Source organism: Rhododendron vialii, chromosome 2a, assembly GCF_030253575.1.
Source record: "Rhododendron vialii isolate Sample 1 chromosome 2a, ASM3025357v1".
Taxonomy (NCBI): Eukaryota; Viridiplantae; Streptophyta; class Magnoliopsida; order Ericales; family Ericaceae; genus Rhododendron; species Rhododendron vialii.
The window spans coordinates 20,330,693-20,399,610 of NC_080558.1; the positions used below are offsets into that span (position 1 = coordinate 20,330,693).

A 68,918-nucleotide genomic window follows, 5' to 3' on the forward strand; every position below is an offset into this window, starting at 1 on the left:
TGAATTTTTAGGCCATCACTGTAAGTCCCAACTGCCAAGCTTATGCAAAATACTTGAAAAAGTCTGCACCTCTTTGGATTGCACTTGGCTATGTGAACTCAAGCGATCAAAAACCGTTATGAGTAGTTATTGGGTCAAGACAGGTACTACAATTGCTTCCACCAACATCTTATGAATCTCAGAAACATGTACCATAATTTTATGTTTTGAACAAGGAATTTTCTAATGGAGAGAAAAACCATAAGACACGGACAGAAAACCCCACAAAACCCCAAAAGTAGCAAAATAGATAACATAGGCTCAGAGAAGAAGCAAAACCCTCAAAACCCCAAAAACAGTTTTCCTTAGCAGAAATGAAACCCTGACAACCCGTTACTACAGGCAAAATACAGAAGCAAGCGCGACTTTCGAACTAACCAGCCCTAATTCAAGCACAATTCGAGAGAACTAAAACATACAAATACAAAGACATACACAGGGTAACAGTGTGCCTAGAGAGAGTATTTTAAACCTCCGAATACTTCAAAATGAAAACATCCAAAGCACCAAAAGTGCAAATTCTCAAAGTTGCAGTCTTTATCCAATCACAATTGAAAAGTGCAACACCCACAAACCAGAATCTACAATCACACACACAAACACGCACACAAGTACACATCCACACAGTTATACCAATATATCTAGAGAGAGAGAGAGAGAGAGAGAGAGAGAGAGGATTTTACGAACAGGGTATTGGCGTGCTGAATATCAGCTTCCAGAACTTTGAGAGAATCCTTGAAGGATTTCCCCATGGACCTTATGTACATATCCCCCACCCACCAAAGAAAACCCACAAAAATTGTCCTCAAAAGAAACAAACCCAGCACAGCATCGATCAACCCTCAATCCTCTCTCGCTCTCTCTATCACTCAATCCGAAAGACCCAAAAAATGTTCATGGAAACTGCGCCTAAACCCTCTCTCTCTCTCTCTCTCTCTCTCTCTCAGTGTAGACTTTACCTTCTCTCTCTAGAATTTCTCCTGGATTCTGTACTCTTCTGATTTCTTGGCTTCTTCCAAATGAGTAAAGTTTTCGAGAAGCCACGTGTACTGGAGGTGGTTGCACGCAGTTTTTAAAATGCTGAAAATACTGCAAATTGGGCGTGGAATGCTCAATGTTATCAAATTGGGCGTAAAAACATTTTTTTCGAATATCTAATTGAGTTAATGTTTTACCGTAATTTTTTTTAAAATATTTTAAATAAATAAAACGACTCTGATTATTTTTGTGTAATTTCAAAGTAGGTTCTACTAGGCTTTTTTGGCTCACATCAAAACGGTTTATTTTACTATGAATTTGGTCCTGAACTTTAAGCACGTAGAAAATTTTTGTATTGAACAAATACCATTTGAGATAGTTTTGAAATACACCTATGTTAAGATAATTAGGTATTGATTCAGTGATTTTCTCGTGATAAATATATCTTAGATTGTATCAATCAATATTTCAAAAACATTACTTTTACAAAGTTAATGTTCTCGATATATTCTAAGAAAATTGATTAATGGTTTTTTAGTACTTATTGAGCCCAAAGAAGACAAAAATTTGACTGTTGAGTACTTTATTTACTCAGAAAAAAAGAGAGCAAAAATGCTAGAAACACATCAAAATGCACATTCATTTGTATATATTCTTTTTTTTTTTTGGGTCAAACGGAAATTCCATTTGTATATATTCTCTCATAAGTGATTATGAGACCCTTTAACTAATTTTATGGGTCCTATCATCTCTTGTGAGAGAGATGTAAAAATGGGACAAGAGGATTCTGTAGGATAACTTATTTAGCTGTCCATTTCAGCAATTGACGGCTCAGATCAATAGGACATCGATTTAATCCGAGTGTCGACGTCAAAATAAAAGATCGGATTAGTCGTCCTATAGCCTTTGTAGTGCGGGTTGAGCTACAGATTTCCAAATTCGTAAAAATGGATGTAAATTTTTTCCAAATTCGTAAAAAGTGGATGTAAATTTTGACATCTCCCTAGCATTGCTAAGAGAGAGTGTAAAAACGGAAATTTCGGAATACGTCTATAGTGAGCGCACACACGTTCACAACTCCCTCTCTCTCTCTCTCTCTCTCCTCTTATCCACTAGTACTACTTTCTATCTTTGTTCTTTTCTCTTATGATCGTCCAATACCTTTCTTTTTGTCTGCCACTTTTCCCTCCTCTTTCCCTCTACGCAATATGGGCTCGGATCCGGTCCATTTCTTCTGGATCAATTTGGTCTATTTGGGTGCATCCGACGGCTCAAATTTAAAGAAAATATTTTTTTTAGAAAAACACCCCTTTTAATCTGAGACGTCTCAGATGCACACAGATGGACCGAACTGATCGGGAGCAAAATGGACTGGATCTGCTCCCACGCACTACACACCGTTGATCGCTTCGCGGCATATCCCTCCACTCTTGCCCTTCTTGTTCTTGTGTATTTACCAACTACCCTTTTTCTCTCTCCCCATTCCTCCTTTATTTATTTTTAAATGATAAGTCCATTCCTCCCTTAATGGTGGCTGTTTCGGTATCGACTTTTCAACAAAATTTTGTTCATGATAAAAAAAAAACAAAACAAAAAAAAAACAAAATTTTGTTCATTTCGTTTAAAGATTTTGGGAATTTATTTTTTGATAGAGAATTGATATTCACATTCCCCTTTTTATATCCACACTCACTTTTTTGACTGTTTACATACACTTTCAACACTAAAAAATAAAAAAGAGAGTGAATAATAAAAAAAGAGTGTGTAAATATCAATTTCCTTTATGATATTTTGAAGCTGTTAATCTTTTCCCCAGATAAATATTTTAAATGAATGGGATGAGTGATCATATCTATCAACCATAAGTTGCTTTTTGGAATGCAGAGTGTCCTGCATCAGCTTGCGTGCATCTTAAACTAAATAATTTCTACATGCAGCTCCTCTCGCAAACACGCTTACGCGTGAGGATGAGATGACCTCAAGAATTGTCCGTGAGATGAACCGAACATAAAACCTTATGATAGAGCAAACCCCTAAATTCTAAATCAAGACTAAACCCCTCGTGTTGTCAACTTGCGAACACTTATTGAAAAATCATTCAGTGCTCAAGAGTAAAATTCCTCCCCCTGGCAAAAGAGTGCAAGTTCCAATGAATTTGAAAGTTGAGCCCACAGAATAATTTTCCCTTATGTTGGAAGACAACAACTATGGTAGATTATCACGTTATCTTCCCATGATTCTATTTGTCCAATTTTGTTTTTAACTTTTTACTCTTAATTACTACTACTTGTTTGTGTGGTGGGGCAGTCGAAATCTTTTCTTTAAAAATAAGCAACCATATGATACACTTTGCCACCAAATCATTATTTGTTTTACTCTCGTAGTACTAAATATCGAGCCCGGCTCTTTTCTAATACTTTTTAAATTGGAGGATCTTCCAATCTTATTTCTAACTTGACACGTGACCGCTATTGAATCTTACGGCTCAAATCACTCTTGCGCATGATCACCTCCTTTTTTGGTTGAAACACGCGATAGCCTCTATCCCTTTATTTCCTTACCGACGACCGGCCATTCCCTTCCCTTTTGTGTCTCCGCCGACAAGCCGCTACCATCATCATCAAACCCACGTACTAAATTGACATTGAAATGGAATTTTTGGTTTCAAATTTCCAATTACCACACAGTCTTGTTAATTTAGTTACTCCAATAACTGGGTTTATCTTATTCTAAAAAAAAAAAAAAAAATTCCAATTACCGGATGGATGTCGAATAATCCTCTTTTTCTTAACGGATCCAATAACCAATCAACTTTTTCGATATAAAAAAACTGTCAAGTTGTCCTATGATAGTAAACAATCCCGATTTATACTTGTTTGAGGTGCCGGTGATTGGAAAATATTGCTATAATGGTTGGGAGTGAGAAGATGAGAGGGGGGCAAAGAGAGAGTTTTTTGTTTGCTCAATCACTTGGGCTTTTAATGTGATATTGACCGTTGAATTTGAATTAGAGAATCCAATTATTAAAGAATTGGAGAGGAGCCCAACTCCTAAATATCATATTCATCAACAGCTACCATATTTTGGTTACCAAAAAAAAATAACTACCGTATTTTTCGTGCTACGATTGTACTTCTAGTGTTATTTATGTTTAATGGATAAAAACTTTGATATATTGTTCTACCAGTTCGGATCAGGTCAGGGCGACCTGACCAGAGCTTAGGTCCGGACTTCTTCCACAGTCGTCGGATTGTGTTTTTGATGGTCCTGATGCACGGACGGTTTGTTCGCGTGAACAAATTTTCTGCTGATTTGGACCATTAAAAACACAATTCGACGGCTGTAGAAAAAGTCCGAACCTAACATTAAATCAGGGCGTCCTGACTTGATTCTCAGTGATTGTTCTACCGAATCCATCTACTATCTTCACATTCACTTGCATGAATATTCTGAACTCTTTCGTGACTGGGGCACAAGAAGTCCTACTGTACCCTAATGTGAGCCCAACCCTAATATGAGCCCATCCCGGGAGTCTGTTTTGTTCAAGTTGTCGAATTTTTCAAATAAGCAAAAAAAAAGGGAGATATATCACGTTCATCCAGTGTTACTGATGTAATCGATACTCATTAGCCTACGAGTTTATATCGAAAATATACTGGCCCTTAAATTTTTTTAGATAAACAGTTTTCGCTCATATCCTGACAGATATCTGATCAACGTCATTTTTTCGTGCATACGACAAACTTGATGAGTCAAGCAAAGTAAATGGTTGAGATCATTTTTGGACCGGAAATAGAACCCATATGTGGGACATACTAGTAAGGTCTGATGTGCCTCAATGGAACTGAATGGTGGAGAAAGGAACTATAGTCATTTTTTACAATTAATTACTGTAATCAATTAGAGTTCGATCGTGACCAATTCACATGGACAATAGGGCAAACTGGGAAAATAATTAAATTGTTGTTTACCAATCGAGATTAGTTGTAGGATTATTGAAAACTAATTAATTACGGCACCAAATACTTTCTTTTTTTGATTGGTGTGTGTGCTTAATTAAAAGTATTAGGGGCAGCAGCTTTAATTTTGTATTTTAAATTATTTTACGCCAATCAATAGGAGAGTGTATGGAATATTAGGGGCACCTCAACCAGCAATTCAACCCCTTAAAGTAAACTGTAACTATTCCTTTTGGTTTTGATCTAGAGCAGAATATATTGTAATTAACGAGGACAAGCAATCCCACTGAAGAAAGCAGTACTCATTCTCCTTCCGACTCATTTGTAACTGTGAGTTGAATGAATAAAGAGAGTCATAGTCTTCCAACTGGCAGGAGGTTTCTTCGCAGTCGCACGTACACCCTAGGTACATCTTCCTCGACACGCTGTTGGCACCCCCCTCCTATTTTTAATAAGATTTCAGTCAGAAGCGCCCCCCCCCCCCCCCCCCCCCCCCCCCAAAAAAAAAGATGGATTATTTTATGAAAGAATTTTTGGGCCTATAAAAAGTGGAATTTGTGCTTGTGGACACTATTAGATTGTTAATTACCAACTCATCTAAAAGTTTAAGCTATTCGAGAGAAGGACAACTTAATTATTTATATTTTCAACAGACACTTAGTTATAAAAAAAATAGACATGCAAAATTGTTTTCTTGTTTAGTATGCCAAAACCAGCATTGAGGGAAAAGTAAATCATTCATTCTGATGCACATTAATGGCTTGTTAATTAGAGTGCTAAAGTTGACTTTGACATGAAATTAAGGGCTTGTTCGGTCGTTTGGTTCCATTCCATTGCTTATAGTATTTCGAAACTAATAAAAGAGCAAAACATTGAATTGGTAAAATTAATGTTTGCTTATTGCTATGCTATTCTGTTTAGTGATTATTATTGCTTCATTATTTGCTAAGTTAAATTACTAAACAAAGTTACAAGGTTATGATTGGCAAATAAGTAAATAGGACCACCAAACGGGCTGCCCTTAGCTCAATTTTTTATTGCTACAACTAAGAGGATGACAAGGCCTCTGATTTACCATGTTCGATTCCGTCTAAAATATCAGGTTTGTAATGACCTCGAAGGCGTTATTAATTCTTATGAGACAAGCTTATAAGGAGCTTTACTCCTGCTTTAATTGTGCCTTTGCTGGTGAACGGTGCGATTGGTCTCACAGAATTACTGAGGTGCGTGTAAATTTGCTCGGACACCTGAGTGTGAAAAAAAAAAAAAACTACTAAGAGGATGACAACCACAATTGACTAATGATATTAAAAGTTTAAATAATTGAATCAAACCAACTAAAGAACAGAGCGTGTAAAAGGCACAGGTGTGTCAGTTTGGTAGGTGACATAAACTTAATTGGTTACTGGATAACCTAATAAATAGTATGATAAAAGGATAACACAATTTTACATTAATAAAACAGCTTAATTTTTAAGGGTAGCTTAATTAGAATATTATTAAATGGAGATGCTTTAACAACTAACAGTAGCCCAATTGTAATACTTGAAATATAGTTTGATCCTTCGTACTTTTTTTATAACTCAAAAATACCTTTACTTATAACTTAATTTGAACAAGCCAAATATTTTGTACAATCTCTTATTTTTTTCTCTTTCTGGACAATTGTAACCACAGCCCTTATGGCGATGGGTAATGCGTATCTGAGAAACGTGTTTAAATATCCTTGAGAATGTATTAATATCCGTGACGTGTATTTAAATTCCAACTTATTTGGCATTATATTCACATTGTATTGTTATCCAGCACTCAACACCTAGTTTTTTTTTTATCGGCAAAATAAATTTTATTAAAACTCAACAAAGAGTATATCGAGTGTCCAATAAAAGATTAGACGGAACAACAAAAGGACAAAACCCATACACCCAATGAACAAAGCCCGTTAAACCCCTAATGGGCCAAGCCCAGTCACTTAATGGGTCAAAGCCCAAACCCAAAAACCTAACCCTAAACACAACAACCCAAGATGCTGCACCGTCGCCGCCGTCCACCGGAGTCACCATCGCCCACAAAGCCAGCCGATGCATCTCCATAGACACCATCAACAAGCAAGCCACCCCTAGAACCCAGAAGATGAAAATCTCCCAAAAGCCACCTCCGATAAAATTGGAACGATACAGAGAACACCTAGTTGTAAGAGTGCAAGGCTGAAACAAAAAATTTAGTGGATACCTAGTTGTAAGAGTGCAAGGCTGAAACAAAAATTTTAGTGGATGATGGATTGCCTTTTAGTGGCTGAATAACCATATATGTTGCAATTTAGAAACTTTTTAGCATGAAGTAATGGGGTGGGTTATGTCGATATAGTTAGTAGTTCTGCCAATTTTAGAGAGAGCAGTTGTCATCAAAGCTATTGCCCAATATCTTTTGTCCATTAAACGATAGTAATAGAACTGCCAATTTTCTGCGCTTTATCACCACAACACCAATCACATCCGCTTACGTGTCATTGCATGATTCGAAGCCCATCTTCTTAACGAACTTCATCTCAAATGGGTGGTTTTCCAACTTTTCTTCTATGTTCTTCGGCCTTTGTTTGTTAAACCAAAACCAGAGTACGAGTCGGAGATGGAAGAGAGACTTATACAACTTGGAGTAGGACACGTTTGAAAATTGGGACCGGGTCCGGGATCCAAATTGGGTCGTTCATGTAGGCATGACCCAGACCCATTTAGATAAGTTGGAAGTCTATCGGATTAAGTTTTCTTAGGAGATTGGGATTTCTATTAATGCATCTAGGATACATATCCCTTTATATATGGTCAATCTCCTGCAGAAAAGACACATCTTGAAGACCTAAATACAGATGGTTCTCTCTCTCTCTCTCTCTCTCTCTCTCTCTCTCTCTCTCTCTCTCTCTCTCTCTCCAAGTAGTTCTCTCTCTCTACCATTAAAGAGTAATCTAAGCTTTTGCATCGGGGGGGTGAAACTCAATCCTCATAGTATATGACCCGGAGTACGTAATTCATCCACAAAAACCTGGTTCGGTTAAAGTCCGCAAGAGGTATTTCGAACCACTCGCTTCCGCATTTGTTATCTACCCAATTTAAACTCCCTATTCCACATGCGGCAATTTGATATATAACGAGGGCGCAATGTAAACAATATATAACGAGTGCGGAAATAAGTGATTCGGGTTACTTTTTGTGAACTTTAATCCAACCGAATTTTGGTGGATGGATTACGTCCTTCGGATCACATACTAGAACATCAACAATCTCCTACGATGGAGTGATACTATGAGTTTCAAGTATCACACTCAATTCCACATCGCAAAAGCTTGGATTGCACTTTAATAGTAGAGAGAGAACTAAAGAGAGAGTTCCCTTGAACTCTTTGATTGATATTCTCGTATATTTTTTGTTGTATCTTCTTGTGAATATCCTGCTGGAATTATATAGAAAGATAAACATCCTGGATGTTTTGGAAGCAGTCCTATAATGCTAAGAGATTAGGATTTCTTCAACCTTTTATATATCATCTCCCATATTAGACAGGACTCTCTAATAAATATGTCATCGGGTCATGCACACATGGGCGACACAATTTGGTCATGGACCCAGCCCCAGATTCAAACATCATGGGCATAACAAGTTGTATCAGAGATTCAGAATAGATGGCATTGACATGGACATTCTTACACTTAGTGGTAGACTCCACAAGAATGTGTGGTTGTAAAGTCATCCGGAGGAGTTTCGACTTGGTTGATTATTTTGTGGTGATGGCTAGTGGTGCCTAGGTGGACGTCGAAGGAGTTTCGACTGGTGCTGGTAGTGGATCTATCTATAATGGTGGGCAATGGCGGTTCTTGTTAGGGTTAGGTTTTAATTGGGTTTTCTTTGGGCCAGGCTTTATTGTTGTATCTAGGCTTTTAGGTCTTTCGAGTTGTTTATGATTTTCATTGTTTTTATCTGGACACTTTAGGCCCTCAGGTATTGTATTGGGCTTTGCCCTCAAGCTGTTCGGTTTAGGTTGGTCTCCATTTCCCTTCCCCTAATAAAATGTTATTTTTGCCGATTAAAAAAAAAAAAGTGGTCTGGAGCACCACGTGGCTGTACTCCCAAACTATTGTATAATTTTACTTCCCGATAAATGAATGGAGACTTCTTTGGGGGTGGAATGCACCCTATGTGGCTGGCCATTTCATTTCAGAACATTATTCAACCAGGAGCAAGATGGCCCGTTGAATCTAATGACAAGGAGCATAGGTTACCACAATGAGCACCATGCATGATTCTCCCAGGATTGCAGGGAGCAAGCGTCACAAGGTGAAGGAGATCGATTGTACCAGAGTATCAACAAAGACCACTAAGAATTCCTTCTCTTTCATGTGTTACTGTATTTTTTTGGGTTTCTTTTTCGTATAGTTGTCATGTTTTTGAGGGAACGGTATTTAAGGCTTTAGACGACATATGAGGCGTTAGTTCATTGGTTTACCATACACACAGAAGTTTCTATCATGGTGGTCTATGTTGGTGATACAATTGGGACACTATATCCATAACTTAGTCTCCATTTCCTGATTCTTAGATGTTTCCTACATCTTACACGTGCGTGGATCTGGTTTTCTATGCATATCCTCTTGAATTTGGTTTTCTTTACACACTCTTGCACATCATGCTCTCGGATGACCCATAGAATTTGTTCTATGGGTTGATTACCGGCCGTTGTTAGATGGAAGTGTACAAGAAATGATTTGTGTTCTTGCGTATGTTCTATAGACATGGCTTAATACATTTTGCAAGATTGTTATTATTTTCCCCCACATGAAACCTAACAGGAAATGATACAAGTACTCACACAAGTATATAAACTTTTACATTTCTATTGCCAAGATAACCATGACAACTTGACAAGCAATCTCTCCATTACTTGGTTAAAGGAAAGAAAAAGTAGTAAATCATTTAACTAGATATATGGCATTGCTACCTCGACTACCATCAATGGCACCAGCACCAGTACTGCAGCACCACCATACACATCTTGACCTACCGTTGTGAATATTCACATGAAAGATTCCACCTGCTTATGTCCTTCCCTCAGCTTTGAATCATCTGAAAAGGAAAAAAGATGTGTGGGTTGGTATGCTCAGGCCATGACTTACTTTAACGGAAGTTGGATCTCCGACAAATAGACTCTTATGTTGGCGTTTTCCTTTGCCATTTTTTCATTCAAGAAATGTGCTATGCAAACTACATTTAGTATTTTGTCTTTCTGAAAACAACCCATTGGTTTGTACACGCGAAAGATGTTTTTGTTTTCAAAACAGTGAGTGTTTTGGACTTTCCAATGCTTTTATTCCAAAAACCCGGAAACCAAAATGAAAGCAGTATCAGCCTGACAAGATGTCTACCTTCATTGTGAATCCTTCCTTAACATCCAGGTTTCGCTCTTGGAGGGAAGTGGGAAGTCGGCAACTGCGTAAGGAAGTGGATGCACAGAATTGTTCACAAATGGAAGCCTATGCACAGCGTAATCATCATCACAGTCATAGTGTTTTCCCGTATCTTTCTCAAGAGTTTTTAGGACTGTGGCCAATAGGATCAAACATCCCTGCGTATAAGAAAACAGTAGAAATTTGTGATCTGGTTCATCTCTTGGGCACACATTGTTTGAATTTGAATTCAAACCTTTGAGTGCAGTTGCTTTTCCAATACGTAATATGTCCAAGTCTGAACTCAATTTAGACTAGGCCACCTAATCTTAGGTATACGATTTGAGTTGAGCTTGGTGATGAATTGTTCAAGTTTGGCTTAGAAACTTAACGAGCTTAAGTGTATGTTCCATAAGCGTATCTATAAAGTCAATTTCAAACAATATTTTGCCCAGCTGAGAATCAATAACGAGACAAATGAACAGGGGAAAAGAGTTCTAAAGTGTGTTCAAATTTGATTTGATTGCATAACGAGTTCATCTCTGTTGGGCATTTAGTGTTCTGTTGTGTATTTAGTGATCCTATATGACTCTAATAGTGACTTGGTTCGTTTTACAGCTTAAATTTTTTTGAAGAGCGAATTCAAATGTCCTTTCCTTTCTAAAACCTGTCATATTCGACACTTTCAAATTAGTTTAAGATACCTGTGCTAAGACAATCAACAAGCCAATCCATCTGCAGGTGTCGAAATTCGACTCAACGAAATCCTCAAAATCATCGAACCTTCCTGTTGGATCTTCAGGCAAGTCCTGGTGCACGTAGCATTTATACAAGTACAAAATGGCAGAAATGAAGATGCAAAAAGGTCAAGTACTGGACAGAGAATTCTTTGGAATACATAGTAGGGAAATTATTTACCTTCTCCCAGTCAGAATTTAGGATTATGTCTGATATCAATGCAGTCTCCACTAGAAGAAGCAAAAAGATTGTGACCATATACTTTGCCCTAATCAAGGTTAACATTCTTATGGCATGAGAGATGAAACCAAAGGAGATATAACCAGAATATCTTGATTCAAATCCCAAGGGGTAGCATAAGTGGCAACAGAGATGAGCTGTAAACCCAAACATCCTGAGTTTGCCAAAGTTGAACTTTTACCTTATCATGAGAAGTTTTCAACAAATTTTACTCTTTTTACCTACCTTTATATATAGAGCTATCATTCGTTTTTGTTCTCTCCTTGATTAGCAAAGCAAGAATGGAGAATACCACTGTAGTTTAATTTTTGTTCTTTCTTTTCTCTTCAAAAGTTACAAAATCACATTGATAGCTTCGACTCATGTCCTAGCTCGTCTGAGAGCTATACTGCTTCAATATTTGTCATTTTTTGTTAAATAAAGGGACCATCGAATTGTGCCTTCTCTCCTAATTTGCCTACCAGGCTATTAGTGAAAGTTAAAAAAGCAAGAATATTTGAATTCTGAAAGAAGGGAAAGTGATTAATGCTACTCAAGGTAAGGAGAACAAGTTGCATAGACATAGAAACCAAAACCAAAAAGAAGAAGAAAAAAGGATACAGCAGAAAGGCAATGGGGATTTGCAGTTTTTGCTGCAACATGGCCAAGGAATGTAATAGCACATAAGGTGATTCCAATGCCAAGAAAAGCATGAATAAACCTGCAATATTAACCGAGTGGATATCGCCCGCTTTTTAGACTTAGCAAATGATTAAAAACGGCTTATTTACTTTTTTGGTCCCCAAAGTATTTCCGTCGTGCCACTTTGGTCCCCAATATTCCAATTGTAAACATTGCATCCCTAACGTATCAATTTTGTGTTTAAATAGTCCCTGGAGGTCACGCCGTTCATTCCCTCCGTCAAAATGAAGGGCAAATTTGGTATTTCACCACCCCCATAGCTTTATTTTCTTTTTTTGGTCCCCAAAGTATTTCCGCCGTGCCACTTTGGTCCCCAAAGTATTTCCTCCGTGCCATTTTGGTCCCCAATATTATACCAATTGCCAGTCAAGAGTGGTGAAAGGACTGATGTGGAGGTAAGGGGTGGTGGAGACTAGGATACACAGATCTGCGAGTTTTGACAAAGTACTCCTGTCGGCACGACACAACACAAGTGCGGGATACATACGGGACCCGGCAAAAAAAAAATCGTCGCCGCAGTCGTTGTAGAACGACGTTCTTCTACTGCGCTGTTTTTTTTTCCTCCTTTTCAATTAGGGTTTATTTTATTTGTGGGCTTTAGGATTTGTTTTATTTCTTTGGGGTTGTAAAGTTGGGTTTTGGCCATCGCTCTACAAACCTTCTTAAAAAATAAGTAACTTGTTTTACATTTTTAAATTTAAAAATAATGTAAATAAAAAATAATTTTTTGTTTTTATTTTTTTTGCATCGTTCAAAAGATCTCAATGAGATCTATCAAACAAAATCTATATTGCTAAAAAAATTATTTACATAAACACATTATTTTTGAGTTTGAAATTACCTTTTTAAAAAATAAGTACTTATTTTTCTGTATTTTTGTGGGGCTCGAAAGTGGGTCCCACATGACATGCGGTGGACAAAAAAGTGGTGGGCATATCAATCCTGTAAAATAAATGGGCCTTCATTAGCCTTTTGATGGGCTTTTATTATACTTTGATGACAAAACAAAGGAATAAAATGTATTTTGGATTTTTCATACATAAATTATCTATCTTGTTATGGAAATTTACAAATATAAAAAAATATTTCAAAAAAAAGTTATTTAACGTATCTCTACACATGTGTCTAAATCTAGCTCCATATCCACGTATTCCCAGTTTTTGAATTTTAGGTATCCGACCCTTAGATATGCACTTGCACCCGATATGTGCACCTGTCTCCATGTTACATAAGATGGAAGGGGTGTTGTAGTAGCTGGGGAAATACGAAGTTTACAATTGGTACATTGGGGACCAAAATGGCACGGCGGAAATACTTTGGGGACCAAAAAAGAAAATAAAGCTATGAGGTGGTGAAATACCAAGTTTGCCCTTCATTTTGACGGAGGAAATGAACGCCGTGACCTCCAGGGACCATTTAAACACAAAATTGATACGTTGGGGATGCAATGTTTACAATTGAAATATTGGGGACCAAAGTGACACGACGGAAATACTTTGGGGACCAAAAAAGTAAATAAGCCGATTAAAAACATGATAGAAGAATCAGCATAACGAAGAAAAGAAGAAAGGTGAATTTACTCATGAAATTGATTTTGGCATTCTGTCCCACTCCCATGACTATACCATAAAATAGGTAGATGTAACGCAAATGAAAGCTCGAAAAAATAGCTCACCATGGAATAGAGTGGTTGTGAAAATCGGAAGACGAGCCTTCCATGTCTCTCTGCCAAACTCTAACCATCCACGCGCTATATAAGATCATTGAAATCCCAACAATTCCCATGATTGAGTTCACAAGTTTCAGAAATAATTGGACACAACCCTTCATAGTGTTCTTCATTGGAACAACACAAGAGAAATGGATCAGCTGCAGCTTGGTACTTCAATCAAGTTCGGAAAAAATGCAAAAGTTGTGTTTATAAATTAGTAGTAAGGAAACCACTACTTTTCAAGTTGTTATGTGAAAGTTTTGGAGCCAATGTTTGAAAAAGGAAGAGAAGATCGCGAGATCAATGATTGTGCAAATGAGGTTAAAGTTGGGGAAATTTCCTAGAAACTGCATATGGTCTGCTTGTTCTCTTTTTGTTCCTCTTGGGATGGTTCATTTTCAAGTTTCTGTTTTGTTTATTGCTGGTAAAAGGGTTTTTGCATTTTGACGTTTTTGTGATGGAAAATAGGTGAGTGGACCCCTCTCGTCTTTTCTGAAAACATATCAATCGTCCGATGAACATGATTTCTTAATTGGTAGGGTTGATACATGTACTCGATAACTTTTAAAAGTGAACAATTTTAATCACATTAACATGGGCTCGAGAAGATCAGGATCCTCCATTCCATTTGAGGAATCGAAGAAGATAAATTTTATTCTAATCTGGGAGAAATGGGATGAGACTAGTGAGGTTTGAATTCTCACCTGGTGCAAGGAGTATAGGACGGCCACCACTTGACTGTCAATCCATTGGTCACATTTGAAGCGAGATAACACTCCCGACAAAAAAATTGAAATTGAATAACACTTTGTCATTTTTTAAAAGTTTTCTTTTTTTAAGACACTACATTTTGTGATTTTTGATAGTGATGAGACTTTTTTTTTTTATACTTAATTAAATTCTGAACTTTATTTTTAATATACTTGATAAATATTCAAAAGTTCATTTTTTTTGTCGCATTTTTTCTCCCCTTAGTTCGGCCCCTCCCATGTACACATCCTAGCTCCCCCACTGGTTCCAACTTATAATTAACGGCTAAGTAAGATCATATTTGCAGCTGAGGATATTTATATACTGTTAAAAGGATTTTGTCAATGAATTCTTGTCCTTATTACTTATAACCAGCTCAAGGGGTGTGCATTTAATAAGTAATTATTGTATCGCTAACTTAATTAAGACTACACAGTTACAATAATTTCAATAGCTAATTAAAATCAAGCTCTTAATTAGTTGCTCTACTAATGTTACTAGCATTATATTGAATTATGGGGAATGAACAAAACATGAGTTGCTGTGGTGTAGTGGTTATCACGTTAGTCTTACACACTAAAGGTCTCCAGTTCGACCCTGGGCAGCAACACTTGGTTTTTCATTTCACAATTTTTATACCAATTTCATGGTTAAATGGACTTTTGGCATGCAAAATGCTCGATCGTGTAAAGTTTTGCTTCCTCTGGTTATACTTTTGCTTTTTTTTTCAAACTCACGGGGGAGTGTGAAATCAATTCAACGCATCTCTATATATTTACAAAAATTTGTTTAACACATCTCTCCTACTAAAAAAAATTGACGATTATTAATATCATCACTTCATCAACGACAGGTAATATCACCATTCTATAGCAACCATCAAGGGTGCTCACCAAATCCAAGATGTATACGATATATTAAGCACGTGTATGACACACAACACGTTCTCTTTTGTTTGAAAAAGAGAGAGAGTAAAACATCTCACAATAATTCACGTACATCAACCACTAAAATTCTCTCCTCGTCAAATTAGTTTCTCACTTCTTTCAAACTCTCCCACGATTATCATCGGTTTCAGGTGGGGAATCCTCGCGGTCTAGCACTAATTAAAGTGGAGGCATGTGAGACTATGATAGGCAAATACTTTGAGAGCTGGGACTAAGAGTCATTGTGAGCTAAGTGGCTTCTTCTAGTAATTGCATTGCTTCTGGAGGTTTTGAATCCGTTGCTAGTTCTGAGAAGGTTGAGGATGTTGGTAAGGCGTTGGATCAACGTGCACCTGCTACTAATGTGAAGCGGCCTCGTTCTATAGAGTATCGTCAATGCAAGAAGAAGGTTATCATGGGTTGAGACTTTCTCCGATTGTTAACCGCAATTGTCTTATGGGATCGGATATGGGTAGGAAATTCCAATTCTTCCATATGCCGAGTCTCTCAGCTGTTGAAGTTAAAGTGAAGGAGTCCTATTTAGTAGTTAATTGTCTTGGTATACCCGAAACCCTTATGCCTCCGGAGGTTTGTATTGGTGTTCAAGGCGTCGATACGCTGATGGTTAATGTGTCAGACCCTCTTAGCCCCCGCAGATGGGATCTGTCCAGTTGTGTATTTGTTTCCCCAATGCTTGAACCTCAGCACCTTAGCTTTGAGAAGTTCTCTAGGACACTATTGTCGGACCTCAGAATTTGCGGTCTAAGAGGATTATGGCTTTGTGGTGATATTGATAAGAGGTCTATGACCCTACATCTGTTAAGCTTTCCAGCAATCAGAAAGGAAGAAGATAGACAATGTCAAAGCACGTAGCGACAAGGCTACACAAAACCCCACTTAGAGAAAGCGTAAACGGAAAAGGGTTATTAAAGATAGCTGTGTCGAGCCTCACACTTACTGTATCCCTCAATGCCTTGCTTTACATTGATTTATGTCTGTCACTTGTTCCTTATCTATGTTTTGTAGATATAATTGTTTGTGCGTTTGGTGTTGATGGCATGACTGTTATTGTATTGGATTTTGTGGGGGTGGTTCGATTGGCCCTGTTTGGTTGTTCGCTTTTGTTGGGTCTTTCCTTAGTTTTGTCGGGTTGTTTTGTGCTGGCTAGTGTGTGGCGTTGATTGTATGGTTGTTGTCGTGTGGTTGTCTCATTTATTTTCTATTTATGATAAGTTTATGATTTCAAAAAAAAAAAAAAAAAAACCTCTCCCACACAATTCCCCTCACAATTAAACATTTTCTTTTAATACAGTTTTCACATTTAATGATAAATCGTACATCCAGAAAGGGAAATACACAACAAATTTTGTTTGTGCTCCCTGTGCATGGTACGTGTACTGCGCTTATAATTACTGAAATTGTAGAGAGCATATGTATATATGATCCCAAAATTACATGATGATCTACAGTTCTAAGGTTGTGAGTAAAAACGATAGTGAAATCAAAAATTTTTTTTTTGGCCGTTCGTTAAATCTAATCTACTCTATCCTAAAGGACTTGAGGAGGGGGATTAGTGCTTACGAGAATCGAACCTTGCCCATGTACATGAGAATATAAGGGAAGCACCAACTGCACTCTACTCTACTTGCAATCAATTATCTTGATACCACGAAATCCTTTTCAAAAAGTGTTGATAACGCCATAACTATAGCTTAACCACAAAAAACTTGTATAAAATTTAGACATTAATGAAAATAATTTGGTCGGTATCATTTTCCATAGTATAAATTCAAACTTAGTACTAAGTATACCATATTCATTAACAGTTATGTGCACAAATTTTAGTACTTTCGTAGTATGATCATTTTAGAAATCATGGGGGGCGGACATAGCTCTGACCGGCCAAAGCCTAGCTCTGACCGGCCAAAGCCTAGCTCCACCCCTGCCTACGAGCCAAACGTAGCCTATAAAGGAGCAAATCCAGTGCACAAAAGGCTCCTGCCATTGCAAGGTCTAAGAATTGGTTGATGTACGCAGTCTTACGTCTGCAAGCAGAAAGACTGTTTTCAAGACTCGAATCCGTGACCTCCATGTCACAATAGAGCAACTTTATCATTGTTCCAGACACGCCCTTCAGCCAAACATAGCCTACACGTACACAAAACACATACTCCCTATTTCATTTACACGAAATTGACTCCATTCAGGCCAAACACGAAAAACACCCCCTAACAAAACAATGCATACAAAAATTTATACATGTGAACGTGGCACTACATGATTGTTGGGTGCGAAGTAGTCCGTCCAATCACCAATTGCGCATGTTCTGTAAATTTGTTTAACTTACATCTCTACTACTTTCTTTTCCAACGTGGCACTACATGATTGTTGGGTCTGAAGTAGTCCGTTCAATCACCAATCGTGCATGTTCTGTAAATTTGTTTAACTAACATCTCTACTACTTTCTTTTCCTCTCCACATGATTCCATTAATTTCTAGCAAATTTACATCCAAAAGAAAAAGGAATGCCCTTGTCAAGCATCCAACTCCCCCTTCTGCAGATTCCACACATCTATTGCTTCTAGCGACGCAAAAATTCTCGTATTTGCCCAAGTATTTCCGCCTTCACCACCAAGCGCATCTTCTTCGAGTCCTCCCACAATACACCTCCATATTCTCGTGCAAAGTCACAAACAGCCTCAAAAACGTCCTACAGATTAAGGAAACAAAACCCATAAAATGGTAAAAGGTTTGAAGTAATATAAAGAATAAAAAATTGTTGTAAGGCCCATTATACCAATTTGTAACATGCCCAGTCCATCTCATTTTTCCACAACACTTCTAGTCTAGCCCATCCTTTTTTTTAAGTTCTCGGGTCCAACTTCATTTTTTAGTGGGACAAAATTGTCCCTTCTTTAATAAACTCCTCGGGTCCAACTTCATAAACGACGATTACGAGAGAGAGAGAGAGAGAGAGAGAGAGAGAGAGAGAGAGAGAGAGAGAGAGAGAGAGAGAGAGAGAGATCGCGATAGAGTTCGCGCAGTGTAGATTGATCAGGATTTCTCACCAGTTTGTTCAACCTCTTTCGTGCAGTCTAGATCAAGACACAGGATCCTTTTCTCCGTTGATCCGAGCTCGAACTGAATCGATCTGAGAAAAGATTCGTTTTTTGATGATTTCTTTTTGTTCTAATTTGTTCTAATCGATTACAGAAAATGTTTTGATTGTAATTAAATGTTCAATTGTGACTTTGATGATAACGTTTGTTTTATGCCTTTGATGATAATGTAAGTTTTATTGTACCTTTGAGTTGAATGTTCGGTATGTGCTTTCAATGTTGACAGAGTTTAGATTAGATGATCACAAACACCAAGGAGAATATAAACTGCAAATTTAAGCACCTAGGGCTTACGCACTTTTGAAAAAAATTAGACTGCAAATTGGAGAATTCACACTGCAGCTTTAAGGATTTTGGACATGGTCACTTTTTGCATTTAGACTGTAAATGATTATTAAACACACACCAGACTGTTTATGAAATCTGTTTGAATATTATGAGTATAAATAGTGTTTTTGAGGCATTAGATAGTTTACAAATCGACTGATTATATCAAACAAATATCATTGTAGGTGTGTTTTTTTGTGCGATGGATACAACCAAAATATTGCTGTGTAGGTATGTATCGCAGGTTCTTGTTGTGAGGATATCTGGTGGCATTCGATTGGAGCATGTTTTAAGAAAGATTTGTGATAGATGGAACAACTTATGCATTGGTAGTTTCTCATTGTCATATGTGTTGGATGGGAGTGATTGTGAGCTGGACAATGAAGAATCTTTTGATAATATGTTGTATTTGTATCCTACTACTGATAGAATAGATGCTAAGGTTGAGGTGATTAAATATTGTAGTGGACAAACGGTTGGAAGTATTAGTAGTGGAGGAACACTTGGAAGTATTAGTAGTGGAGTAGAAGTTGGTAGTTCTAGTGGTGCTGTCGCTGTTGTTGAAAGAGAAGAACCTTTGGAGGAATTTTGTCGCCATGCTGAAACTAGGTACTTGACAACGGGTTGGGCCAACTTGATATATGAGGTTGGGCAAGTATTTACTGGTGGTGTGAAGGAGTTTAGGGCAACTTTGCAGCGATATGCTATTGAAAATGGTTTTATGTATGATCTTGTTAAAAATGACAAGTATCGTGTGACTGCAAAGTGTTCGATTTCTAGCTGTGGATGGTATGTGCATGCCATTTTGGATCGCTCAAGCAGAGAGTTTTGGATTAAGAAACTGGTAAACGAGCATGGTTGTGGTTCAACCTATCGAACGAATAAACATAAACGGGTGACATCTAGTTTAGTTGCTAGTGAGGTTACTAGTATGGTTCAGAAAAAGAATAACACATCACCTATGAATCTGTTGGATTTGTTTCTAGACAAGTACGGTTTGGATTTATCATACCACCATGCATAGTTAGGAGTGGAAAAGGCTAGGGGGGAAATATTTGGAGACTATGAAAGTTCATTTGATAAGTTGAGGTGGTACGTTGAAGCTGCCAAAATTGCAAATCCAGGGAGCTTATTAAAGCTTGAAGTTGATCCTGTCAGCAAGGAATTCTCGAGGCTCTTTGTGTCGTTCAATGCATGTATCACAGGGTTTAATCATTGTCGACCATTCCTTTGCCTTGATGGGACACATCTCAAAGGCAGATTCAAGGGGTGTCTTCTTGCTGCCACAGGAAAAGATGCAGATCAAGGTACTTTTTGTGTTATTTTTTATTTTGAATGTATTCCTTAGATATTCATATCTATTTATCTGCTTGTTCTATGATTGGTATAAGACAGAACCTAGGTTTCCATATATATCCATATGTATTTGTTTTCATACATATCAGTTAGCTTTCCATAGTTTTAAAAGGTCGCGGTTTTTGTTTTATTCTAGTAATGGTTGGCCTGAGAAGTGAGCACATTGTCTCTAGACAGGCACTTTGTGTGACATCTTGGGGTTGGTCAAATTTTGTATCAGTATTTATTTTTATTGAGTAGATTAATGTTTCTTTAACTAGAACTACATCTAAGTGGAGTTCCATCTTATTTTTGTTTGTTTTGGGATTCTTTTTTGTGTTACAGGTTTATTTCCCCTGGCGTTTGCTATTGTGAATGCAGAAAATGATTGTAATTGGTTGTGGTTTCTTCGGATTTTAAAGACTATCTTGTCTACACGACCTATTACTTTCATTAGTGATCGCAACCATGGTCTCGTGAGTAACATACCAACTGTTTTTCCTGATTGTCATCATGCTTACTGTTTGTATCATCTTCAATTCAATTTGAAGGATCACTTCCCTGGACGGTTTCGAAAGGGTTATCGAAATAGGTTGGTTAAATTGTTTAATGCTATCGCTTATGCTCCATCGGTATCAGCTTATATGATATGTGAAGCTAAGTTCTATGAGCATGGGGGAGATAAGGCCAAGACGTTTATTGCAAGTGTTCCAAAACAACATTGGACTAATGCTTATTTTCAAGGACATCGATACGGAGAGATGAGTTCTAGTGCTATTGAGTCCTTCAATAACTGGATACTTGATGCACGGCTTATGCCGATAATGAATTTAGTTGAAGAGTTGAGGTCCAAAATTATGATTCAAATGTTGCGTAGAAGAGAAGAAGCATCGCGTTGAGTTTCTCAGATTTGTCCGGACATGGATGCAAAGTTAGCTAAGAGGATTGACAAGGGGAGGTCGTGGAGGGTTTATAAATCAAAAACCGGCTTGTATGAGGTGAAATCTGTACCTGCTGTTCTATTAAATCTTGAGGAAGGGACATGTTCTTGTGGAGCCTGGCAATACAATGGTTTCTTATGTGCTCATGCCGCAACGGTGTTAGTCAAGACTTGTGGAGCGGAGGGATCCTTGGCTGGTTATATTGATCCGTTTTATCATGTTGAGGCATATCGGCTCACATATCAAGATAATATCCATCCAATTCTAACTATGGATATTCCTGACTTCACACAAGGAAGTACTCGGGTTATCAAAGCTCTAAAAAATAGGAGGCAAGCTGGAAGACCTTGCGTAAAGCGCATTCGTTCTAGGGGTGAAGAACAATCCTCTGCTAGGCCAATGAAATGTGCGAGGTGCCATAAGCTTTCTCACCACAACCGCAGGACATGCAAAGGGGCTACGGATGATTGATTCTTTACATTTTCAATAGTACATTGTTTTGTTGGAATTCATATCCATTCAAGTAAAGAGACTACTTAATTGTTCTTAGGTGCGGGACCATTGCGAGGCACAACAAAAGGACTTGCAAGGAACCTCTTCTTAGTTGATTCTTAGAATGACATATTAAAGTCTTTCTGCATTCTTCTTCACAAAAGTTTATAAACTGGGAGTTTGTTTAGTTTTACATTGCGTTTCCAATAAGTCGAGTATTGCGATACTGGTTGAGAAGATTTTTAGTACTATGCAGTTTATGAGTGTCTTCAATTTTATGCAATTTATGAGTGTCTTCAGTTTTATGAAACTTTATGTTGGTCATCTCTGTATATTTTGGTTATGCTATCTTCGTATAAATTGGTATGGTGGATGTTACTTCAATTATTTATTCTGGTGCAAATGATGTGCAATTATTCGTTTTGGGTCATTTAACACTGTTAATCAATATTGTGATATAACTTTCTCCTTTAATTAACAGTGTTAATTGCATTGCATTCTTCAGTATTCTTCCTCACACACCAGTCATTCCCCTTTTCTTTGTTAAGGTTTTCTGTAGCTATTATTTTTCCCTAGCACCTGATTGTTATTCGCAAAGCATAGAGGACGATGATTGCAACTGTGATTGAACACCGCACGCTTTTAACTTTTTCTTTCAAAAAAAATGCTGGTCATTTAACACTGGTAATCAACATGGTCATATACCATTCTCAGTTTGATTAACAATGTTAACCCATTCTTTCGAAAAGAAAACCGGTCATTTAACACTGTTAATCAATATTATGATATAACTTTCTCCATTAATGAACAATGTTAGTTGCATTGCACTCTTAATTTATTCTTCCCTAACTTTTGATTGTTCGAAAAGCACAGAGGACGACAATTGAAACCTCAGTCAAACACCGCACGCTTTTAACCCTTTCTTTCGAAAAGGAAGTTTGTCATTTAACACTGGTAATCAACATGGTCATATACCATTCTCTGTTTGATTAACAGTGTTAACCCATTCTTTCAAAAAGAAAACCGGTCATTTAACACTGTTAATCAATATTGTGATATAACTTTCTCCTTTAATTAACAGTGTTAAATCTAACCCTTTCTTTCGAAAAGAAAGTTGGTCATTTAACGCTGGTAATCAACATGGTCATATACCATTCTCTGTTTGATTAACAGTGTTAACCCATTCTTTCAAAAAGAAAGCCGATCATTTAACACTGTTAATCAATATTGTGATATAACTTTCTCCTTTAATTAACTGTGTTAAATCTAACCCTTTCTTTCGAAAAGAAAGTTGGTCATTTAACGCTGGTAATCAACATGGTCATATACCATTCTTTGTTTGATTAACAGTGTTAACCCATTCTTTCAAAAAGAAAGCCGGTCATTTAACACTGTTAATCAATATTGTGATATAACTTTCTCCTTTAATTAACAGTGTTAATTGCATTGCACTTTTCAGTTATTCTTCCTTACACACCAAACTCTTTTTAACGCTTTCTTTCAAAAAGAAAGCCGGTCATTTAACACTGTTAATCAATATTGTGATATAACTTTCTCCTTTAATTAACAGTGTTAATTGCATTGCACTCTTTAGTTATTCTTCCTCACACACCAGTCATGACACCTTTTCTTTGTTAAGGTTTTCTATAGCTATTATTTTTCCCTAGCACCTAATTGTTACTCGCAAAGCGCAGAAGATGATGATTGGATCTCCGATTGAACACCGCACGCTTTTAACTCTTTCTTTCGAAAGAAAGCTAGTCATTTAACACTGGTAATCAACATGGTCATATACCATTCTTGGTTTGATGAACACTGTTAACCCATTCTTTCAAAAAGAAAATCGGTCATTTAACACTGTTAATCAATATTGATTGTTACTTGCAAAGCGCAAAGGACGATGATTGGAACTCCAATCGAACACCGCACACTTTTAATCCTTTCTTTCGAAAAGAAAGCCAGTCATTTAACACTGTTAATCAATATTGTGATATAACTTTCTCCTTTAATTAACAGTGTTAAATCTAACCCTTTCTTTCGAAAAGAAAGTTGGTCATTTAACACTGGTAATCAACATGGTCATATACCATTCTCTGCTTGATTAACAGTGTTAACCCATTCTTTCAAAAAGAAAGTCGGTCATTTAACACTGTTAATCAATATTGTGATATAACTTTCTCCTTTAATTAACAGTGTTAAATGTAACCCTTTCTTTTGAAAAGAAAGTTGGTCATTTGCCGGTCATTTAACACTGTTAATTAATATTGTGATATAACTTTCTCCTTTAATTAACAGTGTTAAATCTAACCCTTTCTTTTGAAAAAAAAGCTGGTCATTTAACACCGGTAATCAACATGTTCATATACCATTCTCTGTTTAATTAACAGTGTTAACCCATTCTTTCAAAAAGAAAGCAGGTCATTTAACACTGTTAATCAATATTATGATAGAACTTTCTCCAACAATTAACAATATTAGTTGCATTGCACTCTTAATTTATTCTTCCTTACACACCAAACGCTTTTTAACGCTTTCTTTAGAAAAGAAAGCCGGTCATGTAACACTGTTAATCAATATTGTGATATAACTTTCTCCTTTAATTAACAGTGTTAAATCTAACCTTTTCTTTCGAAAAGAAAGTTGGTCATTTAACACTGGTAATCAACATGGTCATATACCATTCTCTGTTTGATTAACAGTGTTAACTCATTCTTTCGAAAAGAAAGCCGGTCATTTAACACTGTTAATCAATATTGTGATATAATTTTCTCCTTTAATTAACAGTGTTAAATCTAACCCTTTCTTTCGAAAAGAAAGTTGGTCATTTAACACTGGTCATTTAACAGTGTTAACCCATTCTTTCGAAAAGAAAGCCTGTCATTTAACACTGTTAGTGAATCCAAACAAGATACAGGACACACGAGGACACAATATGTAGGTATGTATCGCAAATATGTACCAACTTAGCTTTGCCATACATTGTAGGTATGTATGTACCAACTTAGCTTTGCCATACAATATGTACCAACTTAGCTTTGCCATACAATATGTAGGTATATGTATGTACCAACTTAGCTTTGCCATACAATATGTACCAACTTAGCTTTGCCATACAATATGTAGGTATGTATCGCAAATATGTACCAACTTAGCTTTGCAATGCAGCAAATTCAAGCTTACACATCAATTGTGCATTAGACACAAGACACAGGACACACGAGGACACAATATGTACCAACTTAGCTTTGCCATACATTGGAAGGAGCAGACACAAACATAGTACATTACATTTTATACATGAGACAAAAAGGTATATGCAGAACTTGAAACCTTACTAAGCCTTGGTAAAGTTGCATTGAAACAGAAGTACACATGCTAATAGTTGAAAGTTCAAGAAATTAAACCTTTTTAACCTTGCTAACAGTTGCAAGTTCCAAAAATTAAAAGTCAAAAGGAATGGGCAAGGGAGACTTAATACACCATTAGAATACTCAACAGGGCACGAATGAATGTATCAAGTCTGCTCTGATTTTCCTGCATTTTTCTTTTGTTATTTTACTTGTTTGGTCTTCATTTGATAGATACTTCTTGATTATCGAAAAGACGACAATCGCACAATCAACACTGCAAGAATTTAGAATTCAGTTAATTAAGATAGGGAACTAACATTGTGAATTAATAGTATTTGGAGTTTTTTTGGATAAAAAGCTATAAACAATACTTTCCTTCCCATTGGTTGTTGGGGGCAGTTTTGCTGAATCTCCACTTCATCAGTAATACTTCTTCTGCAGGGTTCTCTTTGGTCAATGTTGACATATGCCGCAACAACTTGTCTCTATTTTACAAGAAAACAAACAATGTGCAGCTCTTAAGAAGTGCTTTTAGAGTTAAGAGTAGGATATTTCATTAGCAAGTTTTGCTTACCAAGAGTATTGTTGCACTACAATGTTCATCTTTTGCACTTTTACGTTTAAGAGAGTTGTAGAACTTCCAACGTCCTTCATCTTTATCAAGAACAAGCAATGTCCAATGGAATTGAATGAGTATTGGAAAAATAAGAAATCTTGCCCCTACAGATTTTCTCATTACTTTTCCAAGCATTGCCTTCACTTTGTTTTGCTCTTTGTTTCGGATCGTGTCCTATTTGCACACAAAAACAAAAACAAATGATTTCAGTAATGGAGTATTCAATGTGTATGTGAAAAATATAATTCTTTAAAAAAACTTTTAGTTTGTTACCAGGAAGAAGCTGCTGAAGATGAATGATTTCGGTATTGGAGTATTCAAGTCAAACTTCGGCACAACGTCAGAATGGTTTTTCATGAGCTCATTTACATATGCATCTAGACACTGTTTTTATTTTTTTATCAGTGAAACACGATTAAAACAGTTTACATCTACACAAAAAGAATAGCATGTCAAGATTTTTACATATAGCAATGTATAGTAGAGCAAGTTCAGGCAAACAGTCTAAACACAAAAAGAAGAGTGTCTTAACATTTTTACCCGGTTAGATATTGCATCTTCAAACAACAGGTTTTGTATGTCTTCAACTTCAATGTGTAGTATGTCAGCTTCGGAACTCCATATTACAGCACTGCATATCGCAAAATGTTTTCAAAAGTTAATCAAGAGTTTTGAAAGAAACATGAAAGTAAGTTCTAGATGGTCCAGAAACATGAAAGTAAGTTTTAGCACTCCATGAGACTAAGTTATGCCCCAGAAACACACAAAAACCAGTAGTTGAACGGCGATCTAGATGGTCCCCTGCCCAGTCAGAATCGGAGAACGCTGTAAGAACCAAAGGCCCTGGAACAAACTCTAATCCGTGATGGAGTGATCCTTTGAGATATCTAAGGATTCTTTTTACAGCAATGAAATGACTCTGCTTAGGATTATGCATGTGCTGACAGGCCAAGTTCACCGCAAAAGAAATCTCAGGACGTGTAAGAGTGAGATACTGTAGGGAACCAACTATAGTCCTGAACCAATGTTGATCCTCAAAGACTGGATCAGGAGACAAGATAGTAGGTTTTACAGAAGATGGAGAAGAACTAGGTTTGCAATCTTGCATTCCTGATTTGATCAAAAGATCTGTAGCATACTTTGTTTAAGAGAGAATGATAGAAGAACCATTTTTCAAAACCTCAAGACCCAGAAAATAACTGAGTGCACCCAAATCTTTCATTACAAACCGTGCACTAAGAGTGGAGATAAGCTCAGCAATGTAGAGAGTATTACTACCAGTAATCAGAATATCATCAACATACACCAAAATCAAAGTTAACCCTGCTGCAGACTTGTGAATAAACAGAGAGGTGTCAGATTTGCTATTGGAAAACCCCTGCTGTACCAGAAATGAAGAGAACATAGAGAACCAGGCCCTTGGTGCTTGTCTCAGCCCATACAAAGCCTTGTTAAGCTTACAGACATACTGTGGATGTTCTGTATCGTTGTATCCAAGGGGTTGTTTCATGTATACTACCTCCTCAAGTACTCCATGTAAAAAGGCATTAGATACATGTAAAAAGCCTTGAAGTTAGCTATGACAAACTTGATCTCTGATTTGTAATGAAGAGGAAAAAGCCAACTGTATCTAAACAGATCCATCCACCCATCAAATGAAAGTAAGTTCTTATATTTGAATTGTGTCACTATACAACAGTTTAGCCATATAACAGAACTTGAAAGGTCAAAAACTAACACCACTAACCTCACCAGTAGTCATTGCAAGAACATTGTCATTTGCTAAAACTATGCAATCTGTTATTGTCCCTAATAATAATCTCTATCCCCTCCAATTCTGAAATCATCTTTATAGCCATATGGCAATCCCAACAAACTCTTAGATTCTTCACTACCCTGATCACTGACCCTGCTTCACTAACAAGTAGAGCAAAAGCAAAGGGTAGTGATCAGATTCTTCACTACCCTGATCACTGACCCTGTTTCACTGACTCCATATCAGGTTTGAAACTCCATGGAAAACTGTTTTCAAAAGTCATTAACAGATGAATAATACTTTATCTACGAATTCTATGGTTTTGTTCAATTATTAACACTGTTAACCAACAAAGAAGGAGGATTGAAATGAGGTTCAACAATTTTGTTCAATTATTAACACTGTTAATAATAGGACAAGAAACAGGACACATACAAGACACACTAACTTTGTCATTTGGTGTACACTTTATGAGAGCAGCTCGATCAAAAGGTAGAATAGGACATAGGACACATAAGACACAAGCAATAGATATAGAACACAAAAGGTACCAACTTAGCTTTGCCTTAGTCATGTTGTCAATTAACATAATATAAACATTTCAAATTAAAAACATGCAATAGTTTTAAAGGTAAATTTACCTAGAATTTCCTGTCTTCCAAAGTTGTTCAATTGCCAACCAAGTTTCTCCACGAATGAGTTTTGACATCTCAGTATTGCACTTCTTCAAGTCCTTCAGTTTCTTTTTTGGCTTTCGCACTTGATTTGCCAAAGAAGTTTCTTGCAAGTCGTCTACATCAACAAACTCTACTTGCGGACTTTTCCTCTTTAACTTTCCACACACATAGTTCTCGCAGAAATTTGTCTTCCTATCATCTCTTTCTTTCACTCTCTTAAACTTTGACGGTGGACTTTTCTTCTTTGAAATTTGAAGCACTTTTTCAGCCCTTACTTGTTGTGTCACTTCATGAACTTTAATGTTTATCAATTCCCCCTCCAACTGATCTCTCTCTTCCCGCAGTTCCTTTATAGTGTCAAATGTGGCCTTCTGTGTCACTTGATGCACTTGTCTTTCCGTTTCAACATTATATCTTTGTGTTAACTTATGTGTTTCATAATGTTGAACTTGTTCCTCATACTGCTTGTAGAGTTTTTCAAGGGCTTCATTTTTCTTGCATAATTTGGAGATGTATAAATCCTTCTCTTCAAGTTCCCGCTTCAGAATTTCAATTTCCTCCATTTGATGTTGAAGAGTTTTTTGCTTTTCTTCATGAAGTTCCAAGATTTCATTCTCCATGCTCTTCTTTTCCTTCTCCAAGATTTCAATCCTTTTGTTCAGTTCATCAATAACTGCAATTGCATCCTTTTTTGATTGGTGCAATATTGTTCCACAAATATTATCCAACGATATCTCATTATAGGTATTTGGAACTAATGTTGAACCAGAATCTGTTCGTGACAAATGATCCTCTCGTGATTCAAGGCCAATGCTGTCATGCACCATAGTGGACTTGTACCTTGGCGAATCAACTTCCAATGAAGGGTTGGAGGGAGTGTTAAAATCATCTAGCCCTTGTCCAATTTCTGATGTGACATCTTGTTTGAGTTGTGCTGCCCCTTTTTCAACCCTTGCTTCTTTTCATGATTCAAGGCCAATGCTGTCATGCACCATAGTGGACTTGTACCTTGGTGAATCAACTTCCAATGACGGGTTGGAGGGAGTGTTAAAATCATCTAACCCTTGTCCATTTCCTTCATCTGCCCCTTTTTCAACCCTTGCTTCTGTAGAACCTTTAGCTTGTTGAGGAGATTCACCATTAACACTCATTCTTACTTTTTCAACCTCCAGTTCAAGAGGTTCTATTTCTCCACATTCTTGTTCACTTCCAAGATCGCTGAAGATCTTTTGTTCTTTATCTGTTTCTTGTAACTTGGTATCACTTACCTGTGAAACACAATTTGGCATTCTAACTTGTGTCAAAGAGAATTTTAAGTGTTTTCAGACAGAAAAGGAGTTAATATTGACAATTAACAATTAATGGTGATAACATAATGATTAATAACTAAGTATTACTTGATCAGCCGGAAGTTGGTTCAATTGATCAAAATCCCTAAGTACATCCCGAAGCTCTGAAATGTTCCATTTAAGTAATCTTGGAACTGCATTTGCATTCATTTGTTGTAGAACTTTAGTCTGCTCACAAAGCCAAAACTGCAAAAAGAAATGCCATAGTTTAGCACTGAGAATTCCATAATAGCTGAAAGTTCTAAATTTTAAAACTGCATTATTCAGAATCACAGAAATGACCTTAAAAAATATATTCTAATACACTTTACAAATAGAAGGGCTCCAATAATCAAAGTACATTAGGCAATTCATTGAGTAATGCGTGTTCAGATATATTCTAATACACTTTACAAATAGAAAATTATTTAATAATGCATGTTCAGATATCACATAGCACCATCCATAATAATAATGAAATCGTAAAGATCAGCACATACCATTAAAAGCAAAGAACATCCATGCAATTCATTGACCTCCTTATGATTTTTATGAATGGACTTCATCAAATAATCCGTAATAGCTCCAGCCCAACTGTATTGTTTTACCTTTGCTAGGTCTTCCATGTAATAAACAAACGACCAATTCACCGTTGTTCCACTTGTCGAAAAGAGCAATGTGCAACAAAGGAAAAGACAGAACAATCTGACAACGTCTTCAATATCTTCTGGCTTGTTGCTACTCTTTAGTTCTTTTATCTTTTCCTTCATTGTTGTAGTTGTTAACCTTGGTTCTTTGATGCACAACCTCTTAGCTAATGCAGTGTCTCCTTTGCTGATGTTTGTTTCTACCATCTCTTCATTTCCACAGCATATTCCCAAAATCAACTTCACATGATTATCCTTAAGCTTCACTTTCTTGTCACCCAATCGAAAACTCTTTGTACGTTCATCATAGGACTTTATAACCTTCACAACAACTTCATCAAACTTTCTGCAATGATTACTTACCAACTTCTTGCTCACAATTGCTTCAATTAATAACCAAAAAGGTGTTCTTTTGAAGCAAGCTATATGTTTGGGACTGAATTCAGTATCTCCAATCAATCTAATCATACCCTGCAAGTTGGACCTATTCAAGCTTACTCGTTGTTGTGTGCTCTCTTTTTCAACCACATTTCTTGACCTTTTTTTCACCGGTTGTGACCGGCTTATCAATCCTTCTTCTTCGATGTTTGTTCCTAACTGTTTTTCTGATCTTGCTCTAAGTTCATACTGAGTTTGTGTTGCTCCTCTTGCTCTAGACTTTTCTGGGATTTTGATGGTAACAGATGGAACTACCTTGGGCTGGTTTGCTTGAGTTACAACTGGTGTGCCTTGCTGCGTACCCCTTCTTTGCCTCAACTGGTACACATGTGCTTGTGTTGTTGGGGTTTTGATCACACCGGGTGTATCTAAGTTCGAGTCATATTGTTGTGAATCTGATCCTTCTGCTGGTTTTTTACTGTTTGAATGCAGATCTCTCCTTGCCCGCTCTGCATAGTTTTAAAGGAGATGTTGTGAGAGCATAATAAAAAGTCTACAGGCACAAAATCAAATCAGTGGTGAAACATAACATAACTCAGTTAAAAAAATCGATGAATTGATCCCATGCCCTGTCGAATTTCAGGTATGGGTGCATGACAGTGCTACAAATAACACAAGGTGCAAATTTATAACTCAACATATGAGATAGATTCCAAACTAAAACATCAAATTCAAGCCTGTGATACTGATAACCATTTCACAGCCATTTCTATGTCTTCCAAATCCTCTCAATTTTAAGTAAGTTTGATCACTAGTCGTATGCCTTTACAAAGAAGCTTACCTTTCTCAACGCTTAATATCTCCAATCTTACCTCTCCCATCACTTCAATTAACAGGGCCACATTATGAAAAAAAAAATGTGGATAGCCCATCAATGGGATCCATGCGATGAACGATAGTACGTAAAAAAAAAAAAATGCCACGACTACACAAAAACCCGAGATCATAACAAGAGTCCTTAGGTCAAGTTACAGACTGAATGGGAATTTCTTAAGTTTGATAGGAACCTGATATCATAGGCAAATCCCTATTCTTATAGATGAGAATGAAGGAGAGAAAATCTTTTTCAATTTGGAGTTCAGAGAAAATAGAACAACAAAATAGCATATAACTCATTTTTATGAATGAAACTTAATTAACACTGTTACAAACCCTCACAAGCCTATGATCTTCGCCATGTCTTATTCAAACCCCCTAAAATTAACGACATTGCAGAAGTCTTTTGGCGAACGACAACCACTCAAAGAACTATGCAACTTGGTAAAATTACAGATAATATGTTTTGAAATACGTACTTTTGAACCGGGTCATTGTGCTTGCAATCCACCAGCTGGCTTCCCTTGATTGTGTTCAGGCAAACAGTTTACATCTACACAAAAAGAATAGCGCGTCAAGATTTTTACATCTAGCTTTGTATTGGAGAGCAAGTTTAGGCAAACAGTCTACACACAAAAAGAAAAGCGTCTTAATATTTTTACCCGGTTAGATGTTGCATCTTCAAATAACAGATTTTGTATGTCTTCAACTTCAATGTGTAGCATGTCAGCTTCAGAACTCCATATTACAGCACTGCATATCGCAAAGTGTTTTCAAAAATTAATCAAGAGTTTTGAAAGAAAAAATGTTAAGATTAAACAGAAACTGCAAGCAATACAATCCCAATGGTTACAAAAGAGAAGATCAAATCATTTAAAAAAAGGGCTATCAATTCAGGCTGGTCATTTAACACTGTTAATTAATATTATGATATAACTTTCTCCTTTAATTAACAGGGTTAATTGCCTGGCACTCTTGCCCCTTTTCTCTAACACTGGTTAATGAAATTTCATAATACCGTTTGGAATAATACTTTCTCTACGGTTCTACGGTTTTGTTCAATTAACACTGTTAACCAACAGAGGAGGAGGAGGATTGAAATGACGTTCTACAATTTTGTTCAATTATTAACACGCGTCGGATATGGACACGACACTCTCTTGACACACGTCAAACACGCCAAATTAAGTGTCTAGTTTCTAATTGTACTTGTTTTACTGGGATTTGGGAACACTCTAGGCACACATGGAGGACACGACAGAAATTGTGATGTGTAAAACTTGGTCCATAGTTCAAAATTTCAATTGATGAAAAGAATACTTGTGCAGCAATTGTAGTTTTGTATCTTTGTAAATGCAATATTGATTAACAGTGTTAAATGACCGGCTTTGCTGTTTGCAGGCATCAAATGTTGTTGGCAGTGTTAAATGCAATATTGATATTTTGTGTTGTTGGCAGGCATCAAATGTTGAAAACTTTCCAAGCCAAGTTCAAAGTGTTGAATCAGGGAGAGACTAATTAGACTAAATGGGTTTTTAACCTGTGGAAGTAGAAATGTAAGACTAACCACCTAGTAGGCAAGAACTTGTAACATTCTCCTTTCTCCTCAAAGTCATTAAACTCCCTAAATCATAATACTTCATCGGGCCAAAATCTACACTTTTTATCTAAACTCTTCTTCTCTCAATACTAAGACTAATCAAAGTTAAAGTCCTTCATTCTCATTCACCTTAAGGCACAACAAGTTCGTTCCAACGAAACTGCTTTAAATGACAGAATATGAGTTTTCCTTGTGTGTTCTCCCTTCATGAAAAACATTAAACTATGTATCTCAAAGAAGAACATAAGAATAAAAAAGCACCACAAACTTCAGTAAAATTCTAAACTTAAATTCCAAAATTTGCAGTCTACAAACAAAGTTTTTTTGGGACAGCTGATGGAATTTGCAGTCTAGACACAAACTCTGCACTCTACACGCAAACTTTGCACTCTAGACACAAAATTTGCACTCTCCACACAAACTTTGCAGTCTAGATATCAACTTTGCACTCTGCACACAAACTTTGCAATCTAGACACAAATTTGCAGTCTACACATAAACTTTCCAATCTACACACAAACTTTGCTGATGCATAGTGTACATAATGATGAATGAAAACTGAATTTAAAACTATTATGCATACTTTTCTTCTTCATTGTGACTGTCAGTACAGCAAGGCTTGCAAGAGTTTGCACAATGTGAAATTCAGAGATGTCACGATGAATTTTTCAGCTTCAAATCCGCCAAAAGGTAATCTACATTGTTGACAATAGCAGTTGTTGAGTAAAACCCTAAGGAAGGGACTCAAAACCGTACAAGGCACTAAAAACCCTTAAAATGTGACCCTAAAAACCTAAACTCTACAAAGGCACTCAAAAACCTAAATCGTAGGAGTTGCTGATGAGTTCACGGAGAAAGATCACGATTTTCAAAAACTAACTGTTACCTGATACGTCTTGTCTCTAGGTTTTGAAAAACTCGATTTCTGAGGAACAATAGAGAGAGAATGGCCAGACGTTTGCGTTCTAGGCAGAGATTAACCAACTGTTGAGTTTCTCCGTTGAGCTTATCCGTTGAGCTTCTCCGATGTGAGTAGTCGTCTCTTCGCTTCTTCTCCGATGTGAACAGATGAACAGTAGGTCGATTGATTTTGAGAAAGTTACAGAGTGTATTGCTGTAAAAAAAAAAACGGGGGTATTTTTGTCTTTACGACTCGCGTGGGGACTGGATGTATTACAAAATTACATTGTGGACCCGAAGGTTTAGAAAACTGTTATACTGGACCACCCACTAAATCTCCCTATAAAGAAACATAACTGTGAAGGAAAGGAGCTTTTTTTTTTATTATTTTACCCGAGAGGGGAACACATCAAAAAGACTGGCAGGTGTCATCTCAACCCTGTTCATATCTGATTCCCACAACCTAATCTGTTCAAAAATTTGCATCTCAGAGCATAGTCAAGCAGATAATAAATAACTGAGTATTGTTTTTAATTTGAATAGGGGCAGAAGAACTTTTGGCTTTCAAAATGCATCTGAACACTGAAAACAATGTCAACCTGATCCGTGACATTTTCTGGTACCGAGGGTATTCTCTCTGCAACTCTAGGATGGGCATTCTGCTGAAGAAAAGTAATTATCTGCAAAATTGAAAGCTACAAATTCACTACAGCAACTATATTCTAGACAAGAAACAACCAACACAGGACCCTTTTTATTTTTGGAATCGGTTTGGCTCGAGACCCTAGTAGGTAATAATATCATCACGGGTTTTACAAGGCAACAGAAATAATAGCACAAGGATTTGAAAGCATGTGCTTGAAATACTTGTTGCCTATGAACGCAGAAGCTAAAATAATGTCCAAGTATTCATTAGCAGCAGTGACCAATGTTTTATCACACTTTGAACAAACTATTAGTATGATTCTTCATCGTTAACATTGAAATAAAAAATAGTTGTGGGGATAATAACAACATATGTCCAATTTCAAACTAATAATAAGCATGATACAAAAAAATAAAACAAGAACTAACAAGCATGATCTATAGCTCACAGCCTCACAGGTATTTTGAGAAATCTAACTTGTGATGGCAAACCATCCAAAGAGGGCAACTGATGTGCCTAATGACAAATAAATGGCAATTGATGTCTCTTAAATGGAAGAGAGACCAAACTTCATCATATCATTAAATATAACAGTGAAGTCATAGCTGCTCTATCAGGTGAAAGATGAAAGGACTTCGGAGATCACAAAAGATACAAGCTTTGTTGATTGACAGTTTTCAAAACTTGTATTCTGCTATTTTGTGGAAAGAGCCAGTTTTTAATATACATCAGAAAGATTTTTCCATACGTAATCATTTCCGCTAAATATGCATTAAGATCTAAACACAATCAGAATCATGTTTTCAAAAATAGTTTTAACAAAATTGATTTTGAAAATCGCAAACCAACATGAGTTACATACAGCAAGGAATCAATACTTGCCTGCTCTGCCATAATGCCATTTTCAAAAGCATTATACAGGCTTTCTTTTGTGATAGCAGCAACAATAAGATTTGGAAGTTGATATTCTACCCTGCCATTTCAGCACTAAAATTAGTCTTTGGTGATGAATACATGCACAAGAATAGCATTCAGTCAAATATAACCCATAAACATTCCATCCCAACGCCAAGATGACAAATCGTAAGGAAATTTTATGTATCCAATGATGTAGAAGAGTAAAGGTATGGAGAAAAGTATGTCAAGTTGAAATATTATAAAAGACTCGATTTAAATTTTAAACTTCGCCCATTTTGGAGCGAGACACCAACTAGGAACTTTTTATCCAGTGTTTGTAAAGATTCTCCCGCCTTTAGCCAACAATTCACAGGGAAGGACCCGATTTTGACAAAGATCATCGAATCCTTTTTTCCTTAAACATACGGAGAATCATTTTCTACTAAATTTTTTTTTTTTCCTTTTGCTTTTTCCTCCTCCTTTTCATGTAGCCCATTCCAAATTGCTTATGGAGGACATTTCCATTATACCTTGAGAAGAGCCGCAAGATCTCGCAAAGTAATTTGGATGAAGAGTATGCATACAACCTAAAGTTAGTTTCCACAACAACAAAACCCTGGAGAAGGACAAATAAAAAAGAATATTACTTGTTAGATTTCACCTTTTATAGTCCACAACTTTTCTACCAAATTTTCCCAACAACCACCGAAAAGACACATAGCAAACACACTTCACAAGCTGAACAGAAGAAAGAGCAAAGGACTAACATCTCATCTTGACACTTAAAAGGAACAAATAACTCCAACCAATACAAGCAAATGAACCTATTGGAGCCGACATAAACATTATGCAGCCAATCCATGGCATTTCAACGTTTTAAATTGTGATGTAACAGAGTAATCTGCCAAAATATCTTCCATGCAACAATTTACCATAGCCCCAAAAGATTCTTCAAAAGTAAATTATCGTAGAAAATGGCCCATAAGGGCCCCTCGACCTTGTACCTATGCTTATACAAGAAAGCTAACCAAAAAACACTTATAAATCCACACAACTGATAAAAAGCAAGGATGCCAACATCGTTGCTTTCAAGTTACTAATAGAGCTTTCCTTTCCCCTAGAAAGATCTACGACTCCCCTCTCCATTCGCACTATGCACACAGCACTACATAATCCATAATGTATTATGCTGTCTCCACAGCTAATTTTCGTTTTAGGCAACCCCCTCTTTTTACTTGAATAGGCTAGGAATCAAAGAGCTCATGGCCAATGGAGGTTTGAAAAAGTGAGTGACCAAAAGTTGTATTACGTCTGCTATCTTCCTCAAGTTAACCAAGTCACTTATTGCCTTTCCGAGCTTTAGGAAGCAACCAGAAACTGGAACGATGACATTGGCCTGCATGCACACTAATTGCTCTTAAGACAAAGTAAGGTAAACTTGGCAAGAAAAAAAAAGGTCCTGCCATAAACTGGAACGGTGAAACCTACTCTATAATTTGATGTGGAACAATATATCTAAGAGGCATTAAGGCAATGCCACCATCATACAAAAGAAAGGGCCAAAACATAAAAAGGCCCCATACTCTGCCACGTATCAAAAGGCCATGATGAAATCTTCTTGTGTACAGCCTCAGCAGTACGAAATAAAATATGGTTTTCTACTTAAGGCCCAGGTGAGAGGTCCTAGACCATATTTTGCACTCAACTTGATTCACCTTAGCATATTGTCAGACCAATTAAAGCGCTTGGAAAAAACTAAATGACAAACACAACGATGCCAGTCTCTCATTCCCTCACAAGTAAAAAAAATTGTAAATATGACACGGAAGTTCAAGTCATGCATTGTTAAATTTCAATACTAGTTGAATCACAAGGGAAATACCTGCTTCCGTTATGATAAATCTGATAAGCTAATTGACAGATTGGTAGCTAACTTAGTAGGAATAAACCAACTCTCTTTCCTACCCTGCACAAATCCAAAAGTTCATGGAATAGTAAGGTCTTGGTATTGTACAAAAGTCTGAAAACACACATAATTAGAAGAAGCGATTGACCTGCTGAAGCTTGATCAATCCCAGGTCGGCAAGGTCTTTTATCACATTTCTCTGAATATCAGTCAATGTGTTCATATTATATGCCTAAGCAAGAAGGGTGCAGATGAAACTCGTTAAATATCGATTCATCACACAACTTGCATTGCAGAATTATGTTTACATTCTGGAAAGAAGAGTAGGAAATCTGTTGCCGAAGGATATCCATCAAATAGATCAAGTTTCAGTAAGGGAAGGATTGCAAGTCAACAAGTGTCACAGAATTTAAGAATCTAAGTGAAATGCATTACCTCACCCGTGACGTGAAAACTAAGCTCCAGCAGAAATGAAATCAAATCTGCTGTATCCACACCTCGCTCCTTCACCGCAATGACAAAGTCATAATTGCTGGTTAATATCAGGCATCAAATTACAACCTAATGTATCAAAGGAAAATAGGGATGAAGGGCATGCGCCTAGTATTCCAATAAGATCACTTTTCAGTTTCCAAAGCCATATACCCATAGTTGTCAAATCGAGAATCGAATCGAGAATCGAAAAGGCCCATTTGCGAATCGTGAATCGTATCGAATCGTGAATCGTTCCGATTCAGTCAAATTCTTAAAAATGCATAAAAAATATAGATTTGAAGTTTGAATAATGATCTTGTGATCTAAATATGCAATACACTAGTTAAAAAGAAGTTTATTAGACTATGTTTTGCTTTTTTTATTTTTTGATAAAGGACTTTATATACTCTGATGTTTGGACACTCCATGGAACACATCTCCCACTGACTAATATATATATAAACACCCCACTACTAAAATATATATACTATATTATATACACCCACTAACTAGAATATACTATAATAAATACACCCCACTAACTAGGAATATATATATAATATACACCCATTAACTAGTGAATGTATAAAAGACAAAGAAAAAACTCAGTAAACTCACCGACAGGCGACAACAACGAGATGCAGTTCAGGCGTCGACGTCGAAGGTTTCGATGGAGCTCGAAGCTTCATCACGAGGGCTTGGGTCTGTGTTTTCGTGGATCGTTCGGATTCTCTACAGGTTAGAAAACATATCCCGACCCCTCGCCTCCCATAAAGGTAATGTATTTTCCGATTTATGCCCAGAAATTTGACCGAATCTGCCAGAAAACTCACTCATTCGAAAATAAACTGAATCGTACGATTCTCATGATTCACCTCACGATTCACCGATTCAAAGCACGATTCTGCGATTCTCACTTCGATTCTTACCTATTCACGATTCATATAATCGATCCGAATCGTTTCATACCTGAATCGAACCGAATCGTACGATTCGAATCGGGAATCGTACGATTTCGATAACTATGCATATACCAGTTAAAATTGAAAATGTCTAACTAACTCCCATTGTTATTTCTTTTTCTGGGCAACATGCACAAAGTGAACCTTAATATGGCAATTACTTGGATATCCAGGAAAAGGAATCCGACCTCATTTCAACATTCTAGATAAACCAAAATCAAATTTTCCAAAACACAACAAAGTTGTCAGATACCTCAGAATTTGTGATATATTCCCTGATGATGTACCAGAGTTGTGCATTTGTATCCATCAGGTGTAATTTATAGAAATCAATACTTGCGCATATAAAACATCATGAAGACTACAGCCAGCAAATGACAAATATAATGCATACCAAAAATTGGAAACCACTTTCAGTTAGCTTCGGAGCTTCTTTGTCTCTGTGGGACATAAAAACACATATCTATAAGGTACTGTATCCTTATTCTCCACTTAGAACATCAAAAGGTGAAAATTGAAACATATTTGGGAGACAAAATAACCTCTGACTCAGAAGGCCTCGTTGGAATATTTTCATCATTGAAGAGCTGAAGTTTGTTGTCCTTTCAGCTTGGCCGGAGCTGATAAGGTGCAGCAAGAAACACTAATGTACCAAAGTTTGAAGTCATGATAAGACTTAAGAGTGAGTCAGAGACTAAACTATCAACAAAACTGCACACTGAACAATTACAAAAACCAAGTAACTCAACTCATGACAGAGATGCATGGTAACTAGGAACTTACTACCCTAAGCAATACACAAGCGCAAATGAGACAGAAAAACACAAAGATGAAGTTCATACCTCCCTTTGTTCAGCAGCATAGGCTTCTAGATCCTCTAAGCTTGGAAGCCTCACTGTGATAGTAGAAGGCATTGGTTCCCTTGGTAAAACTCCACTGCGTATCGAGTTTAAAGGTAATCCATTGGTATCCGAGTAAAACAATACTTCTAGGATAAGCACATCCTGAGCAAAGTGACTAGACAGATTACTAGGACTGGAAAATGGTTTTATGTTTATTCATGTGGTAAATGACATTTAGATTAGACAACACAGGCACAAGGTTAGCCATGCAAAACATGACTTGGTGAGTAATTTTGTTACATACTCCAGATATGCAAGCAGCAAATACAGTTAAACAATCAATCCGAAATTTAGGTCACCCCTATACTGAAAAACCACATCTAGTGGACGTGCTATATGTTGATGATGGAATCAAGGAAGTAAGACTTTTCTAGAAGAAAAAGGGAAACTTCAAGAGTAAAAGATGGAAACTTTAAATCCAGATAATTTTAGCCAGGCACAACTTTAAGAGACCAGAATTGAGCAGCTGGTGTCCAACCCCCTATGGTAACAATGACTAATCCTTTAGTGAGGAAATCATAACAAACACCTCTCCCCACTTCCCAACCAAACAAAGAAATATGCACGTCAGGCATGAGTAACAAATATACTAATGTGAAATATAAAAATGAAGAAAGCTTACCCATGTACTATATGCTTCTGAAGGTTAATCTGAAACTTGGTGTTTAATCTATAAGTGGTCCCCTTTTTCCTGCGGAAACACCACAAATAAATACAGAGTATGGGCAAACAGTATTTGTTAGAATTGAAAGGAAATTCCTTTAAGGTGGACACAGCGTACTTGCAAGGTGAACATAATACTTATGTCTTAAAAAAGGTGAACATACACAAAATACTTATAACACTGTTATTAAAGTTTGCACATTTCAACCATCCATACATAGGGAACTCTCAAAGAATCGATAAAAACTGATGACAGAGTCTTGATATCATATTGGTTTGTGTCATTTTAGATTATGTAAATTACAGTGGGATGAGCTTTGATACCAACGCTTTACAATCCGTTCCCACATACAAATGACTAATACTTGTTTTCATATAGCAAAAATATATTCCCACCCATTTTTCCAATCATGAATTTACTCAAAAACATTGATTGAAAGGAGCAGAGCGATTAACTGCATATTAAGAAAAGTGACATTTCTTGTAATACCCCGTTCGTACCTTACATAAGAATATACAGTAATACAGACATACCACCTGAGGATGTAAAACAAATTCACTTTTGACTTCTTCAAACAACACATGTAATATGATAACCAAAGATTACACAAACCAGCTATCGAAATTTAACACTACCGACGAAAGAGACAGATCACTGTATACCTGTCAACAGTTTCAATAAATACTCTCAACTGGACCAATCTATCAACAGCAACAGTATGTTTAGATTCTCCATCTGCAAGCACCCACTCTTTTATCGAATTTGCTAATACTGGTTCATCAATGTACAGCATCTGCAAGACGTACTTCTTGGCCAACGGTGGCAAAGATCTACGCACAGAAGCCCCAAGATGAAGTATCAATTAGGACCTTAGAAGTGATCTAATTAGTAATTACACATCCATATGAAAGAATCTACGTACCCTTCGAATTCAAAACATTTATATATATATATATATATATATATATATATATATAGAGAGAGAGAGAGAGAGAGAGAGAGAGAGAGAGAGAGAGAGAGAGAGAGAGAGAGAGAGAGAGAGAGACCTGAGAATGGCTTCGCAAATGAAAGCATTGTCGTAAAGCTTGTCGAGCTTCATGGCAGGCAAGGAGGCCACCATGTCCATGAAGTTCTTGGCTATGATCTTCACTTGCGGCATTTTCTTGATGACCTGAGGAAGCCCAGTAGATGAGAGAGAGACGAGAACAGAAGGGCATCAAACCCTATAGTCGTTCATATGTATGTACAACAATACTAGTAGAACAGAACTGTATATACATACATGTATAGATAATGATTTTCCAGTTTTTGGGTGAATTGTTGGGGTGAGGCCCTGAGGGTTTGATAGATTCATTGACGACAAAGATGACTACTTTCCTACAGTGTATATAGACTAGGGGTGAGAAAAAATCCGTCAAACCGCGAAGTCAGTCCAAATCAATCTAAACCGAATGATTTGGTTTGGTTTTTTAGTAGGGTGGTTTGGTTTCGGTTTAAAAAATTTAGAAACCGAGTTAAATGGTTTGGTCTGTAGATTTACATTAATGGTTTCGGTTCCAAACCGATCTGAACTATATATTTATACATCTCATTTAATTTAGATACACCAAGTATACTTTAGAGTTATGTACAGTCAACTAATTTCCTAAATTAATAATCTACAAGCGAATGCCCGTGCCTTCAAACGATCAGCACACGCAAATAAATTATGGACTCTAGTGCAATACATCAATTCCTGTTCAACGAATCCAACTATGCGGAAAACAATAATCAAAGCATATTCATTGACTTGTTTAACTTGAATCAGCAAATAAATAACAAACAATTTTCTAATCCCTAACGATTGTGCCAGTGATCTTCAAGCACGACGCAACACATTTGCATTACGTACTCAACAAATGAGCATGTGCCTGAAGGTTGATAGGTAGTCGTCGGTGGTCGACCACGCATGGGAATGCAATTTCGAAGGTCGTCGGACATCGGGGAGAGTCTGGAAGTGTTGTCGAAGGGTCATCGATATCTGGGTTGCTTCGTTGGAAACAAACGAAAAAAGAAAGAAAGAAAGAGGAATCCAAATGAAATGGGAATGATCGTTAGCTCACGTAATGATTCACATATACCTCATTGCACCCACGTTCCTAATTATATGGCTACATGCCCGAACCCAACTGACTTGAAAATAAGGTTCACATTCTAATTGGTCAATGTGCACCAAAATCACGAAGAATAGGACTTTAACAAAGGAAAAGAGAAATGCCACTTAATAGGTGGCAATTTCCTATATTAGAAAGTTCACATAGGATCTCTACTATATTAGAAAGTTCTACACATACACAGAAGATCTTGAAAGAATTCCAGTCGTCCCTGTCTGTTAAGAAGAAGAAGTCATCTCTTTACCAGCTCTCATTAGGTGGCGTCCCAAAACAGTTTCAAGTAATCCTAAGCCAGCCCTCCTCTTTCACTAAGGTCATTAAAAAAAAAAGGACTGAAATAAGAGAATTATGGAAAAATAGAGAACTTTACAACATAGCGCACTTCTAAACGTTCTACTACTTCCATGTACCCAAAAAGGAAGAAAACAAACCCAGCAATAACATCACTCCCAATAAAGTAGACAAAAGATGATGAGCAGTAACAATGAAATGAGTGTTTTCTAAAATGAACCTAAGGACATAGATTACTGGTTAGAGCATCTCCAAGACTCTAACTCTTACTCTATCTTTTGCGCAAATCCAAAAATTGAGTAGAAATCCATTTAAGCTTATTGCAACACTTGACTCGAAAAAGTGAATTCATATTAGAGGGTTAGCTAAGGCAAAAATCACTAACATTCATTCGATATTTTCAATCAGCATCCTTAAGCTTACAAATCAGAGCCAAATATCTATTTTTGATAAAAACAGGGCAACAATAGGACAACAACTAAATAGAAATTGTAAACTTCTACCTTGGTTAGGCTCCAAAAATCAAAGGTCCAGTAACCACACACAATTAGGGCTCCATCTGGTCACCGAATGATACCTGAGAAAAAGAGGGGGAGAAAAACATAATGAGACTTGACAACGCGCCTAGTTTTGCCACAACCAAGTAACCACATGCAAAGTGGCTTGTTTACAGTCAAGTTAAGCATGAGAAGGCTAAACAAAGTTGTACGGAAAAACTAAAAGCTAGTGTGAGAAGGCTCAACCGGTACATGTATAAACAAAGTTGAATGGAAAAACTAAAAGATAGTGTGGGTAATTGAATAGATTGCAATTTATTTTGCAAACAAATCGCAGTAGAGTCTGACTTCAGTCATTGTGACCTAATGCAATGTGAAACAATTAAAGTGAACATAGTGGGTTCTTAAAAATATGAGTTTGTTTCACCAAATCAAACTCATTTGTGTATTAAAATCAGATTCCAAAAATTCTCAGGCCCCACTTCTTTGGGTTCCATGGCCTCCTTCATTTTGCCAAAGGTCTACGTGTTTCACTTGGTGTTGAAAATGTCCAACTCTCTCGTCAGAATATACGGAATGGGAACCAGCCTTGACTTCAAAGGAGTCAAAAGGACTGCAAACCAAGTTATTAGGCCGGACCCCTAGTGTTACTACCTTTTAGAACAAACATGTCAAAAAACTAAGTGAATGAAGCGGGGGGGGGGGGGGGGGGGGGGGGGTTTTCTACGATTGTACCGTTAATTCTTTTAAACTTTAAACAGAGCCAATTCACCAATAGATACAATGAAATGTTGAAATTCCTGGATACCACTGTTTGTTTTGAATAATCCATAAGCACAATAACCTATGCAAAAACCAAAAAACAGAAAAGGGAAACCCTAAACCTGATTCAACCTAGGTCATGACAATTATCAGATATTTACAACCAAAGCAACAATGCATTCAACCATGACGGCCCAATTGATACACAATCTAGCCAATTGATTTCATTCACAAACCTATACTACGATTTTATGGTAAATTCCTTTCGATCAAAGCCAATTCACCGATACTTACCAATAAATGCCTAAAGTTCAGGATACCAGCTATTTTTATTCGGAGAACTCATAACCTCAATGGCCTATGCAAAAACGTTTGGAAGGAGTTAAAGGCTAGATTGACATCCTTCACAATCTGCAAAGTGGGTAGTTAACAATGATTAGGTCTTTTTCTTTTTCTATATAAGCTAGTGGGAGAAAGAAGGCAGTGAAGGCAAACTAAATTAAAAGAAATACAGTCTTTCGCAAAGACAAAGAAGGAGGAAACGCAATCTTCAAGCATCAACCAACTCGGAACTGATTTTTGCTATTGGAAACTAATTTTTACAATCTTCAAAGAGAATCGTTGGTTCACTAAACAAAAACCAACACAATAAAAGCAATTCTAGTATAGTCAGATAAGTAAGTGCAAGGAAAAAGAAAGCACTTGGGGAAAGCACTTTGGTAATGCTAGTGGAAGGCTAGCGTTCTTTCGATTTCAGTAGTTCCGTGAGGCGGCGCAGTGATTCTTGTAGCAGAGCTTTGTGAAAGAGATGGGTGAGATGGAGGGGTGGGGATGTGATTTTGGTGGTTCCGCGGCACAGTGGTTGTCGTAGCAGAGGCAAAGTGGTACATTAGTCAACCTTAGTCACAGAAAATGGTACATTACTTAATTCTAGCAGTGCTTTTATGTTCCTCAACTAACATAGTAGAAAATGGATTCCACAAAGGAATCGACTCCCATCTGCTAGAATACATGGTCAGTGCTTTTGTAAATGTTCTTGAATCTTAAGGAGCAGAGGGAAAAATGTCTCCTCAAATATGTAAATGTTCTTGAAGCCCATCCTAAATGGCTTGTAAGTTCCAATATATTTGTTTAATTCCAAAGCTTCTGTCGCCAGATGATATTATAATCCAAAAGAAACCCTTTTGTATAGATTACCTGCATAACTACTCTGTATCATTTTTTTTTTAAAAAAACAACTTAGTGCAACACTCAACTTCAGTCAATGTTAATAGAGCAGGAAGAAACTAACCAAGCAAGATAGACTCCAATGAAACAATGACTGTTTTCAAGAGTAAGTTTCCAATTAGATTCAAAGAAACGTGAAGTTAGCAATGTGTAATTTTATAGACTCCAATGAAAGTCAACTTGTACGCTTTACGACAACAAAAAAAAAAGTAATTGAAGCATGCATAATGAGAGAAGTAAGATCAATTTAAAAGAAATAATAATCAAAACTACTTACCCATCCCTAGATAGATCAGCTTAGCCTGTAAACAACTCCATGCATCAATCCCCAATCTAACTTTGTGGAGACCAATTTTTGGCTGAAATCAAAGTCCAAATCAAGAAACCCAAAGTAATTTGACGGAGTAGCTAATTTTTTTTTCCTCTTCAAATAAAAAATCTGGATACTTATACACACAGACAGTGGGTTTACGATTACGAGTTTCGGAGTTTGAGGATTGGGCTTTGGGATTTTTCTAAAAATTCATCATCATCTTTGACGCAGAGAATGAGAGTGTGAGAGAGAAATACCTGGAGAGGTGGTGCGGTGATGGAGAGGATTGGTGCCGCTGATGGAGAGGTGGTGCGGTGCTGCAGGTGTTGGTGGGTCGGAGGGAGAGAGAGGGAGTCGACAGAGAGGTTTAGGCCGGTCGGTGGTGCTAGGAGAGCGATCCGAGAGAGAGAGAGAGAGAGAGAGAGTGAGTTTTTTGTCGATTTATGCCTTTCCACGAAACTATTTGTCAAAATATACGTTTTTTCAAACTATTTTTAAAAATAGTTTAAAACGCACATTCAATGTGCATCATGCACATTGGATGTGCATTATCCGCGCTGGCATATGTCAGCCGGCCAGCTGGATATCCAGCGTGTATCACGCATATCCAATGTGCATGATGCATATTCCATATGCGTGATGCATATCCAATATGCGTCATGCATATTGAATGTGAGTGATGCATTATATGTATGAATGGATCAACAGTCATTGAAGTATTGAAATGGATTGATGATTTCATTCAGAAAAAAAAATAAACTGGAGAGAGTTCTCGTAGAGGTGCGCCAATGTTAATGAATGGGACATGCGTTTTTTTGGCTCCCAAAGAGTGGAGAGTTCTCACAGCAAACGGAGTTATTGAACGACCGATGGAATATAACAGGGATACGTTGCACTTGCACCCCCCTTAGTAATAAATTGGTTATTCGAGAATGCATATACAAAAGGCGTTAACCATGTAATTGTTTTTTTTTAGATTAATGTGACAACATGGCCAAGTGGCAGGTGTTAATTACAACTAAAAACTATTTTGCATATGTCCGTTATGTATTTTTTGGAACAATTAGTATTATTTTTAATGGGCATTGAAAACAAATAATTGTTGGCAACAATGAGACAAGTAAACTGTAATGTGACCACAATCATAAATTACAAACATATTCGAAAGTTACAAACTACAAATTACGAATTTAAAAACAAAGATTTGAAATTTAAACAAGTACAAGACAACATAGCTCCATACATATGTAAATATCTTACTACTACCGATTACAAATTTGTTCCTGAACTTGACGCTTCTGCCCTGCTTCCGGAACATTTTCTTCGATTATGTCCTTCTTGTCCACACAATGTGCATGACTGTCTCTGTGATGGTTGGTGCTCAATCCAATCCATCTCGTTCCTGAACCGTGTGATTTGGGGTCGCCCTCTCCCCCGGATACGTTCTCGGTCTGGAATGATGGTTGGCCCAATGATTTCAGGCCAATACGCCTTGTCACACGGGGGCCTAAATGGTTGAGAGGCATACATTTGTATAATTGATTTGAGTGACCAAACATCGCTGAAGTATTCGAAAGGGGAAGTTTTCATGAACATGCACGTCGCAAGCACATGCGAGCACGACATCTTCCATTGTTGAAACTTGTTGCAACTGCACGTACGATTGATCATGTCAACTGAATGCCTGTGATTTCCTTTATATGGGCTCGTCTAATTCATTGGAGTCTGCACCTCGTAAGTTTGTGCCGCACGGTCAAACTCAATGACCTGGTGTCTTGATGCCTTATTCCTCCAGTATTTGTACTTTTTTATGGCAAACGTGCTCCAGTTTCCCCCCGTCTCAATTTTTTTTCGTGCTTCTACGGTTCTGTCATTGAAATAGTTCACGCTTTTGTAGAATGTCATCATAACCGTTCCCATTATTGGCAGGTGCCTAGCTTCTTTTAGGACCCCATTCAAGCTCTCTGAGATGTTTGTTGTTTCCGATCCGTAACGCCTTCCTCCATCATGCGCGAATGACCATTTCTTTAAAACCAAATCCTCCGTTAGTTCCTTGTAGACCTTTTCCTCGTCGCCGAACTTTTTAGTCTTTTCAAGCTGAGCTTTAAACTTTCGTTTTTGGATTTCCATGGCCATAACTTTTACTTGGTTGCCCACAATTTTGTTGAACCTCCTCATATAGTTTGCCCCAATGTGACGGGCAAAATAGCGATGATAAGCATGGGGGGGTCTCCAAAGTGAATCTCCTTTTATGTACGACAATAGACCAGTATGCCTGTCTGAAATTAGACACAATTCTGTTTGATTGGTGACAAAATGTCTAAGGCAGGATAAGAACCACCCCCAATTATCAGCATCCTCCTTCTCCACAATGGCAAATGCAATAGGGAATATTTGATTTTCCGCGTCCTGACTCATAGCAACCAAGATTACGCCCTTGTACTTTCCTGTTAGGAAGGTACCATGAATGCTTATCACAGGCCTGCAATGTTTGAACCCTTCGATGGCCGGCCCAAATGCCTAGAAAAGACGATCGAATGTGCGGCATCCTGGTATATTTGTATCTTTCAACACCAAGATGTACTCCGTACCTGGATTTTTAACTTTCACCGCGGCTAAGAAACTTTCGACTTCTGCATACGACTCATCCCAGTTCCCAAAATTTCTTGCTATAGCAATTTGCTTCGCAGCCCAAGTCTTCGCATACGATGGTTGGAATCCCTCTGGCCTATCTAAAATCATTGCTTGAAGGACCTTCACCTTCGTGCTTGCATCTTTTTTCACGATGGGGGCGATAATTTCAGAAATGAACCGTGCTTCAAGATTATGATGATCTTGGGTTACACTCTCCGCAACGCAAGTGTGTGGTCCTGCGTATCGACTGATTATCCACTCATCGGCATCCTTACACTTTCTTGCTCTTAGTTGCCACTGACATGGGACCGGGTTCTTGCATTTGTACACCAACATAGTCGGTGACGATGCTGATGTCTTAACCACATTATTCTGTTGCATGCTATACTTCTTCACCGTATTCTGAACCTCCTCCTTTGCAAAGAAAACCTGCCAATAAAGTTCTATTGAGCTCCTATTGTTTCACATTGTACTAAAAAAATGACTTCATCAAAATTACGAGTAATAATAAATACCTGTCCCTTAAATAGCTCACAATGTCCATCCCACCCAACGTGACTCTTATTAGGCATTTGCGGACTAGGGTCCACGATGTTCGTCCATGTTTCATCGGTGAACATGGAACTTGGCGTCTCAAACTCAGGAATCTCGTGTTCTTCGTGGTCCTCGGCCTCTAAACCATCATCAACATCCTCCTCGGAGCTTTGTGAGACCTCATCGTCATCTCCAATATTATTGTCAAATGCGCTATCGTGTTCCACGTAGTTGTTGTGTTGCTCGAAGATGGTGGAATCGTCATGCATGTCATATGCAAAGCATGTGTCGTCGCCTAAATATTGTTGTTTAGAAGGATCCCTTTCATGCGGCCTATGAGACCGTTGAGTGGAACGATGGATAGGGAGACTATTGCACTGTGATCCCCCAACTTCTTGTCTGAAATTATTATCGTCAAGAACTTCCGTGTACAGAGTGGGGGTGTAACCAGATATGCCGTCAGCAACATTGAATATTATATTGACGCCATTATCGTCAACAACTTCAACCCCAACGTATGTATACATTGTGTGAGGGAAGCTAAGAGTTGGATACGCATATGTTATTTTCATCACCGTACTCGGCAATCTTCTTGCATTAGTAATAAATTGCCTCAAATCTGTGAGAGTTATCCCGCGCGGTATTGATAATAATAGAACAGTACCCCCCGCGTACGAAGGACCGTTTGGCTGTTGGACTACCTGACCACCGACATGTACACACATTATACGTTCATTACGAGAACTGTTCATCTTTTTGCGAGTAATGAAAATAAATATCGGATTCTGATTACTGGATGAGAGGATCCCTTATATACAACAACTGCATAATGCACATACCATATGCATGATGCATATACCATGTGCATGACGCATATGGCATGTGCGTGATGCATATCACATGTGCATGATGCAATAAATCTGGCCTCCCCTGCCATGGCAGGAGAGGCAGGAGAATCTACCAGCTTTGAATACGTATGTGCATCATGCATATGGCATGTGTGTGAGGCAATATTTCTGGCTCCCTCTGCAATGGTAGAGGAATCCGACAGCTTTGAATCAGACTTACTACTGTTCTTTGAATCAGACTTACTACTGTTTAATACTATTACACACTTTCCAACAGCTTTGCATCAGATTTATCCTATATGCATCACGCGTTGTGTTTTTCTTGACCTTATCCCATTCTTTACTTTTTTTACTCCACTTTCTTTTTTGTTCCAAAAAGTAAAAAATAAATGTCCGAATTAAAGAACCAACCTTTTTTTTTTATTTAAGAACAACTCCAATCAATTAAGTTCAACAAAAAGTACAGGGCACAAACATCCCATGAACCAACCAATTAATAAATGACCCGACAATAACATGCCCAGCAACATGCAACTGCAAAATGAGCACCATTGGCATATCCCTCTATTCAGGTGTTTGTTATGAGATACACAAAGTTGCAGATTTCCTATTTGACATTTAAAATAATTATTTACAAACACAGCTCACGAAAACAGCCATTAAGGCATAAGCCTTTTGGCATTAAGCCAATCACCGGGCACACAGCCAATAGTTTAGAAATACTTTAGTATAGAAACTTGATTCACCGACTCGTCACCTATCCACAAGCCAAACATTTTAGTATAGAAATACTTTTAAGGATTTAACAAATGCATTAACAATGTTCTGCATCAATTCAACTATTTAGCAATTGCCGAACAAAAGTAAATTGACCAATTCGTACCCAAAACCAAGAATTCCACAATTTCACACATTATCAACAGAACCACTGATCGATTTCTGACTATAGAATTCTATAAGTTTCAAAGAATACTACAAGACCACCACCACTAGCAAGAAGACTTCTAGTACATCAATCTAGATATAAAATTTGCCCAAATTGGACTACGAATGACTAAGATATGCTCAATTGAAATTACACATCTAAAACAGAAACTACAGACCCAGCAGAACAGTCTGCGATCGAATGCTCATTAAAAATCACATACTCAATCTTTTCCAATAATTCCAACACCAAAACATCACCAATTAATCAATGTTTGAGACTCATCAGCATCCATAGTCAGTAAGTACGTTTAACTATGACAAAATTGATGAAGAACGTTGCTCTAAAACCTGCCCAGATTTCCAGAATTGACAAACCATCAACTTTGGGACAAAAACTGATTTTTCCTAGAAGGAACTAAGGCACAAATCATACATATTCAGAAAGGTATGTAAGTCTAGTTTCAGAATCAAGAAACGGTGCGTAAAACCGATACCCGAGCAAGAAGTTATGCCCGTTTTTCTAACATGTGTCTGTGCTGTCAGCACAGACGCGAATCTGACTGCAGCCCGGTTCAAGATTTTTATCTTTTTCCAGGTTTCTCAGAAAATTCTGAAATTTTTACAACATAAACTAAACTCATAGAGGCATCTCCAGTAAAATTATCAGAAAATAAAATGATCAGCAAGTCGACAAGAAATATTCATAAAAAACAGGACAGATTCAATTCTGCTCAAAACACAGTTATGCATATTCATATGTTATACACGAATTTTCAAGAATAAACTCAACTCCAACCTAAAAAACCCTCTCCCATGGCATCAATTCAGTGCATATTAGATGTAGAATGTAAGACCTAGCATGGGAAACATAAAATTCAACACTTAAAAGATGAAAATTACCTAATTAAGCTTCAATAACCCTTATTTCCCTTTCTTCCTTCTTCTTTCTCTCCTCACGGCTGATCTCTCTCTCTCTCTCTCTCTCTCTCTCTCTCTCTCTCTCTCTCTCTCTCTCTCTCTCTCTCTCTCTCTCACGTTGGAACAAACCTTCCTGGTGGGTTTTCTTTTTCTTTTTTCTTTTGTTTTAAAAGAACTCACACACACACAACACGAGATGAATCCGACCGCGCCTCTTTTGGAGTTCTAGGGTGGAAGTTTCTGGTAAATGAATATGCCTCCATGACCACCTCCGTTATGAATTTTTGTACATTATTTTTGGAGTCCTTGGTGAATTTAGACCCGTGTAAGTTAATTCTACGTAAAATTGGACAGAGTTTTGTTTGTATGTTGGGCTATCCCGACGTCTAAGCGTCTCAAATAAATAGCAAAAACAATAACAAAATCATTCAATGTCCACACTGATCCATTTGCCATCCTAATTACCATTACAATTATAAAAATTCCACAATCAAAACCCACGCCAGGTTGTGCTAATCCTACTAATCGATTATGCAAATCAAATAAAGCACAAAATTAAAAAGAAACGTACCTGTATGTCAACCTCTGGCCCTACCCCTACCCCTACCCCTACCCTTACCTCTACCCCCACCTCTACCCCTTGTAGCATCAACGACCTTCTCGTGGTTAGTGCCCCCATGCTTCTTGTGAAGATGTCCTCCAGTACCACAACGCGGAGGCCTAGAGACACGCGTAGTCCTACGCGGCCCATCTGGGGTAACATGACCTCCACCTTCCATGTCAACTTCCTCCTCCTCCTCCACCTCCTCTCCCCCCTCCTCCTCTGGTGTCTCCTCGGACTGAATTACTGTCTCTGTAAGCTGTGTGACTTGACCTAGTGAACTCCCATGCTGCGACTCTACCATCATTTTCCTCTTCAAAAGCGACCTACACTCAGAAATGGTCTCTCCACCACCAACAGTGGATATCTGCATGTTGGCCCAATCAAAGTCAGAAGGAGTTTGCAATTGTGAACCCCCTGCCCCTGCCGTTGGTGAGTAGTTAAGTAATGGACTCATCGAGACCCCATCCATATTTAATACAGCTGAACTGAAAGGAGTGGAAAGCTCAGAAGGGTGCACTGGTCCTCCTGAACTACTTGTTGCAATGGGTTCCTCGAATTGGTATTCTGCGTGAGTATCTTTGGGAGGACCCTGAGGCTGGTGCTGCGGTAGAGGCTGGTTCTGTTGGTGGACCCCTGCTTCTGCTTGTAAATGGGGGTTCATATGGTAAAAGTCCTCATCAAATTCCTCCTGTACTTGTGGATCCCATATCTTATGCTCAGGAGCTATCTTTCGGAATAACTTCTCTTGGAATTTCAAGCACTCGACTCCTTTCTGTGCCATTGCCTGAACCGTCTCAGCAGAGAGGTTTGGCATAGAAAGCCTCTCAAACAATTGCATCTGCATTACAATGTATTTTAAAAAAAAGTTACATACATGAAAGTAAATGGAAGATTAAAAAGAGTAATATCATCATATATATTACCGCTATGTTTTTAGCTGCACCCATCTTACTAACAAAACGTAAGGTAATCCTTTCGTACCAATCTAGGTACGGGTCGTTAGCGGGGTAGACAAGCATGTCAGGATTGGTAATGTTTACAATACTGTTGGCCCTATCATTCCACAAACGTATCGGCTTGCTCCAATTCTTCACACCATTCCTAAGATCCATACCGTGAAACTCCCCTAGAGACTTAGAGGGGGGGGGGGATGGTTTGTCTCCCTCCAAACTGAAGCAACACCCGCTCTGGCTGGTGCTGCTCAACATGAGAGAACTGAATGAGTGGGACACTTGCCATCCAAACACCTCTTCCAGCACTACAAAATCTTGGCAAAGATTGGATCAAGTCCTCAGTGTACGGCTGCCACACCACCTAAGAAAGAAATTTTTTTAAAAAAACATAAGAAACTAAATCATAAGCACTCCTTCCGTCCTAAATTGTTGGTATGATGTGAAAAGAGGGGTAATTTTTGGCTCCAAAATCAGATATGTTCGTGCATATTTTGTAAATGACGATGAGTTAAAGAACTAATTAAGAACTCTAATTTGGTTTCAGATTTTTGTACAAATTGTAAACAAAATTACTTTTATTTATGATCCACAAATCACAAGTTTTTTCGTAAAGGACCAACAATTGGTGAGAAATTAACGGACAGTAACATAAACAATAACCTCGTCTGGCCTCTGCACGTCTAAAGAGAACCGGTAATGTCCAACAACATGGGTCGGCAAATTCGGTGAGTGAAATTCATCGTCCCACCTACACAATTACAAAATTAATATATCAATGGCCTCAAATGATACCAAGCAACATTAATATATTAGTGAAGAATAAGCATTTCAATACAAAATGTAAATGACATCTTTACTTAAGAAACCGTACCGTCCACTAAGAGGAGAATCACGACGAATGACCCGCTTCCCATTACGTGCGGGGGCAAGGAAAGGAAAGCGCTCCCATCCCCAAACTTGCAAGAGTATGAACATCCCCCCCAAGTCTTTTGATCCAACAGTAGAGCCAAAGTCTAGGTAATGGTAAAGGGTGGCTAGGCAAGCGCTCCCCCAACTGTAAGTACCAGCAAGTTGAAGGTCATCAAGCAAAGACAAGAAGTATAGGTGGACATGGGAACTAGATTGGTCCGGCAAAACTATGCCACCTATAAGTTGTAGAATGTAACCCCGAGCTTTCCTCAATACCGTGACTTCGTCATCTCCCTCCTCGACCTTTCCGTTAAAGTTATCACGCAACCATTTCAAACTAACCTTAAACCCACTCATAACTTCTCCCGGTGGATCCAACCCTAGTAGACGTTCGCATAATTCTTTTTTCTTATCTTTGTCAAATCTTGAGTCCCCAGTAACCGGTCTACCATCAACTGCGAGACCGGTAATTATTTCCACATCCTGTAGGGTTACAGTGGACTCGCCTGAACGCAAATGGAATGTGTGAGTCTCTGGCCGCCAACGCTCAATGAGTGCGGTGATGAAAGCACGGTCCAAAGTTATAAACGGCATCTCCAAAATTCCACCAAAACCAGCTTGGTATATTAACTCAACAATGCGGGGTGAAGGCCGCTCCAATAGTTGTAAATTGTTATCATTGCGACGACATATCAACGTGGCATTTTCAACTTTAGAATCCCCCTGAATAACATTGTAACATATGCTTTACTTTTACGAATACTTCAAATTCATTACAACAAATTCATGTTATAAGACATAGTAAGTTTTAAGATAATGACTTCTTACATAGCCTTCCCATACAGCACGAGAATGGTGCTGTTTCTGTAGCACAAGTATGGAGCCGTCAGTAGGCCCCGGATCAATACTAGCGCCATCCATGATATAACCTGCAAGTACGAAAATTATTATCATAAGTCCAGCCATGAAAAATATGCAGTAAATCTTCATTACTAAGTATAGCCTTCATCTATACAAAAGTCAGGCCATGAAGAATATTACTGAAACCACTATGCCAGCCTAATAAAATGTAAACGCACTAACAGATATGGATTCAAAGCCAATGGAAAGTACAACGGTGATTTATGAACTTTAGTTTTGGACTCAACTTGCCTTGTTTTGTCTTGTTTGATATTAATTCTTAATAGAAAGCAAACAAACAATTTTCCAGTCATGACAAAGACAAGCAAAACTTCCAAAGAGGAATCCTAACAAAGCTACCTACGTTAGCAACCTCATCACACATGATCACAAAAAATTTCTAGGTTCAACATAAATATTTTCTCACACTCACATGATATAATTGTGTCACTACTAGCCTCATTTTACACCTAGAAAACAAACTTTTCTTAGGGTTAGCCAAAAGTTCTCTCACCCATGGGAGAGGTAAATGAAGCTTTTATGCCAAGAAGTGAGGGTATTGACATTATGGAAGGAGGGAGCCGCACACAACCATCGATCTTGATGGCTTAGTTTAGTAGTCTTCGTAGGACTGACGCTGGGAAAAGACTCCAGATAGGCGGGCCTCCGATTACAAGGAAGATCGAATTCCTTACTTTTAGGGGTGCGGGCCTACGAAGAATCAAAGAGGGATGTTTTGGGCATTGTCAAAATCAGGGTTCAGGTCGGCCCTGCATTGACGAAACACATCTACCAATAGTGGCGGCTTCAGGAATTTTTTTAAGGGTGTTCAACAAGAATCAATGGCGGAACTATGTTGGGGCTTGGCCCCTCGACCCCGATACCCTGAGCTCTCGAGTTTTGAAATTTTTTTATTCTGTATATACCTGATTTTTAATATTATTGATAATTATTCGCATGTAGCTACTTATTATCTTAATAATTTTGATTTGATAAAAAAACCAATTCTTATACATTTTCATTTCTTTCATAAATAAAAAATAAGCACGTAACATTTTAGTAGTCTGACGAAAGAAATACAAAATGATTGGTATACTTCAACTGCATTAAGTTAGAATCATTTCAATGTATTGGAAAAAAAAACTTTTATGATATACGTTCCGATAAAAAAAATATATGTCCACTAAACCGGCCCTCCCGAGTTCACAATTCTTGCTCCGCCACTAACAAGAACTTAATTTTTTTGACCATACAAGAAAAAAACATATACAGAAAAGGCTTAAATATACTGAAATTGATGTTTTGCCTAAAATATATGAAAGGGCATACTCTATATGAAAAGGCTTAAATATACTGAAATTTCACAATATGATAGATTTTTTTGGAGTTCAAAGTGGCGTACAAGTACAGGGGGGTTTCCTTTCATTGGTTTTAGGCTTTTGAATGTGCATTGTCTTTCGTCCTTGGTCTTTCTTTTGTATGTTGGTGGCATCCCTTAATGCCTTTTCTATGAATTTACTAAAAGACGAGCGGTCAGGTCGGTTGTCCGATTAAATTTTTCATCCCCCCTTAGAAGCATATTTGACATTTCCTAAACACAAGCACTTTTAAAGTTACTTCTTGAACTCTAGTTTTCAGATCATGCATTCAAAACACGACTTTGGCTTGAAGAAAAGACCTCAAAACGATTTTTGCTTAAATTCGTTAATTCTATTTCTCAGATATGGGCGGAAACTTTCTTCTCTTGTGGCTGATCTATATTGGCTCCCATAGTCGGATTCTTGGCATATGTACGTATATACATACATACATACGGAGAGAGAGAGAGAGAGAAAGATACATACGTATTTACATACATACCTACGGGGAGAGAGAGAGCGAGAGAGAGAGAGAGAGAGAGAGAGAGAGAGAGAGAGAGAGAGGGACTTACAGTGAGAGGGAGGAGAGAATGACGAACGGCGACGGAGATCGGAGAGAACGGCGAACGGCGAACGGCAGTGAACGTAGAGTACAGCAATCTACGATCGCAAGAATGGAGAGGGAGAGGAAAGACAGTACAGCGTATGCGAGACGCATACACTTCTGCAATTTGATTTTAAACCCTAACGCATATGGAATGTGCATCATGCATATTGGGTATGCGTGATACACGGAGGATATCCAGCTGGCCCGGCTCGTATATGCCAGCGCGGATAATGCACATCTGATATGCGTGATGCACATGGAATGTGCGTTTTAAACTATTTTTAAAAATAGTTTGAAAAAAGGTATATTTTGACAAATAGTTATTTGGAAAAGAATAAATCGATAAAAAACTCGAGAGAGAGTCGAGAGAGGGAGACGGGGGAGCGTGAGGTTTGGGGCTAGGGTAAACGTTCAAATTTTCAAATCAAATCAAAATTTTACCAAAATTCCATTTAGGATAGCCCTTGGATGGATTAGGTATTTACAGGCTGCCATTGCAGAATGGAGGGTCTAGATTTATGCATGATATAATTCTGAACTGTTGATTGTCTTTTGGATTCAAAACTAGTCCTATCTTATTATATACTAGTAGATGTCCGTGTTTGAAGACACGGCTTGAACGATTCAAACAAATATTGTACATTCAACCAAATATATCAATCTCTACCCAATGAATTCAACTTTGCGAAAAATAATAACCCAAACAAATTTATTGACCTGTTTAACTTGAATCAGAAAGTGAAGAGCAAATAATTTTTCAATTTCTAACTTCTGTATGCACAAACTCAAATGCATAAAACTTTGATAAAATAAAAAATACCATCCAAACATCAATGCAAACAAAAATCTGTATTGATTTTGGGTAGGTAAAAAATCAATAATAATAAAATGACAAAAATATATGATTGTATACCATTTTTCTTGCCTACGATGTGTCCCCAGAAAGCGATTATGATTAGGGCAATCCAAATATTGATATATGTCAATAGATAATAGAGAAAGCCTGTTCCCAGTTAACAAAAGCTTGTACCAAATTAAGATTAGGCAAAAATCAAATTAAGATTAGGGAAAAATCACACATCGCGTGAGCAAACATTACAATAGATTAAATTCATGTCATTACCTTGGTTGATGTTTGGTGTGTCCAGAAGCACCTTAGCAAATCTGTAAACGACGTCTAAAATCACAGAAATCCATGAATTTTTTTTGGATACGTAAGAAAGTAAAATCATAGAAAAGTTATGGAAATCACATTCACTTTGGTTGCACATGATCTCCCCGTTGAATGCCTCTAAGAACAAACTAACCATCTCTCTATTAGAAATTCCATAAATCAAGAATGAAATGATTAGCTGTAAATCTTCTTTTTTTAAAAGTTTCTTATAAGTGAGCCTATCCGTTAAACAATTTTTGATCAGTGGATACCTATATATATATGGAGATTATGAGATCAATCACAAAATTACCTTACTTGAAAGAGACCAACTAAGACGCATAGAACAAACCCGAACGCATAAATCTTGATCAAATCAAAAAACACTGATGTACCAATAGTTTGAGTAATGTATGAATAGACATTTTTGTTCAATTGTATTACTGATTATCCCATTTGGGAATCTCATAAGACCCGTGCTATGCACAATTTTGATAACGGCAAATAACTTGAAAGTCGTAGAATTTCATAACCAAATGGATAGAAAAAAAGTAAAATCATTATGTGAGGGCAATCATGATTAAACTTTTACCATATTCTGATTTATTATGAGGGTAAAAAAAAAAACTTCTTCATTCAATCCTATAGAATGAACTTCTTCATTACCAATGCACTTTTGGATTGCTCGAATTGAAACCCTCTCCCTCTTTGTATGTTCTCAAAAAAAAAAAAGATTCAAACATTATATTCAGTACAGCTGTCACTCCAATTTGAACCGAGCGTAATCAAAATTTTTTGGAGTTGAACTTAACAAATTGAACTGGGAAAAAAAAAATGAAGAACTGGAAAAAAACGAAGTAAAGAGCCATACCTATGGTGAGAGAATTGGAGAGAGGGCGATAGTAAGGGAGATGAAAAAGAGAACTGAAAAGAAAACGTTTAGGGAGAGAGAGAGAAAGAGAAACGATTAGGGAGAGAGAGGGAGATAAAAAAAAATGAAGAATTGGAAAAAAATGAAGTAAAAAGGCATACCTGTGGTGAGAGAATTGGAGAGAGGGCGAGAGTCAGGGAGAAACGTTTAGGGAGAGAGAGAGAAAGAGAAATGATTAGGGAGAGAGAGGGAGATGAATTTGTTTCACCCAATTTGTATTTCCATTATAGCACTCACCCAATCAATGGGAAATTCATAAATCACCCATTTGTATTTCGGAAATACTCACTCAATCAACGACAAGTCTTTACAATCAAGTCTTTAATTACACCGAAATCAACTACAATCGGCAATTTCGACAATTTTGGAAATCATTACAATCAACTACAATCGGGAATTTTGGAAATTTCGGAAATCATCACAATCGGCAATAGGTAAATTGGATAGAAAAAAAGTATGTCATTACAATCGAAAATAATTACAATAGGCAATCGGATCTTTAAGACAATCAACGGCAAGTCGTAATTTAACCGAGGGATAAATTAATTTTTTTTTTTTTACCCTCACAACAAATCAAGATATCAGGATTTGGTAGAAAACTTTCTTGTCATATTATATAGATTTCATTATTTTTGTTTCAAATTTTGGCTGATTATAGCATTAGGATTAGTCATTAATTTCCGGAATATTATTAGTCAATAAAAAAAGAGTTAAGATTAGGATTAGGATTAGTTAATAAAAGAAAGACATGATTGAATTAATTTCTGGAATATAGCATTAGGATTAGGATTATACAATATTGGCTGATTAAACAATCATGCCTTTCCTGAAAATTGGCTGATTATACAATTAGCATTAGGATTATACAATCATGCCTTTCCGGAATATACAATTTTGGCGGATTATTGCAGTATACATAATTTGGAAGTTTGGAAAACATTTACATTATTGTAGATTTATACATTAGGAAATATTCATTCGATCCGACGGCTACAAAGTTAATAGGAAGTATGATCGAACGGTAGTAAAGGGTGCTCTGTTTGTATGAATAGACATTGTAGATTTTATACATTAGGAAATATTCATTCGATCCGATGGCTACAAAGTTAATAGGAAGTAAGATCGAACGGTTGTAGAGGGTGCTCTATTTGTATGAATAGACATTTTAATAGAAAACCGTCCTGTTTTATAATATAGATATATATAATAATATATACATCAACAATCATTGAAGTAACGAAATGGATCGATGATTTCATTCAGAAAAAAAAAACAAGAAAATGGAGAGAGTTCTCGTAGATGTATCAATGTTGATGAATGGGACATGCATTTTTTTGGCTCCCAAAGAGTGGAGAGAGTTCTCACAACAAATGGAGTTATTGAACGACCAGTGGAATATAACAGGGAATACGTTGCACCTGCACCCCCCTTAGTTGATGAAGTTGCACCTGCACCCCCAATTGGTGATCAAATTAACAACTCTCATCTTTGATTGCGAAGAGATATTGGGGGTGGGGACAATGATGTTGAACCGCATGCTCGGCTTTCCCCTCTGGACTCTTGGCTTGCCGAGCACAAAGAAAAGTGTCATCATGATTTGCCTGTACCATATATGAGAGGGTACCACGGGGTGATATCGCGCAATGCATTTCGTGTGGTTCCGCGAACTGGTACGCAACCAACGGCTGGGGTCAATCCACGTGCTAACCAATGCTCCCTCCCAGGGTTGGATTATAACCTTGGTATGTTAAACAGGCAAGGGAAACGAGAATTTATCTTGCCGATGCTACAGTATGATCTGGCTTAAGATACTTGTTTCAAATTAGATTGGAACTAAACTCCGTTTGTTGGTGAAGCCGCTGATTTAATTAACTGGCCAAACATGTTTGTAGAGCACAATCGTATGGAGGCAAAATGTCGATCCTACCTGCAAAAGGTGCCCAAAGCACGGTCAACGAAGATGATAGCCAGGAGAAGGCAATTATGTTACATAACGATGTTTGCCAAAGGCTGCAGGTGGAGATTAATGCAATGTCCCAATGGGTTATGCGACAAGGAATGATAGCCACTGCAATTAGGGATGGTGAACGGGATGGCTATGACCCATGGGATTTGATTAACAATATTAAAACGGATCCACAGTACGTAGCCGATCCTAAACTTTCTGATTATTCTGATGATGAATAAACAAAATGTATTGGTTGACGAAGGGTTTATGTTATTGAATGAAACTTTCAATTGGATGTTAATGTGAAGATGTCTGCTTTAATATATTTCATTGTTTAGTGTGAACAATTTCTTATTAAATTTTTGTTTATTCATAAAAAATTTTTATCCGCTTTATTCATAAAATTAGACTTGACAAATCTTTCGTGTCCAATGAATCTACTTGTGACTGAGAAGCAATTATTCGATTTATTTGACTTGTCACTGAAAAGTACTGACTCGGCCTCATAATAATGCATATGACATGTGCGTTACAGTCATATTTTCACATAAAGAAATCTGTTGGTGACTTAAAAGCATTTATGATCGATTTGACTTGTCACTGAAAAGCCCTAACTAACTCGACCTAATGATAACACATATGACATGTGCGTTACTAATATTTTTACCAAAAAAAATCTGCTTGTGACTGAATACTATTTATGTCTGATTTGTCTTGTCACTGAAAAGCACTGACTCGCCCTAATGATAACGCATATGACATGTGCGTTATAGTCCTACTTTTATAGAAAGAAATTTGTTGGTGACTGAAAAGCATTTATGGTCGATTTGAATTGTTTCTGAAAATTACTTACTCGATATAATGGTAACGCCTACTACATGTGCATTTCCTTGAGGTGAATAAGTTTATGTGCATGTAGGTGATATAATTATCTAACCATTCCGGTTAAGTCATATGGCCGATGATAGTTTTGGTTCTCGTTGGATATTTGCCTCATTTAGAAATCAATACTGGAGAGAGACGTTCCAGTCCTAAAGACTACTACGTTGGTCTCCGATAGGAGTGGGCTTTTAGGTTGGAAGAGCAAGAGGGATTGTACAATTACCTCCAGGAACTTTCTTCACCGGTACCCCATCGCCAAGTAATACAAATGCGACGCGAGAATAGGCTTGATTATGAATGAGCGCTAAAAAGAATAAGGAGAAAGAATAATAGAATGTTATTGCGCAGATGTCGGTACTGCATGCTTCAGCTTGCAAGGGAGGTAGTCGAGGCAAGCGGAAGGGAACTTATGGCATGTGAGCACTCAAATGTGTTGGCAAATAACAAGTATCTCTCAGATTATGACATGTCTGATGAGGAAGTTTAGTTTATGAATTGTAGTTTAGTAATTAAACAACTGTGTCTTGTTTAGTTATGTATGTTTAAATTTGACTTTTATGTTCATTATTTTAATTTTCATGAAGAAGTTCTTGTATTTTCTGTGATTGAATGGAAAAAAATTCATGATTTCGGGTGCAAACTATATTTATTGAATTTATTGAACAACCATACAAAAGTAGAAATTAAAATTGCACTTTCCTAAATTACATATCTTCTTCATCCGAAAGTTCGACATCGAATTTCAGTTCTTCTTCATTGCTCCAAGATAGGTACCTCTGCACGTTTTCAAAGAACCCCTCCGATGCACATTGAGCTGCTTCATTTGCTAGTGTCAATCTCTTAATATGCATACTCATTCGATTGCATTCCTCATGCATGCGGTTAATAGCTTTGAGCAACAGTTCATGGGTATATGTCGGCATGCTAATTACCAACGGCCTCGGGATTCTTGCATTACAAGTGCGACAATCTTCCAGTAGGATAGGTAAGCGCGTTAGCCAGTATGCCCACTCCGCTTGCATGGTATTTACGCAATGCGTAGACCAACAAAGAAGGGGATTCAAAGGATAATCGAATTGATCTATTTCATCCACCCACGACCTACCCATTGCTTTGTAGATGTCCCTGACAGTATAAGAAGTCATTTTGGACTCTAATGATTTTCGTAGAACATGCTAAAACTATAAATAGAAGGATATGGTTATACGAGAACGCATATATAAAAGGTGTTAATCATGTAATTGTTTTTTTAAGATTGATGTGACAACATGGCCAAGAGGCAAGTGTTAATTAACTGTTTTTCATATGTTTGTTATGTATTTATTGGAATAATTAGTATTATTTTTAATAGGCATAGAAAACATATAATTGTTGGCAACAATTAGACAAGTAAACTATAATGTGACCACAATCATGTATTACAAACATAATCGATAGTTACAAACTACAAATTTAAAAACAAAGATTTCAAATTAAAACAAGTACAAGATAACATGACTCCATACATACGTAAATATCTTACTACTACTGAATACAAATTCGTTCTTGAACTTGACGCTTCTGCCCTACTTTCAAAACATTTTCTTCGATTATGTCATTCTTGTCCACACAATATGCATGACTGTCTCTGTGATGGTTGGTGCTCAATCCTGTCCATCTCGTTTCTAAACCATGTGATTTGGGGTTGCCCTCGCCCCCAGATACGTACTCGGTCTGGAATGATGGTTGGCCCATTGATTTCAAGCCAATACGCCTTGTCACATGGGGCTTTAAATGGTTAAGAGGCATACATTTGTATAATTGATTTGATCGACCAAACATCGCTAAAGTATTCGAAAGGGGAAGTTTTCATGAACATGCACGCTGTAAGCACATGCGAGCAGGACATCTTCCATTGTTGAAACTTGTTGCAACTGCACGTACGATTGGTCATGTCAACTGAATGCTTTTGATTTCCTTTATATGGGCTCGTCTGATTCATTAGGGTTTGCACCTCGTAAGTTTTTGCTGCGCAGTCAAACTCAATGACCTGGTGTCTCGATGCCATATTCCTCCTGGTTTTGTACTTGTTTATGGGAAACGTGCTCCAGTTTCCCCCGGTCTTAATTTTTTTTCTTGCTTCTATGGCTCTGTCATTGAAATAGTTAACGCTCTTGTAGAATGTCATCATAACCGTCCCCGTTATGGGTAGGTGCCTAGCTTCTTTTAGGACCTCATTCAAGCTCTCTGAGATGTTTGTTGTTTCTGATCCGTAACGCCTACCTCCATCATGCATGAATGACCATTTCTTTAAAACCAAATCCTCTGTTAATTCCTTGTAGACCTTTAGGTCATCAAACTTTTTAGTCTTTTCAAGCTAAGCTTTAAACTTTCATTTTTAGATTTCCATAGCTGTAACTTTTACTTGGTCACCCACAATTTTGTTGAACCTCCTAATATAGTTTGCCCCAATGTGACGGGCACAATAGCGATGATAAGCATGGGGGGTCTCCAAAGCGGATCTCCTTTGATGTACGACAATAGACTAGTATGCCTGTCTAAAAATAGATACAATTCTGTTCGATTGGTGATAAAATGCCTGAGGCATGACAGGAACCACCCTCAATTATCAGCATCCTCCTTCTCCACAATGGCAAATGCAATAGGGAATATTTGATTTTCCGCGTCCTGACTCACAGCAACCAAGATTACGCCCTTGTATTTTCCTGTTAGGAAGGTACAATCAATGCTTATCACAGGCCTGGAATGTTTGAACCCTTCGATGGCCTGCCCAAATGCCCAGAAAAGACGATCGAATGTGTGGCATCTTGGTATGTTTGTATCTTTCGACAGTAGGATGTACTCCGTACTTGGATTTTTAACTTTCATCGCGGCCAAGAAACTTTCGACTTCTGCATACAACTCATCCCAGTTCCCAAAAATTCTTGCTATAGCAATTTGCTTCACAGCCCAAGTCTTCGCATACGATGGTTGGAATCCCTCTGGCCTATCTAAAATCATTGCTTGAAAAACCTTCACCTTTGTGCTTGCGTCTTTTTTCACGATAGGGGCGATAATTTCAGAAATGAACTGTGCATCAAGATTATGATGATCTTTGGTTACACTCTCCGCAACGCAAGTGTGTGGTCCTGCGTATCGACTGATTATCCACTCATCGGCATCCTTACACTTTCTTGTTCTTAGTCGCCACTAACATGGGACCGGGTTCTTGCATTTGTACACCAACGTAGTCGGTGACGATGCTGATGTATTCACTACATTATTCTGTTGCATGATATATTTTTTTACTGTATTCTGAACCTCCTCCTTTAAAAAGAAAACCTGTCAATAAAGTTCCATTGAGCTCATATTGTTTCTCATTCTTCTAAAAAAAAAATGACTTTATTAAATTACGAGTAATAATAAATACATGTCCTTTAAATAGCTCACAATGTCCGTCCCATCCGACGTGACTCTTAGTAGGCATTTGTGGACTAGGGTCCACGATATTCGTCCATGTGTCATCAGTGAACATGGAACATGGCGGCTCAAATGCAATAATATCGTGTTCTTCGCGGTCCTCAGCCTCTAGACCCTCAACATCCTCCTCGGAGCTTTGTGAGACCTCATCGTCATCTCCAAGATTATTGTCAAATGCGCTGTCATGTTCCACACAGTCATTGTGTTGCTCCAAAATGGTGGAATCGTCATGCATGTCATCTGCAAAGCATGTGTCATCGTCAAAATATTGTTGTTTAGAAGGATCCCTTTTCATGCGGCCTACTAGACCGCTCAATAGAACGATGGATTGGGAGATTATTGTACTGTGATCCCCCGACTTCTTGTCTGAAATTATTATCATCAACAACTTCCATGTACAGAGTGGGGGTGTAACCCGATATGCTTTCAACAACATCAAATATTATATTGACGCCATTATCGTCGACGACTTTAATCCCAACATATGTATACATTGTGTGAGGGAAGCTAAGAGTTGGAAAGGTATGTTATTTTCATCACCGTAGTCGGCAATCTTCCTACATTAGCAATAAATTGCCTCAAATCTGTGAGAGTTATCCCATGTGGTATTGATAATACTAGAACAGTACCCCCCGCATACGACAGACCGTTTGGTTGCTGGACTACCTAACCACCGACATGTACACACATTATACGTTCATTACAAGAACTAGTCATTTTTTTGCGAGTGTATATACCGATAATGAAAATAAATATCAGATTTTGATTACTGGAGGAGAGGATCCCTTATTATACAACAGCTGCATATTGCACATACCATATGCGTGATGCATATACCATGTCCATGAGGCAATAAATCTGGCCCCCTCCTGTGCCCCCTCTTGCCATGGCAGGAGAATCTGGCAGCTTTCAATACCATGTGCATCATGCATATGGTGTTTGCGTGATGCATATGGCATGTGCTTGACACAATATTCCTGGCCCCCTCCTGCAATGGTAGGGGAATCCAACAGTTTTGAATCAGACTTACTATTGTTCAATACAATAACGCACTTTCCAACAGTTTTGAATGAGGCTTTACATTAATAACGCATATCCCATATGCATCACGTGTTGTATATTGTTGATCTTATCCCATCTTTACTTCTTTACTTCACTTTATTTTTTGTTCCAAAAACTAAAAACTTTATTTTTTGTTCCAAAAACTAAAAACTTTATTTTTTGTTCCAAAAACTAAAAAATAAAGTGTCCGAATTCAAAAAAAAAGTCTTAAAATTGTTGGTCATAATATGAAACATAACAAATACAAAATTTTAAATAATCAAAGACGGTGAAAACGAGTTCTTTGTTTTGTAATAAAACCAACCAAGCATAGCCTGTTCTTTTTAAAATTGTATTTTTAAAAATACAATTTTTGGTCTTCTAAGCTTGCATCGCCACCAAGAAGAAGATTTTTTTTTATCCCAGAGGCATAGATTCAACAGCTCACAATTTTCACCCCGGGACTTGAAAAGATGCGCGCTCAGATCCATCGCGTAGCCGGTATGTCAGACTACGGGACTAATCTGGCCATGCCTCTTTTAGACTTTCGGGATCGAAGTTGCGGTCTGTTGAAATGCCATCGCGATTAACCCATCATAATGGAGTTGGTCACCGAGGCATATTCAGTGCCCAATAACTTTTACCCCGGGACTAGAAATGCAGCGTGGTCAGATTCGTCGCTTAGTTGGTATGCCTCACTATGGGACGAATCTGGCTGGGCCTCTTTTGGAGTTCTAGGGTGGAAGTTTCAGATAAGTGAATATGCCTCCGTGACCACCTCCGTTATGAATTTTTCTACATGAATTTTTGTCTTGTTTCCAAGAGCATTTAGAAAGAAAAAAAAGTAAAGACATGTGTTGAAGTTACAGTCCTTACCAATATGAAATCACTTCGAGAGAGAGAGAGAGAGAGAGAGAGAGAGAGAGAGAGAGAGAGAGAGAGAGAGAGGACCATTAATATTACATAAGTTTTGGTCATAATATTGTCCACAAAACTCATATGCAGTCAAACATGTTTTAGACCTACGTGTAGTAGCTTCATTTTGCGAACTTTAGAAGGGATATATTTGCTGCCAACATATGTTGCTCCTGTTGCCAAAATATGCTGCTCCGAATCTAAACAGATAAGAAAAAAGAAAAAATTTAGAAGGGATTTATGTTGTCTGATAGGGGACATGTATTCAACACGCGTGTCGGATACGTGTCCGCTATCTACTGCACCAGGGTGAATACTCCCTGGCTTTGGTGAATTTAGACCCATGTAAGTTAATTCTAGGTAAAATCGGGCAAAATTTCCTTTGTATGTTGGGCTATCCTGACGTCTCAGCATCTCAAAGAATTAGCAGAAACAACAAACAAATCATTCAATGTCCACACCGATCCATTTGCCATCCTAATTACCATTACAATTATAAAAATTTAACAATCAAAACCCACGTCGAGTTGTGCTCATCCTACTAATAGATTATGCAAAACAAATAAAGAACAAAATTAAAAACTAACGTACCTGTATCTCAACCTCTGGCCCTACCTCTACCCCTAGCCTTACCTCTACCCCCACCTCTACCCCTTGTAGCATCAACGATCTTCTCGTGGTTAGTGTCCCCATGCTTCTTGTGAAGATGTCCTCCAGTACCACAACGCAGAGGCCTAGAGACACGCGCAGTCGTATGTGGCCCATATGGGGTAACATGACCTCCACTTTCCATGTCAACTTCTTCCTCCTCCTCCTCTCCCCCCTTCTCATCTAGTGTTTCCTTAGACTGAATTATTGTCTCTGGGAGCTATGTGACTTGGCCTAGTGAATCCCCATCCTGCAACTATACCATTCTTTTCCTCCTCAAAATCGACCTACACTCAGAAATGGTCTCTCCACCACCAATAGTGGATATCTGCATGTTGGCCCAATCAAACTCTGAAGGAGTTCTCGATTCTGAACCCCCTGCCCCTGTCGCTAATGAGTAGTTAAGTAATAGACTCATCGAGACCCCATCCATATTTAATATAGCTGAACTGAAAGGGTGGAAAGCTTTAAAGGGTGCACTGGTCCTCCTGAATTACTTGTTGTAATGGGTTCCTCGAATTGGTATTCTGTGTGTGTCTCTTCGGGAGGACCCTGAGGCTGGTGCTGTGGTAGAGGCTGGTTCTGTTGGTGGACCCCTTCTTCTACCTGTAAATGGGGGTCCATATGGTCATAGTCCTCATCAAATTCCTCCTCTACTTGTGGATCCCGTATCTTATGCTCAGGAGCTATCTTTCGGAATAACTTCTCTTGGAATTTCAAGCACTCGACTCCTTTCTGTGCCATTGCCTGAACCGCCTCAGCAGGGAGGTATGGCATAGAAAGCCTCTCAAATAGTTGCTTATGCATTACAATGTATTTTAAAAAAAGTTACAGACATAAAAGTAAATGAAACATGAAAAAGAGTAATATCATCATATATTACCGCTGTGTTTGTAGCTGCACCCAATCTTACTAACAAAACGTAACGTAATCCTTTCATACCAATATAGGAACAGGTCATCAGCGGGGTAGACAAGAATGTCAGGATCGATAATATTTACAATATTGTTGGCCCTATCATTCTACAAACGTATCGGCTTGCTCCAATCCTTCCAAACTGACGCAGCACCCGCTCTGGTTGTTGCTGCTCAACATGAGAGAACTGTATGAGTGGGACACTTGCCATCCAAACACCTCTTCCGGCACTACAAAATCTTGGGAAAGATTGGATCAAGTCCTTAGTGTACGACTGCCAAACCACCTGAGAAAGCACAATTAAAAAAAACATAAGAAACTAAATCATAAGTACTCCCTCCA

The 68,918-nt window shown here is 37.7% G+C and overlaps 6 protein-coding genes, 1 long non-coding RNA gene, 1 other non-coding gene and 1 pseudogene across 10 annotated transcripts in view; 1 reads left to right on the forward strand and 8 right to left on the reverse strand.

Annotated features, from left to right (window-relative positions):
• The window catches only part of LOC131315692 (E3 ubiquitin-protein ligase AIRP2-like), a 5,483-nt gene extending 4,370 nt beyond the window's left edge, over positions 1-1,113 (reverse strand). Inside the window, exon 1 of one of the 3 annotated variants that reach the window (XR_009196865.1) lies at positions 727-1,055. Coding sequence is in view for 1 of the 3 variants with exons in the window: in XM_058344885.1 (XP_058200868.1) it covers positions 727-806 (80 nt within the window). In the remaining 2 variants the exon portion in view is untranslated. Of the gene's footprint in view, positions 1-726 lie in introns of all 3 variants that reach the window. The other 2 variants (XM_058344886.1, XM_058344885.1) reach the window with 2 other exon arrangements.
• An 8,728-nt stretch (positions 1,114-9,841) lies between these two features.
• Positions 9,842-14,175, reverse strand: LOC131315693 (tetraspanin-19-like). Its single transcript, XM_058344887.1, has 6 exons — positions 13,745-14,175; positions 11,989-12,088; positions 11,329-11,409; positions 11,115-11,219; positions 10,390-10,589; positions 9,842-10,090 (listed from the first exon to the last, which is right to left on the reverse strand). Exons 1-5 carry the CDS (start codon positions 13,909-13,911, stop codon positions 10,392-10,394), a joined length of 651 nt encoding a protein of 216 aa, XP_058200870.1. The 5' UTR covers positions 13,912-14,175; the 3' UTR covers positions 9,842-10,090; positions 10,390-10,391.
• An 892-nt stretch (positions 14,176-15,067) lies between these two features.
• Positions 15,068-15,140, forward strand: TRNAV-UAC (transfer RNA valine (anticodon UAC)). Its single transcript has one exon. It is a non-coding gene; the product is annotated as a tRNA-Val (tRNA).
• Positions 15,141-17,851: 2,711 nt separating this feature from the next.
• LOC131315696 (general transcription and DNA repair factor IIH subunit TFB2-like) lies at positions 17,852-41,628 on the reverse strand (annotated as a pseudogene).
• LOC131315695 (uncharacterized) lies at positions 24,990-28,896 on the reverse strand. The gene is made up of 5 exons (XM_058344889.1): positions 28,034-28,896; positions 26,177-26,267; positions 25,910-26,020; positions 25,595-25,810; positions 24,990-25,505 (listed from the first exon to the last, which is right to left on the reverse strand). The coding sequence occupies exons 1-5, from the start codon at positions 28,894-28,896 to the stop codon at positions 25,320-25,322; spliced, it is 1,467 nt and encodes a 488-aa protein (XP_058200872.1). The 3' UTR covers positions 24,990-25,319.
• Positions 28,282-31,851, reverse strand: LOC131315694 (uncharacterized). Its single transcript, XM_058344888.1, has 4 exons — positions 31,778-31,851; positions 29,898-30,931; positions 29,467-29,604; positions 28,282-29,337 (listed from the first exon to the last, which is right to left on the reverse strand). Exons 1-4 carry the CDS (start codon positions 31,791-31,793, stop codon positions 29,032-29,034), a joined length of 1,494 nt encoding a protein of 497 aa, XP_058200871.1. The 5' UTR covers positions 31,794-31,851; the 3' UTR covers positions 28,282-29,031.
• A 694-nt stretch (positions 41,629-42,322) lies between the features above and the next one.
• On the reverse strand, positions 42,323-45,893 carry LOC131315697 (uncharacterized). The gene is made up of 4 exons (XR_009196866.1): positions 45,750-45,893; positions 45,457-45,538; positions 43,197-43,270; positions 42,323-42,710 (listed from the first exon to the last, which is right to left on the reverse strand). It is a non-coding gene; the product is annotated as an uncharacterized LOC131315697 (long non-coding RNA).
• Positions 45,894-47,202: 1,309 nt separating this feature from the next.
• On the reverse strand, positions 47,203-49,187 carry LOC131317297 (uncharacterized). Its single transcript, XM_058346856.1, has 3 exons — positions 48,642-49,187; positions 48,084-48,555; positions 47,203-47,939 (listed from the first exon to the last, which is right to left on the reverse strand). The coding sequence occupies exons 1-3, from the start codon at positions 49,185-49,187 to the stop codon at positions 47,203-47,205; spliced, it is 1,755 nt and encodes a 584-aa protein (XP_058202839.1).
• Positions 49,188-52,655: 3,468 nt separating this feature from the next.
• Positions 52,656-54,760, reverse strand: LOC131315698 (serine/threonine-protein phosphatase 7 long form homolog). Its single transcript, XM_058344890.1, has 5 exons — positions 54,648-54,760; positions 53,782-54,542; positions 53,571-53,658; positions 52,881-53,271; positions 52,656-52,795 (listed from the first exon to the last, which is right to left on the reverse strand). Exons 1-4 carry the CDS (start codon positions 54,738-54,740, stop codon positions 53,092-53,094), a joined length of 1,122 nt encoding a protein of 373 aa, XP_058200873.1. The 5' UTR covers positions 54,741-54,760; the 3' UTR covers positions 52,656-52,795; positions 52,881-53,091.
• Between the last annotated feature and the right edge of the window lie 14,158 nt (positions 54,761-68,918).

What these genes read in the sequence shown, in the direction of transcription:
- LOC131317297 (XM_058346856.1), bottom strand. Translation starts at nt 49,187, where the DNA reads ATGTATACATACGTTGGGGTTGAAGTTGTTGACGATAATGGCGTCAAT. An exon ending in GTGAGCTATTTAAGGGACAG is followed by an intron (nt 48,556 to 48,641) that starts GTATTTATTATT and finishes CTTTATTGGCAG; the next exon opens with GTTTTCTTTGCAAAGGAGGA. An exon ending in GGTGAAAGTTAAAAATCCAG is followed by an intron (nt 47,940 to 48,083) that starts GTACGGAGTACA and finishes CCTTCCTAACAG; the next exon opens with GAAAGTACAAGGGCGTAATC.
- LOC131315698 (XM_058344890.1), bottom strand. Translation starts at nt 54,740, where the DNA reads ATGGATGGCGCTAGTATTGATCCGGGGCCTACTGACGGCTCCATACTT. An exon ending in GTGCTGTATGGGAAGGCTAT is followed by an intron (nt 54,543 to 54,647) that starts GTAAGAAGTCAT and finishes AATGTTATTCAG; the next exon opens with GGGGATTCTAAAGTTGAAAA. An exon ending in ACGTGCAGAGGCCAGACGAG is followed by an intron (nt 53,272 to 53,570) that starts GTTATTGTTTAT and finishes TTTCTTTCTTAG; the next exon opens with GTGGTGTGGCAGCCGTACAC.
- LOC131315694 (XM_058344888.1), bottom strand. An exon ending in GATGTTCTTTGCTTTTAATG is followed by an intron (nt 29,605 to 29,897) that starts GTATGTGCTGAT and finishes TTCTTTTTGCAG; the next exon opens with TTTTGGCTTTGTGAGCAGAC. An exon ending in ACCAACTTCCGGCTGATCAA is followed by an intron (nt 29,338 to 29,466) that starts GTAATACTTAGT and finishes TGTGTTTCACAG; the next exon opens with GTAAGTGATACCAAGTTACA.
- LOC131315695 (XM_058344889.1), bottom strand. Translation starts at nt 28,896, where the DNA reads ATGGTGCATGACAGCATTGGCCTTGAATCACGAGAGGATCATTTGTCA. An exon ending in TCTTCAGCAGCTTCTTCCTG is followed by an intron (nt 25,811 to 25,909) that starts GTAACAAACTAA and finishes GTGTGCAAATAG; the next exon opens with GACACGATCCGAAACAAAGA. An exon ending in GTAGTGCAACAATACTCTTG is followed by an intron (nt 25,506 to 25,594) that starts GTAAGCAAAACT and finishes CTTGTAAAATAG; the next exon opens with AGACAAGTTGTTGCGGCATA.
- LOC131315693 (XM_058344887.1), bottom strand. Translation starts at nt 13,911, where the DNA reads ATGAAGAACACTATGAAGGGTTGTGTCCAATTATTTCTGAAACTTGTG. An exon ending in ATCCCCATTGCCTTTCTGCT is followed by an intron (nt 11,410 to 11,988) that starts GTATCCTTTTTT and finishes ATTAGGGCAAAG; the next exon opens with TATATGGTCACAATCTTTTT. An exon ending in TAAATTCTGACTGGGAGAAG is followed by an intron (nt 11,220 to 11,328) that starts GTAAATAATTTC and finishes TACGTGCACCAG; the next exon opens with GACTTGCCTGAAGATCCAAC.